This window comes from Malaclemys terrapin, chromosome 13 (assembly GCF_027887155.1).
Source record: "Malaclemys terrapin pileata isolate rMalTer1 chromosome 13, rMalTer1.hap1, whole genome shotgun sequence".
Taxonomy (NCBI): Eukaryota; Metazoa; Chordata; order Testudines; family Emydidae; genus Malaclemys; species Malaclemys terrapin.
Window position 1 is genome coordinate 46,457,400 of NC_071517.1, and position 66,345 is coordinate 46,523,744.

Consider the following 66,345-nt stretch of genomic DNA (forward strand, 5'->3'; position numbering starts at 1 on the left):
GAGTGGGAGGTCAAGGCCCTGCTGGAGAAGGTAACGTCATCTCCCCACCCCTGCACACAATACTCAGCCCTCTCCCGCCCCCGCCGCCCTGCCCTCCCCCATGCAGCCCCAGCTGGGGGGCAGCTGGATCTCAGTGGGGGGCCACTGCTCCGGGGCCAAGGGAGCTGATGCTGGGGGGAGGGGACACCAGGGTGGGTAGCTGGGATGTCTGGTGGGGCACCGCCAGGAGGGGTGGTGTCATGGGAATGGGGAGCCTGGGTGGTCCGGGCCCCCCTAACAGCTTGGCCCCCGGCAGATCCCGTCGGAGCTGATCACGCTGGACCCGGGGCAGCTGGGCCGGGTGGACGCCATCACCATGGAGCAGAAGCACCAGGAGCGAGTGGAGCGGCTGGTGAGCGACTGGGGAGGGGGGGGGGGGGGCACCGTGGTGCATTGTGGGAAGCGGGGGGGGGCAACGTGGTGCGTTGTGGGAAGCGGGGGGGGGGCACCGTGGTGCATTGTGGGGGGCGGGTGGACAGTGGGGACCAGGCATGTCACGGTTGCTGTGGCATGTCAGGAGCGTGGGGAGGGGGGGGGGGGCGCCGTGGTGCATGGTGGGATGCAGGAGGACTCTCTCTCACACTCCTTCCCGACCCCCAGGGCTTCGACCCCCAGGCCAAGCCGGCGTTCCAGCCGCGCCGGAAGCTGAAGGGACGCAGCTCAGCTGGGAGTCTCCTGCGGCGCAAGAAGAAGGTGGCGAACCAGGAGCAGCGGGTACATCCGTCCGTACTGTCCACCTGTCCGTCCCATCCGCCCTTGGGCCAGCCCTTACCCAGCAGGCTTTGCTCCCCACCCCAGAGAGCCAGCTCTCCACTTCCTGTCTCAAACAGGGACTTCCCGTGTGCCCCGCCCCCCACAACTCCCCCGTCCGACTGGGCCAGTGACGTCCGGGGGCATCTGCCCCATACCCCAGGGCTCCATTACACTGTGAATTGGGGGGTGGGGTGGGGGGGTTGGATCCCAGGGCTGCTCCCCCCCATTGGGCCATTTACTGGGGTGTCTCTGGCTCACCCCCGCTCCCCCTCCCCGCAGACCAAGATCCGGAAGAGCCTGGAGCAGCAGCAGGCGGCGGAGCGAGAACCGAAGGCGGCACCCCGGGCTCAGAGGTCAGCGCTGGATCGGTTCAAGAAATAGCCTTGGGGAGGCTGGGGGGAGGGGATTGCCCCCCATGGGGGCGAAAGGGGTCACGAGCGTTACCCATCCCCTCTGGGGTGGGAGCGGGGTGGGGTCCCCCACTCACCCTGCACTGTCACCCTGCTATTTTTGTATTAAAGTTGTCGTTTGCATTGCCTGGCTCTGGTTTGGGGCAGAGAGGGGGAGGGGGTTACTCGAGGTGGGGGGCAGAGGGGCGCATGGCTGGGAGCCAAGCGCAGGCTGGCGGGGGCTCGGGCAGCTCTGTACAGCGGGGAGGGAGAAGAGCTCCCAGCCGATACCCGCACCCAGCCAGCTGGGGAGAAACAGGCCCAGAGCCAAGGGAGGCTGGAAATTCAAAGGCTTGTGGGTGTCAGCGGGAGGTTCTGGACCAGCCTCCCCCAGCCGCAGAGGGGGCTTGGCTCCGGGCAAATGCTCCCTCTGGGCCCTGACTCCTGGGCCCAGGCCCAGCCCCGGGAGCCCCGTCTGCTTTATGCCTCTGCAGTAGAACGGAGCCTGTGCGTGGGGGGAACCTACAAGCCAGCTTCCCCGCACCCTCCCCCCCCCCCCCCCCGGCCAGGCAGGCGAATGACTCCGCAGCGTCCCTGCTCTGCTGGGGATGAGCTGTAGCCCCTGCCAGCCCCCCGTGGAGTCCCCAGGGGCGCTGGGCACAGGACCGGCTGCTGTTCAGCTGTTGTGTCACAGCCCCCGTGCTGGGCGCAAGGTGGAGCTGGAGCCGTTTATCCCAGGGTGAGCAAGGACAGGGCGCTGACCCAGGGAGGCCCCAGTATGGCTGAGAGTTCGCTTTCAGAATGGCGACGCGCTGCCCGTTCGCTTCCTAGCTGCAAGTCGGGCAACTGCCGGCTTTGCCTCCTAGCAATGCCCCTCAACGGTCACTGGCCGTGCGCTGAGACACGGCTCCTCAGGCCCGGTGCTCTCGCACGGCTCTGGGACAGTCCTGGGGGACCCCTTCTGTGTATCAGCCCCCTTAGGGTGTCACACTCTCGCTGCGGTCAGCCCCTCGGCGTCACCTCCTGGGACTGACCCTCGGCGCCTTCAGCATCCCTCCTTCCCGCTGTGAGTGCCCCATAGTGACTCCACCTGAGTTGGACACCCGGGGAAGACTTGCACCCTCAAAGGGAGCACTGCACCTCCAGCTCCCTCGATCTAAGGTGACTCTCAGCCAGCCGTGTAAAAGCAGGAAGGTTTATTAGATGTCTGTAACACAGCGTAGCAAGTCTTTAGTTAACACAGACAATGGAAAGTTACAGCCAGGTGGATCTGGATCCGTCCAGAGCCCTCTAACTCCTCTTTGATCCCAGTCCAGAAGGTTCTTTCCTGCCTCCAGCAGCCCACACTTAACAACCCCCCCCCCCCCCCCCGTTAACCATGCACCACACAGGGGAAACTCACATCCCCGGGGCCGTGCATCAGTTCTCTCTCTCTCACACACACACACACACACACACGGTGGTGCCCGCCCCAGGGAAGCTAGTGATCCAGCCACCAGCCCGAGTTCAATGATAAGTCTGGTCATGGGCCTGCTGAGGCACATTGCGTGTACGCTAAGGACTTAGACCTCGCCCGCTGTGTGGGGCTCCCCCCCGGCTGCCGGGAAGCCCGGGTTCCCCTTGGCTGGCGATGAATCCCTGACCCCCAGGGTCAGCGTCGTCACATAACGCCTCACCTGGTAGCTATACGTCCCTGGCCCAGTGCCCGGCACGGCCCGGCAGAAGCGGGCGGTGACCCCTGCCCCTCGGCACTGAGTGGCTTGGGGCACATTCACCTGCGAGCTGGTGCTGAGCCTGTGAACTGAGCATGGGTCCCAAAGGGCTCGGATGGTTCTCTGGCTCTGAGGCCTGGCCAACGTTAGATCTGTTAGTACTGACATCGGGCAGGGCTCGCCAAGCCTGCCATCCCCACCCACTGCCAGGGACCCAGGGGGCAGGTACCAGCTCCTTGAGGGAAAGGGGGGGCTCCTGTCCCATCCCTGCTAATTACAGAGTCTGTGCTCACCACCACACCCCATCCCATTCAGTCTATGGCCCGGCACCTCTCCAGAGCTGGGTGCAGCACAGGGCCCTTGTCAGGGTTCCCTCCCCACTCTGAACTCTGGGGTACAGACGTGGGGACCCCCATGAAAGACCCCCTAAGCTTATTTCTACCACCTTAGGTTAAAAATTTCCCCCAGGCACAAATTCCTTTCCTTGTCCTTGGACAGTATTGCTGCCACCACCAAGTGATTTAGACAAAAATTCAGGAAAGGGTCCCTTGTAATCCCTATCCCCCCAAAATATCCCCCCAAGCCCCTTCACCCCCTTTCCTGGGGAGGCTTGAGACTAACATACCAACTAATTGTTTTGCAATGTGAGCACAGACCAAACCTTCTATCTTGAGGACACTAACATCAATCAGGTTCTTAAGAACTTTATTATAAACAAAAAAGTAAAAGCATCACACCTGCAAAAATCAGGATGGAAGGTAACTTTACAGGGTGATAAAAAGATTTAAAACCCAGAGCATTCCCCCTCGGGACTCAGCTTCACAGTTACAAAAACAGGAATAAAACTACCTCTTAGCACAAGGAAAATTCACAAGCCAAAACAAAAGATAATCTAACACATTTCCTTGCTATTACTTACAATTTCTGTAATTCTTAGATGGATTATGCCAGGTATATTTTCAGGAGATGTTGTCCCTGCCTGGCTTCTCTTTCCATTGGAACAAAAGAAGAGCGCACAAACAAAACCTCCCCCCTCCCCCAGATTTGAAAGTATCTGCTTTCCTTATTAGTTCTTCTGGTCAGGTGCCAACCAGGTTATTTGAGCTTCTTAACCCCTTACCAGTAAAGCGATTCAGTACAGCTGCCCTTATCTGTAGGTTTATGACAACCCTCGTTGTGCGTGGCAAGGCCCATGAGTGAGAGCAAGCCCCCCCTCCCCTCACCATTGGGCCGGGCACTGCCCAGACCCTGACCGAGATCAGGGCCCCGGTTTGGCTGAGTCCTGCACAGACACACACTGACACTCACTGTCCCAACACACTCACAGTTTACTAGACAAGAGCAAGAGTCTCATTTAACAAATGGGAAACTGAGGCACAAAGTGCTTTGGTGACTTGCCCCAGGTGTCTCACATAGAGCCAGGGCACAACCCAGGAGTCCTGGTTCTCCCCCTCCCACCCCCCCAAACTCTAATACACTAGCCCAGTGATATTCAGTGAGAGCTACCCACTCTTTGAGAATGTTATGACACAAAGCAGCCCATTGGCACGTCTGACAAAAAACACTTCAGCTACCAATAAATACAGCCCCTGAGTGCACGGTAAGTATTAGTAATTCTATCTTCAAACACAGTTTATAACGCAACATTATTACCCGTCTTTGTGGCACTCGCTAGTGGGAGAGGTGACAGGGACAAGCGTGACGAGTGGGTTGTAGGCGGTCAGGCCAAGGCCCATGCATGCATGAAGATGCTCGTCCTTCAGGTGATTGGGTTTTTTATAATGTTCATGGCAGAAAACCCAGCTTCGCAGAGGTACATTGGTCCGAACACGGTTAAAAGCCAGATGCTGGCTATTCTGAAACTGGTCAGCGGACTGAGTCCAGAACTCGCAACATCCCGCTTCTCTGGCTTTTGCCTTCAAGACATCTGAGCTCTGGAGCCTTACAATTTCTAATAGAAAGGCCCCTTCATTGATAGACTCAAGAGTGATCTTTGCTTCAGAAGGGTGAGGTCCATCGGCAGAGACAACAAATAAAATCAAATCCTTGGGAATTTTAAAATTCTCAAATCCCATTTTAATAATGTTGATCAGATTGTTTAGGAATTCATGCAGCGTTTTCATTGAGGTTTCATCTGTAGCAACAACATGCAATGTGGTAAAGTGCAACATCTTTCCTGTTAAGTCTGCCTGAAAGATTTCAAGATTCCTCTGACAGGCACACAGTTTTTCAGACAGATCCCTGACACTGCTTGCACGACCATGGAGCTGCAAGCTGAAGGAATTCAAGTGACCAGTAATAGCGCACAGAAAAGCCACTTGTGACATCATTCATAAATTCCAGGAACTTGCAACCTCGTTGGTCTTGTGGTTTGAAAGGAATTCTATTATTTCTTTTTGAAGCGCACAACACCTGTATCATGCATCCCACTACTTAACCAGCGAAAGTCATGCTGCAACAGGTCACTGAATTCGGCTGAAATGTCTTGTAAAACAGTTTTATAAAGACAATGTTGCAAGCTAGAAGTTGAGCGGATGGGCAGGGATGATGTCCCGTTTGCCAGCATACGTACTTCATTAATCTCATCACAATACCCATTGTTTTTTTCAAGTCTCCAGAGAACTTATGCACAGGCCAGTCTGGTGAATGATGCAGTGAAGTGTATTTAATTAAGGGTGTGTCACTGCCACATGTGAAGCACAGCCATCTCTTTCCCTTTCATAGAGGGACCTCCGTCTGTAACAAGCAAGTTTACTTTCTGCAGACCTAAACCCTTTTTTTTTTTCAAAAAAAATTTTACCTTTCCAAAAATGCTCCTTCCTGTGGGGTAGGTTTCTAATGGTATTAAGCATAAAAATTCTACCTTGAAAATTTCACCATCATAAAATCTAACAAACAGCACTGGCTGGAGGGCGTCACTTAAATTACTTGATTTGTCCACCACAGGAGCCATGTTTTTGGCATTTTTAAATCGGAAAGTAGTGCTGACAGACAATCCACGTAAATTACAAATATCAGCCACTCTTCGCACTGCCATGGAATCAGACAGGGGAACCTGTGTCACACAAGTCACAATGTCAGCTTTGTTTTTATCTCCATCAATGAGCTCCTCCAGCAATGTGCGCTCCTTCACAAGCTTGGCAACCAGGAAAGGCCTTTTCCTTTTAGCTCGTGCCCACATTCTCCAATGAGAGGCAGCCGTCGCTTTCCCCTGTACAGTTGCTGATCGCGTGAGAACATTTCAAGTGTGACACGAAGACTTCCGATTTTTAATGTTGTCACATTTTGCAGCACCACTAGGAGGCCAGGCCGTGTGGAAGTGACTGTGCTTTGAGTCAAAGTGGCACCTCCCAGTGGCAACCTTACAGACAGATCCAGTGGTTTGGCAGAGGAAACACAAAGGCTTTGCCTTTAAATGAAGTGGCATAATAAAGAGAAAATCCGCTGTGCAGCTTGGGTTAAATGCTTGGTTTTCGCTGGCGACTTTGTGATGTTTACTCCCCCCCTCGCATTTGTTTCCGGCTCCATTTACATCACCAATGATAAAACAGGCGGCGTCCCAACTCAGTCGTAGCCGATGCTATTGGAGAACCTAAGCTCCAGTTCATTACTTACTAAGGAAGCCAGAGGCCGCACATCACTGCTCATGAATTTAGTTACAAACATTTTTTTAAGGTGAGCTGGCGGGTCACATTTGGCCCACGGGCCGCCATTGACCAGCATCGCACTAACAGCTGGGGTTAGAACCCAGGAGTCCTGGCTCCCACCCCACCCCCACTAGGCCCGTGGCTCTCAACCTTTCCAGACGACTGTACCCCTTTCAGGGGTCTGATTTGTCTTGCGTACCTTCAAGTTTCACTTAACTTAAAATAGACTTGCTTACTAACTCAGACATCAACATACAAAAGTGTCACAGCCACGATTACTGACAAATCGCTACTTTCTCCTTTTCACCATACAATCATAACATACATTGATTGGCATATAAACATTGCACTTGCATTTCAGTGTATAGTACATAGTGCAGTATGAAGACGTCATTGTCTGTATGAAATTTTAGTTTGTACTGACTTGGCTAATACCTTTTGTGTAGCCTGTTGTAAAATTAGGCAAATCTCTAGATGCGACAATGCACCCCCTGGAAGACCTTGGTGTACCCCAACAGCACATGTGCCCCCCATTGAGAATCACTGCACTAGACCCCACTCCCCTCCCAGAGCTGAGGATAGAACCCAGGAATCCTGGCTCCCAGCCCCCCTGCTCTAACCTACCAGCCCCCACTCCCCTCCCAGAGCCGGGGAGAGAACCCAGGAGTCCTGGCTCCCAGCCCCCCCTCCCCTCCCAGAGCTGAGGATAGAACCCAGGAGTCCTGGCTCCCAGCCCCCCTGCTCTAACCCACCAGCCCCCACTCCCCTCCCAGAGCCGGGGAGAGAACCCAGGAGTCCTGGCTCCCAGCCCCCCCTCCCCTCCCAGAGCCGGGGAGAGAACCCAGGAGTCCTGGCTCCCAGGCCCCCCTGCCCCTCACAGACCCTCCAGCAGGGCTAGCACCTTGCACCTCAGCACCCCCAGCCCCCTATGCAGTGGGGTACAGGCTCCCCCTTCTCCCCCCACCATAGCCCAGGCTGCCGCCATTGATTGAGGGCCCACCTGGTGCACGCTGTACAGCACCTCCCCGTAGCAGCAGGGGTCCATGGGGTAGTGGGTGGATCCAGCCATGCGGGCCGTGTGGGTGGGGGCCAAGCCAGCCCAGCGAGCGCACAGCCCCACGTAGACATCCTCCAGGGGCACGGGAGGCACGTGGGGGGCAGCCCCCAGCACCCCCAGGGCAGCGTCGCCGGACAGCACGTAGGCCGTGCCGCTGCAGTAGGGGGGGAAGGCCCCAGCCGGGTAGGCGGAGACCGGGACGTGGTGCCGGTTGCCGGGGTCGCGGTTGGGCTGCACCCGCCAGTGGACCCGGCCCAGGTAGAGCCGGTGAGGGCTGGGCAGCGCCCCCAGGTGGCGGGCCAGGGCGGGCAGGTTGAGGAAGACGTCGTCGTCGACTTTCACCACAAAGGCGGCGCCAGGGCAGTGGGCGGCCGCCCAGCCCAGCAGCATCATGGTCTTGAGGGTCAGGTTGGCGTAGGTGTCGGCGAAGCGGCCCTGGACCAGGTCCCCGTGCCGCTGGGACTCTTCCTCCAGCCGGGCCTGCTCCTCGCCCGAGCCCGGTGCCCCCAGGGCGAAGAGCGTCCGCACCGGGTACCCCCCGGCCCTGTGGGCGCCCCCCCAGCTGGCACGCACCGCCTGGCGCTGGGCCGTGTGCCCCGGCGCGCTGGCCACCAGCACCAGCAGGAAGGGGGCCCGGGGCCTGCAGCCGTCCACGTTGGGCAGCAGGAAGGAGTCGGGGCCAGGCAAGGGGGGGTCTGCGTGCAGGAAACCTCCCCCGCCTCCCAGGAAGGGGGCCAGTGACCATGATAGCAGCTCCTCCCCTGTGCCCCCAACCAGGAGGCTCACAAGCGCCAGCCCCCCCAGCCCTGCCAGCAGCCCCCGCAGCAGCCAGGCAGAGGGGCGCCGGGCGGGGCAGAGCCGGGGGGCCATATGGGGTGAGGGGGAGTCAGCAGGTGGTGGAGGTTGCCTAAGAGAGAGAGAGAGATGGGGGATCACGCACAGAACAGCCCCCCAGTAGGAGCCCCCCACTACCCCGGCCCACAGTTACCCGCTTGGAGGCAGTGGATGGAGGGAGAAGGCAAGACAGAGGCACATCGTGGGGAGGGGGGACTGGGAGCACAGTGGATGGGGGGATGGAAATTTGGGGGGATGGGTGGGGTAAGCAGCGGAAGAGGGGGCAGGGGCCGGAGGCGGATGGGGAGGGGGCCAAGAACCGGGGGGGCCGTGGAGGGGAAGGGGGGCAGGGCCCCAGGGGGTCGTGGCGGGGGAGGGGCGAGGAGGGCAGGAGCCGGGGGGGGGGGCTGCGGCGGAGGGGAGGAAGGGAGCAGGAGCCGGGGGGACGCGGGGCAGGAGCCGGGGCGAGTACGTGGCAGGGGAGGGGGGCAGGGGGCGAAGGGGGGGCCCGAGGAGCCGCGCTCACCTCCCGGCCCCGCCCCGCTCCGCTCCGCGCTGCGTCAGTGCCCCCGGACCCCCCGGCGGAAGCTCGTGAGCCGTGTGCACAGATCTGTGTAAGGACCGTGCGTGTGCCGGGGGCACACCCAGATCCCCTGTCACGCGAGCTGCCCTGCCTCGCGGAGCGGATTTCACTAGGGAAGCGGCACTCAGGAAAATACAAGCCCTGCGGGGGATATGGTGGCTGTGTGCACAGACCATCCACCAGGCCCCCCAGTCACCTTCAACCCTCTTCTCCCCAGCTCTGCCCTCCCGCCCGCTGGGGTGTAGCTGGGGGGGCCCCGGGGGTTCCGAAGCCGCCCCCCCCCCAGCACACAGGGGGCTGCTAGAGCCCGGCCCAGCCATGTCAGGAGGGGCAGTGCCTGGGGCTGTCCAGCACACTGCAGGACCGGCTCACCGGCCAGGGCCCCCAGGAGCAAGCCCCACTTGGGGGTCCATCGGCCCCCGCAGGAACGGCTGGGACCTGTAGGCTGAGACCCAGGGCTGCTCTAAGGCAGTGGGGAAGGGAATACCAATCTGTGGCAATGGGGGACAAAGCGCTCTGGACCAATGGGGTGCCACTAGCCCCCACCTGGAGTGGGACCATGGGCCTGCAGCCCCCAGCAGCGCTCCACGCAGCACCGCCTCTTTCCCATCCATACACCATGAACTGAGCCCCCACCCCATGGCCTGGGAGCTCTCAGGGACAGGTTACTCCCTCCTGCTCTCCCCACCCCCAAGCCGGGGAACCCCACGGTGTACGGTGCTATGGGGCAACTCCAGTACGCCACCCTGACCCCTCAGGCTATGCTCACCCCCAGCCCTCCCCCCAGCTGGTCCCTGAGCTGGGCTGAGCAACATCGGCGAGAGGGGCTGGATCGGCAGGGCCAGGGCACGGGCATCTCATTGCATCACGCTGCCCCACCACTGTGCTGAGCGTCGGCGTGTTGCTAGCGGCACTGCCCACGGGGTTAGCCGGACCAGGGGCTGGCCCAGGCGGAGCAGGAGATGGGGCTCAGAGATGGTGCGTTCAAACCAGCCGTGGCCCCGGCCCCTTGCCTGTGGAGGTACCAGGGGCACTGCCAGCAGGGTAGAGCCATCTCTATCCCATCCCTGCACTGAGCATGGAGCTCTGGGGCTGGGGTGAATGGGAAGGACAGAACCCAGGAGTCCTGGCTCCCAGCCCCAGCCTGCCCTTCCCAGAGCCGGAGAGAGAACCCAGGCGTCCTGGCTCCCTGCCCCAGCCTGCCCTTTCCAGAGCCGGGGAGAGAACCCAGGAGTCCTAGCTCCCTGCCCCAGCCTGCCCTTCCTAGAGCCAGGGAGAGAACCCAGGAGTCCTGGCTCCCTGCCCCAGCCTGCCCTTTCCAGAGCCGGGGAGAGAACCCAGGAGTCCTGGCTCCCAGCCCCCCCACCCCACAGCAGTCACAGTCGGACAAGAACCCCATCGGCTCCCAGCCAGGGAGGGGGCTGCGAGGCGCAGATGCCTGCCCGAACCCCAGAACAGAGCTACGGCTCCTGTTCCACCCATCCAGCTCCTGTCCAGGCCAGGGGGGCTCTGAGCTGCAGTCATATTGAGGCCACCCCATAGCGTGTGGGGATTCTCTCCAGGGGGCCGTGGGCTCTGGGATAGGCCCCCCCCAAGCCCAGAGAAGAAGGGAGCCTCTCTCCCCACCCTGCTCCCTTCCTCCCAGGGCAGCTCCAAGGGGGCTGGTGGCTGTTGCCCCCTCCCTCGGATCCCCTTAGGGGCAGGCAGCCTTTGTGACACTGAACATCTCTGGGCCCCACGTTGGCCATGAACACATCTGGCCCCCCACCCCCACCCCACTGACAGACCCTCTGCCCAAACCAGAGCCAGCTGCACTGGGCCCAGATGCCCCAGGTGTAGATAAATCTGTGGATTAAGCATTTGCGCATAACTGTGTATCATTTTCACATGACTTTGTATTGTGCCTCTTCATAGAACCTTGTATTAAGTCTTTCCATCTATAACCTCTATTTTCATACAACTTTGTATCAAATCCTTAGATAGAAACTTTGTATTGAGCCTGGGGGTAATGTTATTGCCCCTAAGGAGAGTTAAGGTAGAAGGAAACTGTCTTTTTGCTCGGAGTAGAAGCCAGACCCAAGACCAATAAAACTTGTCAAGTGGGCTCACTAAAGAAGATCAGACATATTGACGGCCTCGGGGGTTAGACATGAGCACTTTCTTTTGAAAACACCCTCTTTGAAAATAAACGTGGCAGCATTAAGACAACACCCAGAAGGAAGCGCCACAGATGACCAATGGACACAGACACAGATTTTGAAGCTGGTACAGATTTGCATGAGCGGGTCTCGTCTTGTCAACATGGGAGCATTGCACGGGATACCATATAATGACCGTATAATGACGTGCTAGCAGGAGGGCTAGGACGTAGCTCGGATAATATTAATTAACCCCACGGTACTGCACAAGATATGACATCATTAATGCTGTGTCGGTGATGACTTATGATGCCAGGTATGATGATGTCATTAATGCCGTGTCGGCAACGTGCTATGACTCTGGGTGTGATGTCATTAATTGTGTGGCGGCGACGCGCTGTGATGCTGGGTGTGATGTCATTAATTGTGTGTCGGTGACGCGCTGTGACTCTGGGTGTGATGTCATTAATTGTGTGGCGGCAATGTGCTGTGATGCTGGGTATGATGTCATTAATTGTGTGTCGGTGACGCGCTGTGACTCTGGGTGTGATGTCATTGTGTGTCAGTGACGCGCTGTGACTCTGGGTGTGATGTCATTAATTGTGTGTCGGTGACGCGCTGTGACTCTGGGTGTGATGTCATTAATTGTGTGGCGGCGATGTGCTGTGACGCTGGGTATGATGTCATTAATTGTGTGTCGGTGACGCGCTGTGACTCTGGGTGTGATGTCATTAATTGTGTGTCGGTGACGCGCTGTGATGCTGGGTGTGATGTCATTAACGCTGTGTGAGTAACATGTGAATCTCATGGCTCCCGTGCTCCTGCTGTGGACCCGGGGGGGGGGGTCTCCGGGATTTAATTACATGGGCCCAGGCAGGTAACTAACTTCCCGCCCTGACCCAGGCTCCGCCATCTTTGAACGGAGCGGAAGTAGCTTCCTTCCCATTTCAGACACGGGTGGCCGCCATCTTGGAACAGGGCGGAAGTAGGCGCATTCCCCCTTCCCCGGCTAGCGATGCCGCCATATTGGAAAAAGGCGGAAGTGGCTTAATCTGCTTCTCGCATGATCCCGCGGCCATCTTGGAAAGAGGCGGAAGTGAGCTGCCTTTCAGGGCCCCCCAGCCAGCGGCCATATTGGAAGCGGGCGGAAGTGGAAGGCTATTTCTCTCTGACCCGTCTTCCTTTTCCCCCAACCCAGGAGGGCGGAATTGGTCCTGATCCCGCGGCGGGAGGAAGGGGACGGACTCAGAGGCCGGACTACAAATCCCATGGTGCACTGCGGCGCCCGGCGGAAGTGGACTGTACCGGAAGCCGGGTGGAGAGGTCGCATGCACGGAGTAGGGCGGGGCTCAGCGCCGGAGCAGCGCGGAGCGGTAAGTACCGGTGGGGGCGGGGGGCGCTCGGGAGGGGAGGGGCCATGTGGGGTCCCCCCGCTCTAACCCCCCTCCCCCCGCAGGCGGACCGGACCTGACCGGACCCTCATGGCGGACCTGATCCAGAAGACGCTGCAGGGCGAGCTGGAGAAATACCAGCAGCTGCAGAAAGGTGCCGGCCCCTCCCCATAACCCCCTCCCCCCTCGGCCCCATAACCCCCTCCCCCCTCCCCTGCCCCATAACCCGCCTCGGCCCCCTTCCTCTCCCCCCATCCCGCCTCGGCCCCATAACCCGCCCCGGCCCCATAACCCCCTCCCCTGCCCCATAACCCGCCTCGGCCCCATAACCCCCTCCCCCCATCGCCCCCAACCCGCCCCGGCCCCATAACCCGCCCCGGCCCCATAACCCGCCTCGGCCCCATAACCCGCCTCGGCCCCATAACCCCCGCCCCGGCCCCATAACCCGCCTCGGCCCCCTTCCTCTCCCCCCATCGCCCCCAACCCGCCCCGGCCCCATAACCCGCCTCGGCCCCCTTCCTCTCCCCCCCATCGTCCCCAACCCACCTCGGCCCCATAACCCGCCTCGGCGCCCTCCCGCCGCCCCCATCACCTCCCTGCCCCCACTATCCCCCAAGGCCTCCCCTCCTGCCCCATAACCCCGGGACCCCTGTCCCCCATCACCCCCTCCCACCGCCCCATAACCCTCCTCGACCCCCTTCCTCTCCCCTCATCACCTCCCTGCCCCCACCAACCCCTGGGCCCCCGTCCCTCCATCAGCCCTCTCCCCGCATCGCCTCATAACCCGTCTCTGACCCCTTCCCCACTACGCGTCTCTGCCCTATCATCCTCCTTCCGCCACCCCTCATCGCCCCATAACTCGCCCCCGCCACATAACCCCTGTGCTTCCCCTCTCCCCATTGCCCCATAACCCGTGTCCATGCCATAAACCCAGGTCTCCCTTTTCCCCATCACCTCCCCACTAATTCCTGCCCATAACCCACTGCCACCTTGGGCCCTGCCCCCAGTGCCTGCCCCTAACCCACCTGTGCCTGATAGTCCCCCATCCCACCCCCAATAACTTGCTTGTACCCTATAGCCTACTGCACCCTATAATCCATCCCTGTACCTCCTCCCCATAACCCTCCTTCATAGCCCAACCTCCCTGCAACCCGGCACCCTGCCTCATAACCTGCCTAACCCCATAATCCTTCTGCCAACCCCCTTCATCTGCTGCATCTCCTCTTCCCCAGGGCCCTGCCCCCCTTCACTGTGGGCCTCCACAGTCCATCCCCCCCTTTCCCACCCTCTGGGGTCCCTGCATCCCATTGAGCTTCCAAGGTCCCTGCTGCCCCACCCCACCCTGACAAACAAACTGCCCCAAGTTCCTCAGATTCCCTCCCCACCTTCATTGCACCCTCCACGTTCCCTCCCCCACATCCCTGAACCCCACTTCTGCCCTCTTCACCCAGTTACTCCTAAGGCGAATACACGGGCTGGCTTGGCAGGCTGAGGGCTCTGATCCCAGTGGGGAGAACTTCCCTGCCCTGGGGCCTCCCTGCCGCCTGACCCTCTTCCTGTACCCTGAGCACTGGCACAGAGACCCCCCCCCCCCCCCCCCCAGCCCCTGGCCTGCAGAGCCCCATTGCGGGCAGAGTGAAGCTGGCTCTCCATGTCCTTCCCCCCCCCCCCCTTACCCCTGGTCTCCTGCAGACCCAGGGGTTATTCACCTGTGCTGTACTATGAGATGACAGGTTGATTTCTGGGGGGCTGTGAAGGGGGCAGGGGTCTCTGGTGCCCCCTATGGGGCTGCAGCCCTGCAGCTCATGGGGTTCCTCTGTGTGTGCCCCTCAGATCTCACCAAGTCCATGGCGGCGCGGCAGAAACTGGAGGCACAGTTGACTGAGAACAACATTGTCAAGGAGGTGAGTTCACCAGCCCCCCTAATTCTGTACCCCCCCTCGGCTGCTCCTCACCTCACCTTGTTCTGCTCCCCCCACAGGAGCTGGGGCTGCTGGATGTGACCAACACCGTCTACAAGTTGATTGGCCCGGTGCTGGTGAAACAGGACATGGATGAGGCTAAAGCCACCGTCAGCAAGCGGCTGGACTACATTGCTGGGGAGATGTACGTGTGTGTGGGGGGGAAGGGGGTGGTTTCCTGTGTGGGGGTCTGGCTCCCTACACCTCCAGCCCCCAGGCAGGGGCCCTGGCTGGCTCACAGGATGGGAAAGGGGCCTTTTCCCCAATCCAGCCCCATGGTGGGCAGGGGCCTGAGCTCTGGGGCCTCTTGTTTTCGGGGCTGGGGGGAGGGTTCTAGGCCCGGCTCACTCTCCCCTTTCCCCCCACAGCAAGCGCTACGAGCTGCAGATGCAGGAGTCGGAGAAGAAGGCAGAGCAGCAGCGGGAGGTGCTGGCCCGGCTGCAGCAGGAGTATCAGCGAGCCCAGGGCAAGGGGGGTGCCAAGGCATGAGCTGGTGCTTGGGGGGGAGGGGCTGTATTTAAGTTTTTCACTGTTTGAAATAAAGAGGTGATGCACAAACTGCTGGCACCTGGCCCTCTGTGCCCCCCTCCCCTTGGTACCCACTCACCGGCCCTGGGCCCCTGCTGTTCACCAGCTGGGCTTGTCTCTGTGCCCCTGGCTGCCTGCTGGCAGAGCAGAGCATGATGTGCTTTGCCCCCTCTGCTTTCTCTGGCTGTGCCCTGCACGGCTCGCTCCCTCCCAACACAGCTCTCTGCCAGCTGCTTCTAGTGTCTTTATTGCGTTAGTGTTACAGCAACGAGGGCTGGGGCCACAAGCCCCAATACAGTGATTGGGGGTGGGATCAGCTGCCCCTCCAGGGCTTGGATCACACAGTGCTTCCCCCCACCTCCAGGTGGGACAAATCCCTGAGAAGCTGCCGTCTCAGCACCAGTGGGGGCACCCCACGTCCCACCCGTGTCTAGTGGGGAGTTACCCCCCTGGCCTTCCCTAGAGTCCTTCTGGCAGGGGTGAGACCATGCTGTAGGAGAGTGGGGGTCACTGCCCTGCCCCCCATGGGGGCAGCCTACCCCCAGCTGTAGCTCCTGGGTGGACAGGAAGTAGGTCCTGACAGCCCCTCCCCCCGAAGCCAGGACATCACCCTTTCAAGGCACTTAGGTCATGGCCCTGAGGCTGCTGGCTGGGCAGGCTGCCCCCTGGACAGTGCTGGGGCAGACCAGACCCTGATGCCAGGAGAGATGGGGGCAGGCCAAGCAGACAGCCCTAGGCACGGTGTGGCTCCAATTCCCTTCCCCATAGCCTAGGCGCAGGTCACTGCCTTTCCTCCAGGCCCAGGAAGCCCCAGGGCGGTTTTGGGGTTCGCCCTCAGAAGAGGGCCCTGGCGAGCTTGCGGCCAGTGGCCTTGATTTTGGGGAAGGTGGCGCTGAGCTCAGCCCTGCGGGGGGCGGTGCTGGGGGGCAGGGGAGGCTCCCCGGGGCCCTTGGGCCGCAGCACAAAGTCCAAGCTGGAGCCATTCATGGCGTAGAAGACGTTGGCTGTAGGCGGGAAGGTCAGCTCTGCGGAGGAAGAGAGAGAGGGTGTGAGGGGGGTTAGGGAATAGGGTCCCCCCCCACCCACTCATGGGACCCCTCACCACTGTGGGTGCTCCCCAACCCCCCAATCCCTACCCCAGGGACACCAATTCCCCCCTGCCCCCCTCACCTTTCCTATCAGGCAGCAGCTGGACCAGCTGGAATTGGGGGGCAGCCCCCCGCTCCTGTCCGTGCTTCTCCAGCACCTTGGCGATGACAGACGGGGTCTTGTCCTGGCTGGTCACCTACAGCAACACAACACACAACTCCCACCATGCACGCCAGAGCCAGGCGAGGCGCCCAGAGAGCTCCACCACATACAGGGAAGTGATCACCCCACAGAGATAACACAAGCACAGCCACAAAGACACACCCCACACACACAACATGCAAAGCTGGGAGAACGCAGCAAATTCGGACAGACCTCCCAGAAAGCCCCACGCCCAGCACCCACCCAATCACCCCCCCCCCGACAATACACACACACGTACGTGTAGGTCCAGCCCACTCATACCAGACACACACACTGTCTCTCCCTGTGGGAAGGGGCTGCCCCATTGTGAGTCAGGGGACCAGCTGCCTCCTCCCCATAGCAGCTGTGGGATTGGTGTCACGCTGGGGAAAAGGGGGGTTCCCAGGCTAAACTAATAGCCTGGCCCACCCCCACAACACTCAGACTGCAGCAGGAAAGTGTCACAGCAAGACAGACAGGGCAGGCTTGAGAACCCAGGTGTCCCGACTCCCAGCTGCCACTCTAACCCCTATTCCCGCCCCCCAGCTGGGATAGAACCCAGGAGTCCTGGCTCCCAGTCCCCACCCTGGAGACGGGACCCAGGCGTCCGGGTGCTCACCAGGATGCTCTTGTAGAGGCTGCCGTTGTGCAGGGCCATGCGGGCGCGGATGATGCAGCAGTCGGAGGGGGGGGCCCCGGGCTCCAGGGTGGGAGGGGCAGGGAAGGCCGAGCCGCATGAAGCCGAGCGCCGGTGCCCCCGGGGAAAGCCCCCCCCGGTGGGGGTGGGGGGCGAGAGGCCCCCGGCCAAGGAAGCCACGTCCTCAGGAGCTGTGTCCAGCGCGGAGACTGACGGCCACTTCATGTGCTGTCGGTATGCAGAGGGGGTGACTGGGGGTGGGGCAAGGTGCTGGGATTGAGGGAGGGGAAGGAATGGGACAAGGGGCAGGGGACTGAGGGGGAAAGGGGGATGGGGTGGGGGAGGGATGGGATGGGGGAGCAGGACTTGGGGGGGGGGAGATCAGGCGGGGGGATGGGGGCAGGGGGAGGAAGCGGTAAGGGGGGTGTCTCACCTGTGCCAGGCGAGACAGCAGCTGTGTGGGGCCACGGGGGGGCGGCAGCAGGTCGGGGCTGCAGCCGGGGGGCCCCTCCCAGGAGACCAGGGGGTTCCCCACGGAGCTCAGCAGCCTGGGAGGCAGGGGAGGTAACAGATGGAGCGAGGGGGGGCTGCTACCTTCAGCCCCACCAGCCTCCGCCCCTCGAGCCCCCTCCCCATCCCTCCAGCCCCCCAACGCGCCAGAGCCCCCCTCCCTCAATCACCACTCAGCCCTGCTCCCGCCCCCCCATGCTCACTCTGTGCAGTGGGTGATGACCAGGGTGGGCTTCAGGGGCCGCTGGGGGGTTGGGGCCTCCCCAGGGGGTTCGATCTCACAGGAGAGACTGTGACTGTGGGGAGAGGGGGATTAGAATTGCACAATACACACAACGCCCCCAAACTCCTCTACACACACCCCCCTCCTACATGCAACACTCCCTACACAACTCCCCCCAAACTTCTCTACACACACCCACACGCCACACACAACCCCCCAAACATTCCCCCATGCAACACACACAATGCCTCCCCCAAACCCCCCCATACCACACTCTACACAACCCTACATGCAAACACAATCCCCTACATGCAGCATCCCACTTCACGCAGCTCCTACAAGCACCATCTCCCCCCCGCACCCATCCACAGGGGCGCTCCTCCCCCCCTCGCTACCTCTGTGCCTCAGAGAGGGGGGGCAGCGCCCGCAGCCAACGCTGGAAGGGGGGGCTGGGCTGGACACTGTAGTTGCGGCACACGGACTGCAGGAGACGCAGCTGGGCCAGAACCTCAAACTCCTGGGGGCAGAGAGGGGGGCAGTTACATGGGGGCACTGCCGTCTGCAGGGCTATGACAGGACAGCAGGGACAGAGCGGGGGTGTGTGCTATACCGGGGGCAGCACAGAGAGCGTGGGGGACTATACTGTGAGGTGGAAGGGGGGTCCCAGGGCCTGTAACCAGCGGGGGGAGGACAGGGGGGACCAAGCAGAGAGCACAGGGGGCTGTACGGGGGGGGGGGAAGCTTAGAGAGCCTGGGGGACCTGTACCGGGGGGGCAGACAGTGAGAGGGGGAGCTGTACCGGGGGGGGCAGAGAGCAACAGAGGGGAGCCCCAAGCCAGACGCGGAGGGAGCCCAGCAGCCCCGGCACAGCCTGGTACCTTGCGCCTCTTCTCGAAGTTGATGTATCCGTTCTGCCAGAGAAATGAGAGGTGCCATGAGTCCCGCAACCGACCCCCCCACATTCCTGGCCCCCCCATCGCTGCCCTGCCCCCCGCTGCCTGGCCCCCCATCACCCACCCAGCTCCTCACTGCTCCCCTGTCCCTCGCTGCCTGGCCCCCATCGCTCCCCATTACCCCCCCCAGCTCCCCACTGCCTCCTTGCCTGGCCTCCACAGCCCCACTCCCTGGCTGTCCCCAACCCTCCTCATGCCTGGCCCCCCAGCCCCTCCCCCCAAGCCTGGCCCTCAACCCTAACTGGGTCCTGGATCACCCCCCACCCCCTGGTCTCACCTCCAGCTCATCCTTCATGGCTGTGTCCAGCATCACCAGGTCTCGCAGGAAGGTGCCGAGGTAAGGAACCACGCCCTGGGGGGAGCAGGAGGTCAGAGACTGGGCAGTCAACCCCCCTGCCCAGCCCCCCACATATCCCGCCCCCGTGCCCCACCACCCCTGCCGTGCGCCCTTTGGCCCCCCACAAACCACCCCACCAACCCCCCCGCCCTGCAGCACCCCACCTAGCCCCCCCCCACGCCCACTGTGTCCTCCAGCCCGCCACATAACCCCACACAAACCACACCGTCCACCACCTCACCCCACAGTGACGAAGTGGGGATTTTCCCTTGTTATGTTGTATGTGAGTCTTACTGTTGAGTCTATGTGAGTTTTACTGTTTTGCATGAATAATGCGTGCCTCAGTTTCCCTGTGTGCTGCACCAATACCTCGGTGGTGGGAACAGGGGTGTGGGACTTTGGCTGAGACCTCGGGGGCAGGTGAGGCTGCTCCAGCTGCCTGCACATATGTCGTAACTGGTGCCCTTCGTAACCCGAGGGGGGGGGGGGGTGTTTGCCACCAGGTGTTGCAACGGGGGGGTCTGCGGTCCGGTTGCTGGAAGCTGGCGGTCTGCTTGGGGGGGACTGGAAGATGGACTTGTCTGAAAGTCACTGATTTCTGTGCTAACAAGCTCTGTTGTACGCTGTGTTCCTGTCAACTAATAAACCTGTTTTACGCTGGCTGAGAGTCACGTCTGACTGCGAAGTGGGGGTGCAGGACCCTCTGGCTGCCCCAAGAGCCCCGCCCGGGTGACTCGCTGTGGGAAGTGCACGGAGGGGCATATGCTGAATGCTCCCAGGTCAGACCCAGGAGGTGAAGCCGTGTGAGCTTCTTGCCCTGAAGACAGTCTGCTCCGAGGGAGAGGAGGCTCCCCAAAGTCCTGACTGGCTTTGTGGGGAGCAGTTCCAGAGCATCGCCCGGGGACTCCGTGACACCCGCCTAGCCCCCCTCCCCCGCCCACCATGCACCCTCCAGCCCCCACATAGCCCCGCACAAAGCACACTGCCAACCCCTTCGCCCCACAGCACCCTGCCTAGGCCCCCCACGGTCCCCACAAACCACACCTCCAGGCCCCAATGCCTCACACATATTCTCCACCCCCACAGCCTCCTGCCTAGCCCCCACCCACCCCAGTGTACCCCCACACAAACCACACCTCCAACCCAAGCCACTGAGCCCCTCACATATCCCCCACCCTATTGTGCCTCTGCTCAGCCCCCCATATATCCCAACCAGGGCTGCCCAAGCCCACCACACCCCCAGTATCCCCCCCACCTCTTCCCCTCACCCCGTGCCCTGGAGGGGGAGAACAGGGACAGGGCAGCCCCTCCTATCCTGTGCCCCTCCCTCACCACTGGGCGCTGCTCCTGGGGTCTCCGCGGCTGCCGGCGTGGGGCAGGGTCGGCGCCAGACGGTTTGGAGGTGTCGTCCTGGGGGGTAGAGGAATGTGAGAGGGGCACAGGGTGCGAGTGCAGGGAGGAACAATGAGACATGGGAAGGTGTCAGGGATGAGGGCAGATACAGGAGACGGGGTGAGACATAGGGGTTGGGGGTCAAGATGGGGCAGTTGGGTAGGGAGGGGGCAGAGGGAGGGAGTGGGGGACAGGATGGGAGAGGGGGACATTAGGGGGCCATGGTGAGGAGGTTGGCAGGAGGCAGTATGGGGGGCTGGGAGCCGGTGGGGCAGGCAGGAGGCAGAGTGGGAGCACAGAAGCTGGGAGACTGGGAGCTGGGGGGGCAGGAGCCGGGGGGACAGGAGCCCCGAGGGAAGGGGGGCAGGATGGGGGGCACAGGAGCTGGGGGGCAGGAGCCCGGGGGGGTAGGAGGGCAGGAGGGGGGCGCAGGAGCCGGGGACAGGAGCCGGGGGGGGCAGGAGCCCGGGGGGCGGATGGGGGCACAGGAGCCGGGGGGCCGGAGCCCGGGGGGGCCGGATGGGGGCACAGGAGCTGGGGGGGGGCAGGCGGCCCCTCACCTGGAACAGCAGCTGCCGGCTCAGGCTGTAGTTATCCTGTTCGGAACAGATGGTGCTGAGCTCCTCGTAGCTGCGCAGCGCGTCCCTGGCGGGGGGGGAGCAGGGGGAGAGTGAGTGACCCTTGAGACGCTGCCCCCCCCGGTACCCCTCCCACATCCCGACCACCCAGCTCCGCCCCTCCCTCCTCCCCCCCCCCCCCCCAGCCCAGCCCCACCTGGCGGTCTCGTCCCAGGTCCGCTTGAGCCGGTGCACGGGGCTGGACTGCAGGGCGGAGATGATGGCGCAGAGAGATGAGAAGTTCCTCAGGGCGCGGCACTCCTGGGGGCACAGCGGTGGGGGTCACAGGGGGCCAGCTGCAGGGCAGGGGCTGGGCTGGCTCGGGGGTGAGGGGTCGGGGGGGCCTGGCTGGTACTGGGGGCAGAGCTGAGGTCAGAGGTTGCTCTCACTTCCACCGTTTGGATCCTTTTCCCATGAGCCGGGGGCCCATTGCTGGGGGGGGCGGGGATGGCCCAGGCTGGGGGCCCGACACAGTGTGGCGACCCCAACCCCAGGGGGCTGAGCTCCGGCCCCACACTCACCTCCGCCACGTGGATCCATTTCTCCAGGATCCGGGCCCGCTGCTGGGGGCGCAGCCCCGGCCCCGCCAGGCAGGAGCGGATCACGGCCCCCGCCAGACGGTTGAATTGGCGCACCGTGGCACGGACGCTGGGGCAGTCCCGCTCCCGCCCCTTCTTGTCACGCTGAGACCAGAGCGAGCCCAGGCACTGGTAGGGCACGACCCGCAGGAACAGTGCCTGGGGAGGGGCAGGGGTTAATGGGGCGCTGCTCCCTGACCCCCCCCCCGCCCCTGGGAACAGCACCTGGGGGGGGAAGGGGTTAATGGGAGGCTGCTGCCTGACCCCCGCCCCCCGCCCCTGGGAACAGCACCTGGGGGGGGGGGGCAGGGGTTAATGGGAGGCTGCACCCCGACCCCCACCCACTGCCTGGGGTGTCCCTGTACCCCTCACTTACGTAGAGGAACAACTCCTGGAGTGTCCTGCTCCCCCACACCCTGTAACCTAAACACTGAGTCCCCGCCCCCGTTACCTACCCCCCCGCAAATAGCCTGATGTGGGGGCTCCTGGGGTACAGCCCCCCCCCCACTCACCGCCTCCACCAGCGTCAGCTGAGCAGCCACATGGTCAGCTTGGAAAATCAGGATGTCGAGGGGGTCAGGGTCCCCCCTGGGGGTCACACCCCCCTCGGGGCCATCTTCCCCTGCCCCCCATTCCTCTTCCTCCAGCTCCCCTGCAAGGGGGGGGGCAGTGTTAGACCCAGCGGGGGGGGGGGGGGAGAGCCTGCCCCACAGATAGACCCTCCCCCCAACCCCAGTACCCCCCTCCCATCTCCCCACCCCCCAGATCTGCCCCCCACCCCCATCTGCCTGCCTCCCAGCCCCCACACTCCTCTCCAACCAGACCCTTCCCCATCCATCTGCTCCCCTCCCCAGTCTGCAGGCTTCCCCCAGCCCCAGCCCCCCTCACCTCCATTGCTGGGCCCCCCCAGCACCCCCCGCAGGGCGAGCAGGCGTCTCTCGGCCTCGGAGCCCTGCCCCAGGGCACATTGCAGGCTCCGGCCCAGTCGCTCCACCAGGCCCTGGTCAAGGCCCCCCCAAAATCCTCGGGATACCCGTCCAGCCAGGAGCACATCACCGAGGAGAAGGCCCTGGGGGGGGAGATGGGGGTGAATGGGGGACACGGCCGGGGAAAGGGATGTGGGGGGCCTGTGGGGGGGTCACTCACCGCTGCAGTTCAGCTGTCTCCGGGGAGACAGGCCTCAGCTCCAGAGCCCCGACCTCCTCCAGCCTGAGGGAGAGACCGGGTCAGGGGGGCTGCCATGGCCCCTGCGCTCCCCTCCCCACACCTGGACGACTCCTTCCCTTCGTGCATGCCCCTAACCCCCCCCCTCCGGTTCCAGCCCTCCCCTCTCATCCCCCCATGGGGCCTGGCTCTCCCCTTGTGTCCCCCCCATCCCCTCTACCCCCACGTCCCCCCCATAATCCCAATTCTAGTCACGCCCCACTTTCCCCCAGCGTCCTGCCCCCTCCCCCTACTTACCCCGTGTCCTGCACCCCCTCCCCCCACTTACCCCCAGGATCCTGCGCCCCCTCCACCCCAGCCCCGTCACCTGTCAAGCAGCAACCCCAGCACCGTGGGGGGGCGGGTGTACACCCGGTAGGTGACCAGGAAGGCAGGGACGTAGGTGGCGTCACCCAGCGTCTGGGCCTCCAGCAGGTGCCAAACCAGCCGGACCAGCGACCCGGCCTTCAGTGAGCGGGCCTGGCTCCCCGCCCCCCCCGGGGCCTGTGGGGAGAACATCAGAGTCAGCCTGGATCCCCCCACTTCCCCCCAGTGACCCGGCCTGGCTGCCTCCCCCCGGGGCTTGTGGGGAGAGTGTCAGGGCCAGCCTGAACCCCGCATTCCCCCCCAGTGACCCGGCCTGGCTGCCTGCCCCCCTGGGGCCTGTGGGGAGAACGTCAGTCAACCTGGACTCCCCCCACCATTCCCTCTCAGTGACAGCCCCCCCCATACCGCTAGGGCCTGGGGGAAGAGAGGGCACCAGAGCCAACCTGCCCCCCACACTCACCCCTGGCTGGGCGCCCCCGGACTGGCGCGTGGTCACTGTGTAGATCACTCCCTCCTCGGCCTCCTCCGTCAGGGTCACTGGGGGCTGAGGGAGGGCGGAGGGTTACCTCGGGTATCACCGCCCCCCACCTCTCCCCCCTGCCCCCTCCAACTGCAGGAGTCTCGTCCCCCCTCCCCCTACTCCAGCCACCCCTCTGGATATCCCCTGCCCAGCTGTATGTGAGCTGCCCCACACCCCCACAGGAGTTGTCACAGTCTCCTCCCCCCAATCTCCCCCCCCACACACTCACTCACCTTGACAGGCAGACAGTACCCACCGTGTCCGGGACAGCCCCCTCCCTCCTGACCTCCAGGCCCCAGGCATGCCCCCAGACGCAGGAAAACCTTCATCAGCCCCACCCCCCGACAGAGACCCCCTCCTGCTGCCTACTGGGGCGTGGCCCCCGCCAGCCCCCCCAGGAACTGCCCCCTCCCCTCAGGCAGAGGGAGCGCTCTGGGGGGCATCTGGGTACGTGGGGGGGACAGACAGATGGCTGTCAGGTGCGTGTATGTTGAAGAGGTTCACTGGGTCCCGCTCAGCCCCACCAGGGGGCACAACTCTCACTGGGATGGGGCGTGGGGGGGGAGGGAATCGCCCAGCTGAGCCCCCCCCCGCAGCCCTATGGGACAGGCCTGGGCCTTGGACCTGGGCAGAGGAGTTTGGGGTGCGTAGGGCTGGGGGGCAGGGTGGGAAAGTTAGGGGGCACAGCGGGGGTTCAGGGGCACAGAAAGTAGGGAAGGGGTGGAGGGGGAGGGGTGCAGCGGGACCCAGTGAACCTCCCAAACACGCAGGCCAGGGCAGATAGACAGACAGACACCCTTCCCGCCTCCCCGGTCACACACACCCCAACCCCTCCTACAGTCGCCCGTCTGTCTGTCCTGTTCTCACTACACTCCTCCCCCGTCTGTCTGTCTGTCCCCACTCCCCTCCCCTCTCCCGTCTGTCTGTCTGTCCCCCCTCCCCTCTCCCGTCTGTCTGTCTGTCCCTGTTTCTCTCTTTCGGTCTCCCTCCCCCTGCTGCTTCCGCCTTCTCTGTCTGCTCCAGCCCCACCCCCTCCCGCCCTGCCCCCCCCAGGCACTTCCCCAAACCTGCCCCGCCAAACCCAGCAGCTGCCAGGTTACCTTCCCTGCCCCCCAGCGCAGGGACTGGGTGTGTCCTCGGGAGGGGGCGCTCGCCTGAGCCCTATGACCCCAGGGAGCGGCAGGGCAGCTGGGGACCAAGGGGAATTTGGGACAGGAAGTGAAGGGACATCTCAGGGCCCACTGACACCCAAGCCCCACACTGCCCCGCACCACAGCCCCAGCCCCCCAGTCACTCACCCCTCACAAATAGCCCACAACACAGACACCCCCCAAACACCCCACCACTCCACACCCACCCATGCACACAACCACACCCTGACTGAGCTGCATAACTACCAGCAAAGCCAACACAACCACACACACCTCAATTATCAACAGACTTGCCCCCCACCATGAGAATGCTTCACACGCAACTGTGTGACCCCACCACACATACCCGAGAACACACGGCTCCGAAAACGCACAGAGGTGTGACTTCACAACACACACCCGACAACACACAACTCCACAGCCCCCCCTTGTACCACATGCACCCACAATGATGTGACCCCACAACACCCCCTTCACACCTGCGTGACCCAACACCACGCAGAACCTCCTCCCCCAACCACACACAAGGGCGTGACCCCACATCCCCTCTAACCCCACACCCCCCAACTGCTGCCAGCAACGCCCGAGCTGACCACCCCACGCCACCCCCACAACACAACCCCACGGTCAGCCACCCCTTCCCCCATGTCCCCCTCAGCGCACACCTTCCTGCGACCCCTCCCCCGGTACCCCCCAGCTCCCCCCTCACATACTCCCTCCCCACATCCCCCCAGCCCCATCTCACCTGCCCCTCCCCATCCCGCCTCACCTGTGGCTGCGGGGGGTCGGGGGACCAGCTCCGGTACCCGCTCAGAGTGACCCCCTGCTCCTCCCCCAGCTCCAGCCGGGCCCCCTCCAGCAGATGACGCAGCGAGCGGGGCAGCATGGGGGGGCCGTGGGGGGAGGGGACTTCTCAGCCCCACGGAGGAGTCATGGGCTACCTCCTACTGTCGGGGGAGGGGGGTGTCAGGCGAAGTCCAGGACTGAGAAAGAGGGGGGCGGGAACGGATGGACAGTTAGGACTTCCCCAGGAGCAGGAAATATTTGGGGGGCCTTGGTCCCCCTCCCTCCTGCAGCACCCTGCTCCCCACTTCCTCCCACTTCACCCCCCAACACACCCACTGCACCCCTCCCCCTCCTTACACCCCATATTCCACACTGCACCCCCTGCTGCCTCACTGCACCCCTCCCCCACCCTACACCCCCATATTCCCCATTGCACCCCTGCTCCACACTGCTCCCCACCCTACACCCCCATATTCCCCACTGCCCCCTCCCTAGCACACCCCCTGCACCTCTTCCCACACCCCATATCCTCCATTGCTCCCCCCGTGCACGCCCACCTGGGTGCCAGGCTGGGGGTGGGAAGGTCCCTTCGCCCCTCGGGCACCGGCTCCCTGCTGTGCCCCGGGGCCAGGCTGAGCGCGCTGGGCGGAAACCCGGAGCCGGCTTGGGAACGGAGCCAGGGGCCGGGGAGACTCAAAGCCCGGAGTTGGCTAGGAGGGGAAGGACGGAGTGGAGTCAGGGCTGGAGAGAGAGAGAAATCCGGAGCTGGAGTCGGAGCAGACAGCACGGAGCTGGACCGAGCCTAGGAACAGAGCCCAGACAGAAAGCCCGGAGCTGGAGCCAAGGAGGGGAAGGAAGTGGGGGCAGGACAGAAAATCTGGAGCTGGATCCAGGGAAGGGGCAGGAAGTGGGGAAGGACAGAAAGCCCAGAGCTGGAGCCAGTGGAGAGGCACAAAGCCCGGAGCTGTATCAGCCTGGACTGGCTCCAGTGAACGGTAAAGCCGGCAGGACTGAAGGGGGTGGATCGGAGCCAGAAACCGCACAGCCCGGAGCAGAGCCTACTGGGGAGATGGAAATCCTGGAGTGGAACCAGCCTGGAAAGGAAGTGACATGAAACCCAGAGCAGAGCCAGGGAGCAGAGAGCTGCAAGGCCCAGAGAGGAGCCAGAGGACTGGGGAGAGTTAAAGCCCAGACCGGATCCACCTGGGAACAGAGCCAAGGCCAGAGAGACCAAGAACCTGGCTGGACAGACGCGCTATGTGGCTCTGTCCCATGGCTGCATGTTTCCCGGATCTCCGTTTTGTAATTTCCCGCTCCCCTGGGATCCAGCTCCGTGTTACCAGTTCTCCACTCCTCATATTCCTCTCGGGATCCGGCTCCATGCTTCCCAGTGCTCCAGTCTGTATATTCTTCCCCCTGGGATCCAGCTCCAAGTTTCCCAGTGCTCCAGTCTGTATATATACTCCCCCACCCCCCGTGTTTGTATATTCTCCCACTCCCCTTGGGAGCTGGATCCATGTTTTCCAGCTCTCCGGTCTCTACATTCCTCCCCCTCATCCAGTTCTGTGTTTCCCACCTCTCCAGTCCATATATTTCCCCCCTCTACTGGGGTCTGGAAACTCTGGTCCCTATATTCTCCCCTCTCTCCACAGGGAGGAAGCTGAACAATGGGGACTGCCTTCCTGCCTCCCTCCGGCCAGGAAATCCCCCCTCCAGTGCCTGCCGGCTGGGTATGAACCCAGCCTGGGCAATGCTTAGAGAGTGAGGAGAGCTGGGAAGTAAAGACCAGGACATACAGGACCCCGTAACATAAGGGGGAGGAGTGGGAGCAACCAAGGGTAGCAAGGATGGAGGGAGCCTGTGGAACTCTCTGCTACTGGGCATTAAGCCTTGGGACTGTGTGCCCCGGCTCTTAGGGAGAGGCGACTCTCTGAACCCAACTGGCCCGGGCTAGGAGGGTCCCAGGGATGGGGGAGGTCTCCTGCTGAGGCAGAAGGAGATGGGGGCACTGGGGGAGGCAGTTTGGGCAGGGCATGTGGGGCTTGGTGGGGAGAGGAGACCTCTGTGGGGGGGGCTCCGGGGAGGGGTGTTGAGAGATTACGACACCCATTCAGGAGTTAGGTGGTCACAGCAAAACATTTTTATTTCTGGGGCCAAAGCCCCCGTATAGCAGTGCAGACCAACAGCCCCCCCACCTTAAACAGGCCACTTGCCCGACCCCCCAGGGAGAGGCAGGAGGCAGGGGGAGCACAGATGGGGGTGGGGGGCTCAGGCGGAGGGACCCCGGCAGCAGGGGAGGCGGGTGCTGTGGGGAGACCAGCCCAAAAGGGGGTGGGGAAGCAGCAGGGGAGGCGGAGGGCAGGGGGACTGGAGAGGAAGTTAACCCTTTATTGACCATTAAGCCCCCCCAACTCTGGTTCCTGTCCTGAGGTTCACAATCTTATTCTGGGGGTCACAGATCAGCCCCCAAAATCTCAGCTTCCCTGAGCACGTCTCACTCTGATTTCTGTGGGGAGAAGAGAGTCAGGTAAGAATCACCCCAGGTACTCCAGCCCCAGCCTCTCCCAGCAGGGGGCGCTGTGGGGGGGCAGGGCAGGAGCACTGGTGGGGTGTGGGGGGGTATTTACCTTGCTTTTCTCTTCAGCGCCGGATGGACAGACTGAAAAAGGAACCGAGACAGAGGAGTGAGACCCCGGCTCCCCTAAACAGGAGTGTGTGTGGGTGGTATATAGCCCTGTCCATGAGGATACAGGGGGAGGTCAGCGGGCCCAAGGGGAGCAGGGGCAGCGGAGATCTGGGGGTACATATCCTTCCTGAGGAGATGTGGGGAAGGGGAACAGGTGTGGCCTGGGAGGCAGTGGGCCGGTTGGGGGGTACCTGGGGGTTGAGGGGTGTATGGGGTGGCAGTATGAAGGGGTGTTGCAGAGGAGGCTGGATGGTTGGGGGTGCAATAGAGGGTGGTATGGGGGGATAGGGACTGGGGGGCATATGGGGGCAGTGGGAAGGTTGGGGGCTGTATGGGAGGCACTGGGGTGAATGGTGGCAGGGCAGCACCTACCCTTATCCCGGAGGAGGCACTGGGGATCGGGTGGTATGGGGGTGACACGAGAGGCAGTGGGGGGAGGGAGTGACACGGGGGGGGGGGGGGGGGGCACAGACCTTTGTTTCCGAGGAGGCGGAAGAGCCCATAGAGCAGGAACGCAGCTAGGAACATCCCAATGGCGTCCTCCAGGGAGGGGCCCGTGGCACCTGGGGCAGAGGGGGGATGAGACCGAGAGACACTCCCCATTCCCTCCTTCCTCCTCCTGCCCCACACCCCTGCGTTACCCCTCCCCTTTCTACCCTCCGCCCCCCCCACTCCATACCCCCTCCCCAGATCCTCCCCCATGGCACCCCTCCCCTTTCTCCCGTCCGCCCCCGCACTCTCCCGAGCCCTCCCATCCCTGCACTCCTCTCCCATTGCCCCCTGCCCTGTCCCGCCGCTGTCCTCACCTGCTACACGGAGCTGGACGCTCCTCCTGGCAGGGGTGGCCAGGGCGGTGTGGGTCACGTGGCAGCTGTAGGTGGCTCCGTGGTCGCGGGGCTGGACGGGCGCCAGGCGGGCGAAGCTGCTCAGGCTGTAGGTGCCGTCGGGGCCACGCCGGTGCCCTGACTCCCAGGACTCAGTCACGTACTCCAGCAGGTCGCCCCCTGCCTCCCCAGGGCCCCGGCGCAGCCAGCTCACCGTCACGTCCAACGGGTAATAGCCAGAGATCTCACAGACCAGCTCGGCTGGTGCCCTGGGGGCCACCGATAGGGGGTCAGGGCGCAGCGTCACCACGGGGGGCTCTGAGGGGAGAGAGGGTTAGAGACTGGTCCCATACCGGCCTGTACAGACCAACCAGCGTCCCTCCTCCCCTGGGAGGCACAGACAGAAGATGGGGTGCAGCATCACCTTGGGAGTGGGGGGAAGCGGGTTCAGAGGAAGAGATGAGTTATGACCTAGTCTGGCCTCCCTCATCTCCTGGGGGCATGGGGTACAGTGCCACCACCTGGGGCTCTGAGAGGAAGGAGGGATTAGAGACCAGTCCCAAACAGCACTGTATAGCCCAGCTAAGCGTCCCCAAAGTCTGTTGTTTCTAGGGGGCGCTGGCTCAATGTGGGGAACTCTGGGACCCCTCCAATTCAGGGGGTAAATATTGGGGTTCACAGCCCAGACTGTGGGAGCATCAGTTCAGGGGTCCTCCCCAGAATCAGTCGTGTATCACTAGCCTGGGGTGGGGGGAAGATACCTGTGGGGTGCAAAGATCATCTCATATCCATGTCCCCCCAGGCTGGGAGCAGAGGCAGGAGCTCGGGGGGGGCCCCCAGACTCACCAGTGATACGCAGCTCCAGGGCCTGCTGGGCGTGGAGGTGGGGCAGGTAGATGGTGCAGATGTAGGTTCCTTCGTGCCGCACCCCGACCCGGGGCAGTCGCAGCGAGACGTTGGTGTCTGCGCCTGCCCTCCCCTCCTCCAGGAACAGCTGCGCCCCCTCCTCGGCCACGTGGGCCCGGCCTGACACCCCGTCATAGGCCAGCACCACGCGCCCAGCACCCCGGTACTGGTACCGCCACTCCACCGAGAAGGGGCCGGATGGTGCCGTGAAGCCACAGTCCAGCAGCACGTCCCGGCCCAGGCGGGAGTGCAGGTGCGGGGTGCGGGAGAACACGGACAACACCGCTGAGGGGGGGAGAGATGAAGGGGTTACTGCTGTGAGCACCACAGGGACAGTGCTACGGGGGTGGGGGGTTACTGTTGTGAGCACCATGGGAGCAGTGCCATGGTGGGGCAGGGTTGTGAGCACCACAGGGACAGTGCCACGGGGGTTGGGGGTTACTGCTGTGAGCACCATGGGAGCAGTGCCACGGAGGGAGTGGCAGGGTTGTGAGCACCACATGGACAGTGCCCCGGGGTGGGGGGTTACTGCTGTGAGCGCCATGGGAGCAGTGCCACGGAGGGAGGGCCAGGGTTGTGAGCATGATGCCTCAGAGGTAGTGCTTTGAGCACTACGGGAACAGTGGCACAAGGCAGGGCTGTGAGCACCATGAAGAACGGTGCCTTGGAGGAGGGCAGGGCTGTGAGCACCACATGGACAGTGCCCCGGGAGGGGTAGTGCTGTGAGCAGCACAGCAGGATGTGGGGGCAAGGGAAGGAGCTCGGGGCCCCGGGGAGAGAGGGGGTTCCCACAGCAGGGTTTTGGGGGGAGGCCGCTCCCACCCTACATTCTCAGGTGCCCTGGTTACCAGTTGCCATGGTGACTGCCGGTTGCTGGGACGTTGCCGCCTCCTCGCTCTTGAGGACAGTGCTGACCCCGTAGCCCCTGGTTGAGGCCTGGATGCTGCTGATGAACCAGGGGCCCCCCAGGCCCACGGGGCTGCGGTGCTCGGGGGTCAGGCCGGCCGCCCAGGGCACGTGGGCCTCCTGTGGCGTGTAGGCGTTGATCTCACAGGATGGTAGCTCCCCCTCCTTGGGGTGCCCCCCTGCTGGGAGGGGGACACGGTGCAGGGCCCCTGCAGGGTCTGGAGGGGAGAAAGGAATCGGGGGGAAGAGACATGGACACCCCAATGCCCACCCTTGCAAGGAGGGGGATACAACACAGGCCCCCCCGGAATCTGGGGGGAGCGAGACGGGGGGGGGGCAGTTGTGGGGCACGGGAAGGCGAATGAGGGACGTGCCAGAGAGGGGAGTGGGGGAACACTTGGGGAGGATGGGGAAAGGAGGGGGCCGTAAGAAGCGGGATGGGGGAGCAGAGGGGAGAAGCAGGGTGTGGTGAACAGGTGGGGTAACACTGGGGGCAGGTGGGATGTAGGGGTAGTCCTGGGGGGCAGGCAGCAGGGTGGTAGTGGGGGCAGGCACTGGAGAAGCAGGGTGTGGGAGACTGGGGGGGAGGGGGGAAGGACCTACCAGCGATGTCAAAAACCATGCCTGGCTCCAGGTCGGGGGGCAGCTCGGGCTCCGTCTCAGAGTGCCCCCGTCTCACCCCCCGCAGCAGCAGCAGCGCCCGGCGCTGGGTCACGGAGCTCGGCATCACCCCCACGCCCCCCCCGGCCTCCTCCACGAACCAGCAGTTCAGCCGGGGGGGCCCCGCCGCAGCCAGACACAGAGCGAACCCTAGGGGCCGGGACCAGGGGGTTAGTGGGGACACACGGACCCCCAAATCTCCCTGGGACACCGGATTGCCCCAGATTGCCCCCTCCCCCAGGGCAGGACCCTCGAGAGACGCTCCCTCCCCTCGGGTCTGATTTCTCCCCTGCCCCCCCCCCAATAACCAGCAGGTGCCTCCACATCCCACCCAGGCCCTGAGCAGCCCCATCACCCCCCTCCTCCCGTACACCCTGTGGGGCACAGCCCCCCGCAGCTCAGGGGCAACGGGGGACCAGACAGCAAGTGTAAAACATCGGGACGGGGGTGGGGGGGTAATAGGCGCCTATATAAAAAAAAACCCCAAATATCGGGACTGTCCCTATGAAACCGGGACATGTGGTCATGGGGGGGCGAGGGGGGCGGGGAGTTGAAGGCCAGGACTGGGAAAGAACCGTGTCGGGGGGGCGGGGAGCAGCCATGTCTCTGGGGGGGTTCAGGGTCCCAGAACGGGGAGGGGGGTTCACGGTCCCTGGGCGGGGAGAGCTGTGTCCGGGGGCGGGTCAGTTTGCCCTTGCGGGGGGGAGGGGTGCCCTGTGGACAGACGGACAGAGAATGGGGGGGTCTGAGGACCGGCGGGGGGAGGGGGGGTCGCTCCGGGAGCCCCCCCCCCACTCACCGGGCAGGAGCAGGGCCAGGGCCCCCACGGGGGCGAGCGAAGTCATGGCGGCTGGCGAGGCAGGCATGGAAATACCCGACCCGCCCCCCCGCGCTTCCACTTTCACTTTCGGGGAGCGGGCGGGACAGACAGACACAGGCTGGCCACGCCCCCCCCCGACTGGAGCCCAGCTGCCCCTGCCCCGCCCCCAGCGCCTCCTGCCCCGCCCCTTCTTCCTCTACCCCCGCCCCCTCCCTCCCTCCACTGCCCCCGCCCCCTCCACTGCCCCCCATCTCCCTCTGCCCCGCCCCCAGCGCCTCCTGCCCCGCCCCATCTTCCTCTGTCCCGCCCCCCAGCGCCTCCTGCCCCGCCCCTTCTTCCTCTACCCCCGCCCCCTCCCTCCCTCCACTGCCCCATCTCCCTCTGCCCCGCCCCCAGCGCCTCCTGCCCCGCCCCCAGCGCCTCCTGCCCCGCCCCATCTTCCTCTGCCCCCGCCCCCAGCTCCCTCCGCCCCGCCCCCTCCCTCCCTCCACTGCCCCCCATCTCCCTCTGCCCCGCCCCCAGCGCCTCCTGCCCCGCCCCATCCTCCTCTGCCCCCGCCCCCAGCTCCCTCCGCCCCGCCCCCTCCCTCCACTCCCTGCCCCCCATCTTCCTCTGCCTCACCCCCAGCGCCTCCTGCCCCGCCCCCATCTTCCTCTGTTCCGCCCCCCAGCGCCTCCTGCCCCGCCCCCATCTTCCTCTGTCCCGCCCCCAGCGCCTCCTGCCCCGCCCCCATCTTCCTCTGCCCCGCCCCCCAGCGCCTCCTGCCCCGCCCCCATCTTCCTCTGCCCCGCCCCCAGCGCCTCCTGCCCCGCCCCCATCTTCCTCTGCCCCGCCCCCAGCGCCTCCTGCCCCTCCCCTTCTTCCTCTGCCCCCGCCCCCAGCTCCCTCCGCCCCGCCCCCTCCCTCCACTCCCTGCCCCCATCTTCCTCTGCCCCCACCCCTAGCGCCTCCTGCCCCGCCCCCAGCTCCCTTTGCCCCGCCCCCTCTTCCTCTGTCCCGCCCCCCAGCGCCTCCTGCCCCGCCCCTTCTTCCTCTGCCCCCGCCCCCTCCCCCCCGCCACTGCCCCATGTTCCTCTGCCCCGCACCCTCCCTCCACTCACTGCCCCCATCTTCCTCTGCCCCCACCCCCAGTGCCTCCTGCCCCGCCTCCAGCTCCCTCTGCCCCGCTCCTTCTTCCTCTATCCCGCCCCCAGCTGACCCTGCCCCCACCCCCAGCTCCCTCTGCTCCCACCCCCAGGGCCTCCTGCCCGCCCCCCAGCTCTCTGTGCCCCCCAGCTCCCTCTGCCCTGTCCCCTATCTCCTCCTGCCCCTGTCCCCGCTCACATCTCCTCTCCAGCTCCCTCTGCCCCCCCCTCCCTCCACTGCCCCCGCAACCTTTGCCCCCTCCCTCCACTGCTCACAGCTCCTCTCCATCTCTCTCTGCCCCCCAGCTCCCCTCCCTCTGCCCTGTCTGGTAACTGCCCCCATATCCCTCTGCCCCCTGCGCCCCCCAGATCCCCTCCAGCTCCCCCTGCTCCACTCCTCCCCTGCAGTCCCACCCTATCCCGATCTCCCCCCAGGTCCTTCCCCCGCCCCACATCTCCCACCCCAGCCAGAGCCTCCCCCCCGCTCTCCCTGCCCAGCCCCTATGTATGACCCCTGCCCCTTCCCCCATCCCCTCTAGGTCCTCCATCTGCTGTCTCTCCCTCTCCCCCCATGCCCCATTTCTTCCCTCCTCCCAGTCCAGCTCCTGTTCTCTGCTCCCCCAGGTCAGACCCCTTCTGGCGACCCACTAGGGCAGCTGCCAGGGGACACCCCCCACACACAGGGGAATAAGCAGAATTCATGCCTCATACACAGGGCAGCCTTGGTCACTTGGCTTTATTGGGGGGGGAGGGGGACGATGAGGGGGGCTGCTCCCTGGGGGCACTATGGTGGGGGGGCAGAATCGAGAGCTGGGTTTCTCTTTCCTGGCAGGGCTGCAATGCCAGCGGGTGACACTTGGGGGGCTCACTCTGGGGCGCAGCCCAGGCCACCCCACGCCAGGCGCCAGACCTCGTTGTGGCGGTCGAACAGCTTCATGGGGCTGCAGAGAGAGGGGAACAATAGAGTGGGTCAGGGCTCGGGGTGACCCCCAGAACCCACTGTCAAGGGGAATCTGCCCCCGAGTCCCTCCCAGAACCATCTGCAAGGGGGAAACCTGCCCCCCAATCATCCTCACCCAGCTTCTGGGGTAACTGGGAAATCTGCCCCCCACTAACCCACCCCAGAACCTGCTGTAATGGGGAAACTGGGCCCCCCTTCATTCCCCTGGCTCCAGGGGTAACAGGGAAACCTGCCCCACAAGAACCTGCTGTAATGGGGAAACCTGCCCCCCAATCACCCCCACCCAGCTTCTGGGGTAACAGGAAAACCTGCCCCCTTTAAAATAGGTCTATATACACATACCTGTCTCATAGATCTGGAAGGGACCCTGAGTCCAGCCCCCTGCCTTCACTAGCAGGACCAAGTACTGATTTTGCCCCAGATCCCCCTCAAGGATTGAACTCACAACCCTGGGTTTAGCAGACCAATGCTAAAGGCCCCGGGTTTAGGGCCAAGCGCCCAGCCTCCCACTCCCCACAGCACAGCACCCCCTACTGAGTTGCTCCCCTGCGGTTTGCCCTGCTTCTGTGCCCCAAGGAACGCTGGCCCTGCTCTGCCCCAGCACCCCAGGGATGCAGCAGACGGGTCTCCCCCACCTGTTGTAGCCAGCAGAGTAGTGCCAGGAGTGGTCGAAGTGCCGGGCGTCCCGCCCCAGGGAGGCATCAAGGGCCCGAATGTGGGTCCCTCGATTGGCATCCGTGAGCCACCCCCCGAAGGAGCGAACGTAGGTGGGCAGAGCAGGAAACCACTGGACGAAAACCTGGGCCAGACACAGAGAGACGGTGTCAGCCCCAGCCAGGCTGGGGTAGGGGTGGGTGGGGTGGGGTGGGGTGGTGACAGCGCCAGCCAGGCTGGGGTAGGGGTGTGTGTGTGTGTGTGTGTGTGTGTGTGTGTGTGTGTGTGTGTGTGTGTGTGTGTGTGTGGGGTGGGGGGTGACAGCGCCAGCCAGGCCGGGGGGAGGCTAGGGTTTGACGGTCAGTCCCTGGCCAGGCTGGGTTGGGGGTCACTCATGGCTGGTTCAGTGGGTAGATAGGACAGTGGGGGGTCACTTATAGCAAGTTTACTTTAGTAAGGCATTTGATACGGTCTCGCATGATATTCTTATCGATAAATTAGGCAAATACAATTTAGATGGGGCTACTATAAGGTGGGTGCATAACTGGCTGGATAACCGTACTCAGAGAGTTGTTATTAAAGGTTCCCAATCCTGCTGGAAAGGCATAATGAGTGGGGTTCGGCAGGGGTCTGTTTTGGGACCGTCTCTATTCAATATCTTCATTAAAGACTTAGATATTGTCATAGAAAGTACACTTATTAAGTTTGCGGATGATACCAAACTGGGAGGGATTGCAACTGCTTTGGAGGACAGGGTCATAATTCAAAATGATTTGGAGAAATGGTCTGAGTTAAACAGGATGAAGTTTAACAAAGACAAATGCAAAGTGCTCCACTTAGGAAGAAAAAAATCAGTTTCACACATACAGAATGGGAAGAGACTGTCTAGGAAGGAGTACGGCAGAAAGGGAAATAGGGGTTATAGTGGACCACAAGCTAAATATGAGTCAACAGTGTGATGCTGTTGCAAAAAAAGCAAACATGATTCTGGGATGTATTAACAGGTGTGTTGTGAGCAAGACACGAGAAGTCATTCTTCCGTTCTACTCTGCTCTGGTTAGGCCTCAGCTGGAGTATTGCGTCCAGTTCTGGGCACCGCATTTCAAGAAAGATGTGGAGAAATTGGAAAGGGTCCAGAGAAGAGCAACAAGAATGATTAAAGGTCTTGAGAACATGACCTATGAAGGAAGGCTGAAAGAATTGGGTTTGTTTAGTTTGGAAAAGAGAAGACTGAGAGGGGACATGATAGCAGTTTTCAGGTATCTAAAAGGGTGTCATAAGGAGGAAGGAGAAAACTTGTTCACCTTAGCCTCTAAGGATAGAACAAGAAGCAATGGGCTTAAACTGCAGCAAGGGAGGTCTAGGTTGGACATTAGGAAAAAGTTCCTAACTGTCAGGGTGGTTAACCACTGGAATAAATTGCCTAGGGAGGTTGTGGAATCTCCATCTCTGGAGATATTTAAGAGTAGGTTAGATAAATGTCTATCAGGGATGGTCTAGACAGTATTTGGTCCTGCCATGCGGGCAGGGGACTGGACTCGATGACCTCTCGAGGTCCCTTCCAGTCCTAGAATCTATGAATAAGTTTGGTAGGGAGCAGTTGTGGGGATGGGGGTCACTCACAGTGGGTTTGGTGGGAGAATTGGGAGTAGTAAGGGGGTTACTCAGCAGGTTCAGTGGGGAGCAATGTGGAGGGGGTCACAGCAGGGTCAGTGGGGAGCAATGTGAGGCTGGGGTCACTCAGTGGGTACAGCGGGGGTGTCACAGCAGGGTCAGTGGGCAGCAATCTGGGGAGTGGGGTCACTCACAGCAGGCTCCGTGGGCTGCGGGGGGTCGCCCTGCCGCGCTGCCGGCAGTAGGAAGGAGACGGTGTACTCCTGCGTCTCCCCAGCAGCCTGGTCCACCCGGGTCAGAACCGGTGCTGTCATCGGGATCTTCACACCTGCCGGGTTTGTGTCATGTTTGCTCAGAATCCACATCCTCCCCACCCTAGAACCACCCCCCAACCCCCCTCCACTGCAGCCAGCTCCTGGGGAAGGGTAGAGACCCCCTTTTCTTCTGTGCCTGTTCTACCGAGGCTCATTAAACATGAAGCAGCCCCAGAGAGCCAGGGGGCGGCCCAACCCCCTATGTCCCTCCCCTTAGCCCCTGGGGACCTTGGAGGGAGTTTCTCAGGTTGTTATGGGGTCTCTGAGGGATGGATTATGGGCTATCTGGAGCAATGGAGTTCTGGGGGGGTGCTTGGAGTCACTATGAGGGTGGGGGCCTGTAGGGACCCCATGGGAGAAGAGGGGGGCTATAGGTGGGGACACAGAGGGGCATATGGGTGGAGCAGGGCTGTGGGTGCTCTAGGGGCTCTAGGATGGGGGGTTACGTGTGGGGGTCAGGGAGCTGTGGGCTCTCTAGAGGTTGGGATCTGAGGCTGGGGGCAGAGGGGCAGTGGGGGATGGGCTGTGGGGGTCACCTTACCCAGCTGGTTCCGGCCCTGGATGTAGCGGAAGAGGCGCCAGAAGCCGGTGGTCTTGGCGGCCGTGTACGTGTTGTTCACGCGGGTGCTGACCCAGGCCGAGGGGGGGTAAAGCCGGGCCTGGGGGGGGCAGGAGCATGGGGGGGGGGTCAATTCCTTCTCACGCTTCCTGCTCCATCCCTCCAACCCCCCCACTCCCTCCCAGCTTCAGGGGGACTGGCTGGCTCCAGAGGGTCCTTTTCCCGCTAGGGGGCACAAGCTCCCGTCCAGCCCCAGGGTGGGGGAACTGCCCATCTCGGGAGGGCGTATTTTAGCAGGTTTTCCCTCCCCCCCTCCAACTGATCCTCACCTCGTAGTCAGAGCTGTTGCAGATGAGATCAAAGGTGAAACATTCGGTGACTTCCCCGCAGAATGTAGGCTTCTCCCTGCAGAACCAGATGGGGAGAGTCAGGGCGTACAGCCCCCCTGGGATTGGCCCCATCACTCTGGGGGTGCTGTTGCCCGCCAGGGGTTTGTGCAAGGATAAATCTCCATCCCGAGGCACTGGGGGAGGGGTTTGGGGATGTTCCCTCCAACACCCTCTGTAGTGTGGGGAGAGCCCCCGACTCACCTTTCTCCCCAGACCCCCCGTGCCAGGGCCAGGAGCAGCAGTGGGGCCATTCGCAGCAGCATCATGAGGGGCGTCACGGCAGAAGCTGCAGGGAGACACTCAGGCTGGTGATGAAAAAGCCCCCCCCCGACCCACACTGCCAAGACCAGAGAGCCTGGGGCACAACCTGCTCAGCCTGTAGGTCCCTGCACCCATCAATCCCCCCAGCCCAGAAGGATCAGCTCCCAGGTGCACCCCAAATCCCAAGACACCCCCAGACTCTGAACCCCCCCATCACTCCCTCTCCCCATGCCCCCAGCTGCTCCATCACCCTGCAGACTCTTGCGTGGAGAGTTTGGGGTGTGACCCAGCTCTTCCCATGCGTTTGGGCACCAGGCAGAGATGGGGCTGCTTTTATTCCCCCTCTTCACCTCCCCCGCCCCATGGCGGGTTACATAACCTCATGCCCAGCCCCTTCTGGCCCGTGAATCAGGCATGCAGTTGGGGTTGTGTAACGGGGCGGGGTGTGTGTGATATAACCAGCAACAGGAACAGAGCGGAACCTCAAAACCCAGCCCGGTGCTAGGGGCTGCTGTGCTGTGGGGGGCCCGGTTATACCCACTGTCCCCAGCCTGGTGTGAGGGGGGGACTGCTGTGGGTGCAAATATGCATTCTCCCCAGCCCGGCACCAGAGGGCAGTGTGCTGTGAGGTATCCTGGTTGTGCCCCATCTCGCAAGCCTGGCGCTGGGTGGTCCTCATGCCATTCTGGAGGGTGCTTTCCTGGGGGGGGGCACTGCCCGAGGGTCCCTCTGCCCATTCGGGGGGCACTGGCACACAATGAGAAGCAGGAGCCGGGCATCAAACAGACCAATAAATATTTATAGACATTAAAAAACCAACAAAGAATCAAGTTACAAAAGAATTATACGAGACAGGAACTGAGGGGGATGGGGGAGCAGAGGCAGAAGTGCCACACCCAGTTCCTCACCGAGCCCGGTGATCCTCACCCCCGGGCTACAGTGGGGAAAACAGGCACAGAGGTGGAGTCGGGGAAGGACTTACTCCCAAAACGGGAGAGAACCCAGGAGTCCTGGCTCCCAGCCCCTCCCCCTGCTCTAACCCACTAGACCCCACCCCCCTCCCAGAGCCAGGGATAGAACCCAGGAGTCCCAAGGCCCAATCCAGTGACTTCCCCACTAGCCCAGCAATGGGGTGGGGGGTGCATTAGAGGGATTCCCATGCTGCTGTTCAGTTTGTAATGGGGGGATTAGTACATCACACGACAAACATCAGGTGCTCCTAGCACGGAGGCCTGCACTTCCCACTGGAATGCCCCCCAGTGGGGCCGGGGGGCATTCACCCCCAGCCCTTGGCAGGGAAGGGGGTGTCGTACCTATATTCAGGTTAGCTCTGTGCTTAGGGAGTGGGGGGAGGGTGTTGTACCAGGGAGGAAGGGGGAGCACCAAACTGGGGGAGTCGTCCCTGGAGGGGGGATATGGAGGGGTGTTGTCCCGGGAGGGGAGAGTTGGAGGAAAGGGAGCAGAGGATGCCGTCCTGAGGGCAGTCGGGATGGAAGGGGGGTGCTGTCCCAGAGAGGGACTGGGGAGGGAAGGACAGAGGGGCAGGGGACCCCACCCCTACTATAGGGTGAAGGGACACTGGCCCTGCCCCCAGGAGGGGATATTCATAGATCTCAAGGCCAGGTCTCGCCTGCCCCCCGCAGAACACAGTCCAGTGACCCGCCCGGCACTGGAGCAGCTCTCAGCCATCCCATCTTGGTCGGAACGTTGCCCCCTTGGGCAGCTGCTCCCAGCCTCATTCCCCTCCCTGGTCTCCAGCCTCTGGCTGCTGGGCCAAAGGGCCCTCGCATCACAGCTCTGTTCCCAGGTGGGGATCCAGTCACCCCTTCGCCGTCTCTGCGCGAGCAACTTGAGTCTATCGCGGCAAAGCCTGTTCCCTGCACCTTTCAGCATTCCAGCAGCCCCTCTCCACCATATCCCCACCTGTGTGGGAGTGCGGGCCCCAGACCTGGGCACAGGAGCCCAGTGGCGGCTGCCCCAGGGCCAGGTACAAAGTAAAAATCACATCCTGCCCGTGACTGCCCTGTTTGTACCTCCAAGGATCACACTAGCCCTTTGGCCATAAATTGGGGTCCAGGGGGCACTGGCCCAGGGAGGAGGGGTGAGGGTGGTCTGAGGGGAGATTGGGGGATGCCCCATCCTCCAGAAGGGATAGAGCGGGTGGGCTGCAGGTTCCAACTCAGCATCAGTCATTACACATACGAGAAAACCAAAGTGACTCACAGACGGCCAGACAGACAGGGACAGGACAGACTCACCAACCCACGGGTCGGCTTGCTACACACAGCACAGAGGGGCCGCACCCCACAAACACACCCTCCGCCCCAGTCTCCTTAGCCCATCATGGGCGAGGGAGGTGCCCCGCACTCAGCAAGGAGGGGGGGTTAGTGTTAAGAGTTCCTCAGGGACCAAAGAGTCCACGTCCCCCCAGGGTACACAGCTATGGACCCACAAATCCAGCCCCCACCTGGCACTGGAATGGGGGGTGGGGGCACGGAATTCACTATCCAGGACCCTGACAGAGACTTCAGTCTGTACAATCATCACGGCTTCCTGTCTCACCCCACCCACAGAGAGCGTCCCGGTTCCTCGGCTCCCCCCTCCCTGCCCCACAGCATCCTGGGAAGAGCGGGCCGCTCCAGGTGGGGATCCAGTCACTGGCGAGTCTGTGCGTCTGGGATGGGTGTGGGGGGGCATCTCTGTGCCCCAGGGTCTATCGGGGAGGAGGGGGTGTCCATGTGCAGGGCGGGGGAGGCCATCCGCCACCTGCTCCCCCACTTCACATCTTTGCCCCGCTCCCCCCGCCGAAGCCCAGTTCACTGCGCGGAGACCTCCCGGCAGCCTGGGGCTCCCGTAGCGCCGCCCAGTCGCCCTCCCCTGCCCCGCCTGCCGCCACGGGCTCCTTCTTGGGTCCTCCGCCCGCCCCGGCCAGGCGATGGCGCCGCTCGCAGTGCCCCTTGTGGCGCATGAAGCTGTCTCGCCACATGAACTTCTTGGCGCAGACATCGCACTCGTAGGGTTTGAGGCCGGTGTGCGTCTTCATGTGCTCCGTCAGGTGGTGCTTCATCTTGAACTTCTTGTTGCAGACAGGGCAGTCGAAGGGGCGCAGGTTGAGGTGCATGTTGACGTGCCGGTCGCGCATGCTCTTGTGGGAGAAGGCCTTGCCGCAGTGGCACATGAAGATCTTGTTGCCATCGCCCGAACCGGCCGCCAGCTGCACGGCCCCGTGCTCCACGGGGGCCTGGGGGGGGAAGACCAGGATCTGGTTGCCCTGCATGTCCATGGGCATGAGGGAACGCTGGGCAAAGCTGCTGCCGCCGCCCGGCCCCTCCTCCAGCCCCTCGTAGGGCGAGGGGAAGTCCTCCGAGGACTCGCAGAAGTTGACCTGCTCCTCCAGCTTGGCCCCGGAAGGCTCGGTCAGCGTACGCACGTCACTGATGCTGAGGGGGGGCTCACCGGGGGCCGGCCCCACCTCCACCGGGTCCTCATCCTCCTCGCATGTCAGCACCAAGTCCTCCTGGGACCGCTCCTTCTTGATGTACACCCACTGCTTCTGGGGCATGATGCTGGGCTGCACGTAGGCTGGGCGCCGCCCCCCGCCCCCACCACTGCCCCCATCCCCGCCGCTGTCACTCACATCATCGTCCGTCTCCAGGATGAACTTGCTGCCGCCGGAGAAGGGCTCGGGGCAGCGGGTGGGACCCTTCTCGGCCTGGAAGATCACCTCCTCGTCCGGCCCCTCCGATCCGTCCCGCTCTAAGCCGCCCGCCGCCCCTCGCAGTGCATACTTGGCAGGCCCGTGCTCCAGCCCCTCACCCGTCTCCCGGGGGCTGAAGTAGTTACTGCTGCTGGGGGACTGGTTCTCGCTGGTGCGGCTGGAGTGGGCGCGGAAGGAGGAGGAAGGTGAGGGGCCGGCGGTGCCGCGCCCCTCCTTGAGCAGCTCCGTGCACTTGTCCACAATGTGCCACATCTGCAGCACGCTGCCCACGGTGAGGAAATTGACGATCTCGTCTGAGGCCATGCTCAGCTTGCCGGTATATGCGGAGCCCAGCACCGTCTCGAAGGCACCCGGGTCCATGACGTTGGGCAGCACGATGGACGTCATGTTCTTCAGCAGCACCTGGTCGTGGAAGTAGGGCGAAGAGGCGGCCAGCACGGCCCGGTGGGCCCGGAACACCCGGCCCTGCACGTGGATGGAGATGTCGCACAGCTTGCCCTCCACCCGCTGCTGGTTCAGGTTTTCCAGCAGGGCGCTGGTGATCTCAGGGAAGTCCACGTGCACAATGGCACCGCACGCCGGGTCCATGGTGCCGGGGATGCACTGCCTGCGAGAGACAGAGGATTAGAGTTGTGGGGTGCTGGGAGACACCCCCAACAATCCGGTGTCCCAGAGATCCTCTCTGTGGGGTGCTAAGGAGACCCCACCTCCTTTCTCAAATGCTGCATTCCAAAGATCCCCGGGCAGGAAGGGGGACTTCTGTCTGGGCCCCCGCCACAGATCCTGTGACCCAGACCCCCCAGCACAGGGAGAAGGGCAGGCCTGGGATCTGAGGAGATTCACTGAGATATTTAACCCTTTGTGGAATGGACCATAGGGGGCAGGTGAAATTCAAGGTTGATAAATGCGAAGTAATGCACACTGGAAATCATCATCTCAACTGTACATATAAAATGATGGGGTCTAAATTAGCTGTTACCCCTCAAGAAAGAGATCTTGGAGTCGTGGATAGTTCTCTGAAAACATCCACTCAGTGGGCAGCGGCAGCCAAAACCAGTAAAGAATGTTGGGAACCGTTAGGAAAGGGATAGATAATCAGACAGAAAAGGTCATATTGCCTCTCTATAAATCCATGGTACGCCCACATCTTGAATACCGCAGGCAGATCTGTTCGCCCCATCTCAAAAAAGATATATTGGAATTGCAAAAAGTACAAAGAAGGGCTACAAAAATGATCAGGGGGATGGAACGGCTTCCATATGAGGAGAGAGTAAAACAACTGGGAGTGTTCAGCTTGGAAAAGAGACGACTGAGGAGGTACGGCAGAGGTGAGAAAGTGAATAAGGGAGTGTCTGCCAGAACCTGGGAGTGGGCGACAGGGGATGGATCATTCGATAACTGCCCCTTTCTGTTCATTCCCTCTGAAGCATCTGCCACCAGACACCAGGCTAGATGGATAATTGGTCGGACCCACTGTGGTCGCTCTTAGGTCCTTATAATAAAATAACCCCTGAGCCCCTGCCTGGCTCCCAGCCCCCAACTCATAACTGCCCCTGACACCCCCCACCCCTCAGGTCATAACCTCCCCCAACCCCCCCTTCAGCCCCCAACTCTCAGGCAACACCCCATCACAACCTCCGACCTTATACTTCCCTCCTGCAAACCTCCCATAGCCCATCTCAACCCACACAGAGCTGCTTCCCCCCCCAATTCTAGGTCTGCCTCCTTCCCCCTCCCCAACAGCTCCCCCACCTTATACCCCCCACAGCTCACTTCCCAGCCACCCCAGTGTCCCTCATGTCATGTCACCCCCCAGCCCTCCTTCCATCTCCTACCCTGCCCCTAGTCCCCTGCAACCTCAAAGCCAACTGGCCTCCCGCACAGTGCCCCAATCCCCAGCCCCTCAACCCTCGGGCCCCTCCCCCCTCATGTCACCCCCCAGATCCTCTGCCCACAGACCCCTCGGGCCCCTCCTCCTCATGAAACCCCCCCCCGCCCCTCTGCCCACAGACCCCTGGGGCCCCTCTCCCGCATGTCACCCTCCCAGGTCCCCCCCCCGCCCCTAGACCCCTCGGGCCCCTCCCCCCTCATGTCACCCCCAGGTCCCCCCGCCCCTAGACCCCTCGGGCCCCTCCCCCCTCATGTCACCCCCCCAGATCCTCTGCCCACAGACCCCTCGGGCCCCTCCCCCTCATGTCACCCCCAGGTCCCCCCCCGCCCCTAGACCCCTTGGGCCCCTCCCCCCTCATGTCACCCCCCCCAGATCCTCTGCCCACAGACCCCTGGGGCCCCTCTCCCGCATGTCACCCTCCCAGGTCCCCCCCGCCCCTAGACCCCTCGGGCCCCTCCCCCCTCATGTCACCCCCCAGGTCCCCCCGCCCCTAGACCCCTCGGGCCCCTCCCCCCTCATGTCGCCCCCCAGGTCCCCCCGCCCCCTCGGGCCCCTCGCCCCCCCGCGCTCACCCGCCCGCTCGCGCTCCGGGGCTCTCAGGCCGCCGCCACCATCTTGTTACTCACCCTCCTCCCCCGAGTCCCCGGCCCCGCCTGGCTTAAAGGGGCAGGCGCCGTCCCTCTCAGGCTGCAATACAGCGGTGCACAGGCAATCCAGGAAGTTTTTGGAAAGTGTAGGGGACAATTTCCTGGTGCAAGTGCTGGAGGAACCAACTAGGGGCAGAGCTTTTCTTGACCTGCTGCTCACAAACAGGGAAGAACTAGTAGGGGAAGCAAAAGTGGATGGGAACCTGGGAGGCAGTGACCATGAGATGGTCGAGTTCAGGATCCTGACACAAGGAAGAAAGGAGAGCAGCAGAATACGGACCCTGGACTTCAGAAAAGCAGACTTTGACTCCCTCAGGGAACAGATGGGCAGGATCCCCTGGGAGAATAACATGAAGGGCAAAGGGGTCCAGGAGAGCTGGCTGTATTTTAAAGAATCCTTATTGAGGTTGCAGGAACAAACCATCCCGATGTGTAGAAAGAATAGTAAATATGGCAGGCGACCAGCTTGGCTAAACAGTGAAATCCTTGCTGATCTTAAACGCAAAAAAGAGGCTTATAAGGAGTGGAAGATTGGACAAATGACCAGGGAGGAGTATAAAAATATTGCTCAGGCGTGCAGGAGTGAAATCAGGAAGGCCAAATCACACTTGGAGTTGCAGTTAGCAAGAGATGTTAAGAGTAACAAGAAGGGTTTCTTCAGGTATGTTAGCAACAAGAAGAAAATCAAGGAAAGTGTGGGCCCCTTACTGAATGAAGGAGGCAACCTAGTGACCGAGGATGTGGAAAAAGCTAATGTACTCAATGATTTTTTTGCCTCTGTCTTCACGCACAAGGTCAGCTCCCAGATTGCTGCACTGGGCAGTACAGCATGGGGAGAAGGTGACCAACCCTCTGTGGAGAAAGAAGTGGTTCGGGACTATTTAGAAAAACTGGACGTGCACAAGTCCATGGGGCCGGATGCGCTGCATCCGAGGGTGCTAAAGGAGTTGGCGGGTGAGATTGCAGAGCCATTAGCCATTATTTTTGAAAACTCATGGCGATCGGGGGAGGTCCCAGATGACTGGAAAAAGGCTAATGTAGTGCCCATCTTTAAAAAAGGGAAGAAGGAGGATCCGGGGAACTACAGGCCAGTCAGCCTCACCTCAGTCCCTGGAAAAATCATGGAGCAGGTCCTCAAGGAATCAATTATGAAACATTTAGAGGAGAGGAAAGTGATCAGGAACAGTCAGCATGGATTCACGAAGGGGAAGTCGTGCCTGACTAACCTAATTGCCTTCTATGATGAGATAACTGGCTCTGTGGATGAGGGGAAAGCAGTGGATGTGTTATTTCTTGACTTTAGCAAAGCTTTTGATACTGTCTCCCACAGTATTCTTGCCACCAAGTTAAAGAAGTATGGGCTGGATGAATGGACTGTAAGGTGGATAGAAAGCTGGCTAGATCGTCGGGCTCAACAGGTAGTGATCAATGGCTCCATGTCTAGTTGGCAGCCGGTTTCAAGTGGAGTGCCCCAAGGGTCGGTCCTGGGGCCGGTTTTGTTTAATATCTTTATTAATGATCTGGAGGATGGTGTGGACTGCACTCTCAGCAAGTTTGCAGATGACACTAAACTAGGAGGCGTGGTAGATACACTAGAGGGTAGGGATCGGATACAGAGGGACCTAGACAAATTAGAGGATTGGGCAGAAAAAAACCTGATGAGGTTCAACAAGGACAAGTGCAGAGTCCTGCACTTAGGACGGAAGAATCCCATGCACTGCTACAGACTAGGGACCGAATGGCTAGGTAGCAGTTCTGCTGAAAAGGACCTAGGGGTCACAGTGGACGAGAAGCTGGATATGAGTCAACAGTGTGCTCTTGTTGCCAAGAAGGCTAACGGCATTTTGGGCTGTATAAGTAGGGGCATTGCCAGCAGATCGAGGAACGTGATCGTTCCCCTTTATTCGACATTGGTGAGGCCTCATCTGGAATACTGTGTCCAGTTTTGGTCCCCACACTACAAGAAGGATGTGGAAAAATTGGAAAGAGTCCAGCGGAGGGCAACAAAAATGATTAGGGGTCTGGAGCACATGACTTATGAGGAGAGGCTGAGAGAACTGGGATTGTTTAGTCTCCAGAAGAGAAGAATGAGGGGGGATTTGATAGCAGCCTTCAACTACCTGAAGGGGGGTTCCAAAGAGGATGGAGCTCGGCTGTTCTCAGTGGTGGCAGATGACAGAACAAGGAGCAATGGTCTCAAGTTGCAGTGGGGGAGGTCCAGGTTGGATATCTGGAAAAACTATTTCACTAGGAGGGTGGTGAAACACTGGAATGCGTTACCTAGGGAGGTGGTGGAGTCTCCTTCCTTGGAGGTTTTTAAGGCCCGGCTTGACAAAGCCCTGGCTGGGATGATTTAGCTGGGAATTGGTCCTGCTTTGAGCAGGGGGTTGGACTAGATGACCTCTTGAGGTCCCTTCCAACTCTGATATTCTATGATTCTATGATTCTATGCTATGGGGCACTATCTGCCGACACGGGGCCCTGCCCTTTAACACGACCCAGCCCGCCCCGCGCACAGAGTGTGAAGCCCGTTAACCCCGTCCTCTTAAAGGGGCAGGCCCAGCCGCCGTTCCCCGCCACTGAGCCAACGTCGGCCGACACCGCAATTTCGCCTTTAAATACCGGGCCTTAAAGGGATCAGCGTTGCGCAGGCTCTGTTCCTTGAGAAAAAGCGGCCTCCGACGGCTCCACCTGCTCTTTAACTCCCTCCTCCGTGACTGACAGGGCCGGCACGGGGCGGGGCCTCCCCGGCTAGCCCCGCCCCCGCCAGCTGTGCCACCCCCCGAGCCACTTGCCCCCCACGCTCTTTACGCCTTAGCGCCCCCACAGCTCAGTCACAGCCCAGACCCTCCCCCCACAGAGCCACCTGCCCCCCAGGCTCCCCCCATGTCCTCTTACTGCCCCCCAGCTCAGACCCCTCCCCCCACAGAGCTCCCCCCCATGTCCTCTTACTGCCCCCCAGCTCACACCCCTCCCCTCCCCCCACAGAGCCTCCTGCCCCCCAGGCTCCCCCCCATGTCCTCTTACTGCCCCCCAGCTCAGACCCCTCCCCTCCCCCACAGAGCCACCTGCCCCCCAGGCTCCCCCCATGTCCTCTTACTGCCCCCCAGCTCAGACCCCTCCCCTCCCCCCACAGAGCCACCTGCCCCCCAGGCTCCCCCCCATGTCCTCTTACTGCCCCCCAGCTCAGACCCCTCCCCTCCCCCCACAGAGCCACCTGCCCCCCAGGCTCCCCCCCATGTCCTCTTACTGCCCCCCAGCTCAGACCCCTCCCCTCCCCCCACAGAGCCACCTGCCCCCCAGGCTCCCCCCCATGTCCTCTTACTGCCCCCCAGCTCAGACCCCTCCCCTCCCCCCCATGTCCTCTTACTGCCCCCCAGCTCAGACCCCTCCCCTCCCCCCACAGAGCCACCTGCCCCCCAGGCTCCCCCCCCCCCATGTCCTCTTACTGCCCCCCAGCTCAGACCCCTCCCCTCCCCCCACAGAGCCATCTACCTCCCAGGCTCCCCCCCCCCCATGTCCTCTTACTGCCCCCCAGCTCAGTCACAGCCCAGACCCTCCCCCCACAGAGCCACCTGCCCCCCAGGCTCCCCCCCATGTCCTCTTACTGCCCCCCAGCTCAGACCCCTCCCCTCCCCCCACAGAGCCATCTACCCCCCAGGCTCCCCCCCATGTCCTCTTACTGCCCCCCAGCTCAGACCCCTCCCCTCCCCCCACAGAGCCACCTACCCCCCCAGACCTCCCCCATGTCCTCTTACTGCCCCCCCAGCTCAGACCCCTCCCCTCCCCCCACAGAGCCACCTGCCCCCCCAGGCTCCCCCACCCCATATCCCTTTACTGCCCCCCAGCTCAGTCACAGCCCAGAGCCAGCAGCCGGTGAGTAAGAAAAAGATTTTATTTTGGGTTTTTTTTTTTGTTTTTTAAACATTTCTTTTGTACAAAGAGGGAGGGGCAGCCCAGGAGATGGGGAGGGCTCTGCTCCACCCCCTTAACCCCACCCCAGAACCAGCCACAAACCAACCCTGTCACCCTCCCTGCCCCCCAGAGTCTCCAGCCCCCCTGGGCAGGCAGGGGGTCTAATCCGAGTCCGACAGAACGATGATCTCCTCCGGGTCACACTGAGTCGCCACGCTGGTCTGGGGAGAGAGCAGGGCAAGGACACATGGTCAGGCCACCTCTCACCCAAACTGCCATCCCCACTCACCCCCCATCTCAGCCAGCCCCTCACCTTGCAGGCCTTGGGCAAGAGGCGCTGGCACAGCTGCGGGCTGCCCTGGGAGCTGCTGACCAAGCTCTGGAAGGGCGAATCGGCACGGGTGGAGTCAGGCAGGGGGCTGCGGGGCAGCAGGCCATCTAGCGGCAGCTCCAAGTCCTCATCCTCTGAGCCGATGCTGTGAACCTCCAGGCAGCTGCTGGCAAGGGCGGGAGAGATGGGGTCATGGGGGAGGGGACAGCATGGGGTGGCACCTGGAGTCAGCCCATCACACCAGGGGCAGGGTTCCTTCTCCTGCAATGCACCCCCACACCAGGGCCCACCCTCCCCCTGGCAGTCCAAGAGGGAAGATGGTTCTTGAACCCATGGGCCCCTTGGAACAGGCTCTACTCCCAGCCCCCTTCACCCGCTGGGGATGGCTGGACACGGAAGGGCTGGAGTGACCACCATACCGGACAGTAACTGCCCCACCAAGGCCCCCCATGCAAAGACCCCCACACCCATTGCTGTAGTTCCCAGTCAGGAGCAGGACAAGGGAGGGACCCACAGTGTCAGCTCCAGCCCAGCATCCCCTCCTTGATGTGCAGAGACCTGTTCCTTCTCCCCTGCCGTCTCCTCACCTGTCACACACAGCTCCCCCCACCTCACACACTGCCTGGCCTGGCGTGTCTCCCCTTGCCCCCACCTGTTGCCACAGGGCAGCTCCTGGCGTCCCCTCTTGCAGGCTGGGGGCCCAGCGCTGCCGTTGAAGCTGGTGGAGCTGATCATGCTGCCCCCGTTCTCCAAGGGCCGGGCAAGGGGGCTCCTGGGGACAGACAGCTGCCTTCTCTTGGCAGGGGGTTGAGTCCGGAGCCCGGAGTCCCCCATGCCACCTCCCTCCTGCTTCACCGCGAAACTAGCAGGCTCCTTCAGGGAGACCTCCTGCTCAGTCCGTGAAAAGACCGTCTCAGGGGAGGTGGGGCCCAGTGGGGTGGCCTCAGAGGGCTCTGGGGACAAGGGGGCAGCCTTTGGGGTGGCCTCAGAGCCCCCTGGGAGTTGAGGGGAGGGGGGTGGTGTTTCGCTGAGTTCCAGGGGCAGCGCCTCAATCTCCAGCACAAACAGCTCCTGCACCGGGCTGAATGGTGGCCCCTCCTCCTCCTTGGGGGACGGGGGGCCCTGGCCCTCTGCAAGGGGCAGGGGCTCCTCATCTTCATCCTCTTCTTCGTCCTCCTCATCCTCGTCCTCCAGATCCTCCCCGCCTGACGAGCATGGCAGTGGCTCCAGGCCCGGCTCCAGGCCCAACTCCATGCACTGGTCCTCCTGGTCCCCTGCCGTGTCCTCACCTGCTGCTTCTGCATCTGGGAGAGTCACCACAGAATAGGACCCAGGAGTCCTGGCTCCCAGCCCCCCTGCTCTAACCCACTGGACACCACTCCCCTCCCAGAGCCAGGGACAGAACCCAGGAGTCCTGGCTCCCAGTGCCCCCTGCTCTACCCCCTAGACACCACTCCCCTCCCAGAGCTGGGATAGAACCCAGGAGTCCTGGCTCTGTGCGGTACGTACCTTGCATGGCTGCATCCTCTTCTTCCTCCTCCCCACCTTCTTGGCTCTGCTGCAGCTCCTCCTCAATGTCTGTGTCTGATGAGGGCTCTTCCTCCTCCGAGTCATCGTCATCCTCCTCACTGACCGCAAGTGCCCCTTGGCTTGTGGCGCTCGTGCTGGGGCTGCCCTGGGGAGGGTGGAGAAAGGGGCGTTACGCCAGCTGTGTCCCCACAGGCCTGTCTACAAACTCCCTTCGTTTCCCTACCCCCACCCCCACCCCCACACACAGCCTCTCCCACGCTGGGAGCCCTGCTGGCAAGTGCTGTGCAGCTACAGGGCACAGCTCACGCCAGGCAGCCCAGGAGCCGAAGTACTCCCTTCCCCACGCAGGGGGCTGGGCAAAGCACATGGCACAGCTTGGGAGCTGTATGCACTCCACCTCACCTGCGTGTGGAGCTGCTCCTCCCCTGGGTCTGGCGCCATGGGGCAGGGTGGGGGCAGCGGCCCCTCCTGCCGGGGGGTGGCGCTGCCACGGGCTTGGGCAGCTCTCTTGCGGACACGCTCCTCCTCCTCGCTCTCGTCCTGCAGCTGGGCATAGCGTGAGACGACACTGTCCAGCCGCGTCAGCGCCACCTCGCGGTTCTCCCGCAGCCGCCGGGCCAGTGCAGAGTCCCTTCGGGCAGGGTCAGTGTCTGCACACGGGGGGGAGGGGGTCAGAGGGGCCCCGAACGGAAACACTCCCCCTCCCATCCCCAACCTGGGATAACCCCACCTGCCCTTCTCTCTACTATGACTGGGTAGGGCCTCGTCTGTCCTTCCCTGCCCTCCCCAACCAATGCTGCCCCACCCCTGAATGGTCTCACCAGGCCAGCAAAAGTTATGTCCTGCGTGCCCTCTCACCAGCCCAGCACTGGTCAGTATGCCCCCCCCTTGCCCCTCTCACCGGGCCGGTACTGGTTGGTACACACCCCTGCGCATGCTCTCACCAGGCCGGTACTGGTCATTATGCATCCCTTCCCTCCCCACGCTCTTACCAGGCTGGTACACGCCCCGCCCCCCCCGTCCCCCTCACCAGGCCAGTACGCCCCCCACCCCCGCCCCATTCCCCCGCGCTCTCACCAGGCCGGTATGCCCCCCCATGCTCTCACCAGGCCGGTACTGGTCAGTACGCCCCTCCCATCCCCCCGCGCTCTCACCAGGCTGGTACGCGCCCCCCCCATCTCCCCATGCTCTCACCAGGCCGGTACTGGTCGGTGAGGTGGCTACCGAAGTTGTAGACCAGGTCGAGGTGGCGCCGCTCCTGCAGGCGGTTGCCCACCTCGCGGAAGGCATCCAAGGCCATGCTCTGCATCTGGCGCTTGGCCAGGCCCAGGCTGTGGCGGGCACTGGCCTTCTGGATCACCTTGAGGATGTCGGTGTAGTCGGGGAAGACGTCGGGCCGGTTGATGAAGCGCTCGATGCGCCGGTTGACCTCCGGGTAGCGGGTGCCCCGGTAGGGGATGCGCTGCTCGATCACCCGGCCCGTCAGGCTGCTGCACTGCTTGAGCTGGCACAGCCGCTCGAAGATGTGCATCATCTTGCGCTTGAGCCGGCTCTCCTGCAGGTAGGTGGAGTCCTCGCTGTCCAGCTCAGCCAGGTCCAGCTCCCGCTCCTGCAGCCGCCGGATCTCCCCCATGTAGACACGCAGCAGGTTCTCCAGGTAGCGGATTTGCCGCTTGGAGCCAGTGCCGCGCTGTCCCGACGTCCCCTCCCCCTCCTCGGGCGCTGCGGGCTCCGGCTGGTGGGGGGCGGTGGGGGCTGGGGCTGAGCTGAGCGCCAGCTTGCGGCGCTGCGTGTGGGCCTTGAGCACGGTGCACAGCTCGTTGATGTAGACGTAGACTTTGCTGCGCTTGCTCTGCACACGAGTCAGGCAGCGCCCCAGCACGTTGCGAAACTCAGCTGAGGCCAGGAACTCGGCACCGGCCTTCTGGTGCCGGCTGGCCAGGAATGGGATCACCTCAGGGTGCTCCTCCGTCAGCCGGCTACAGCACTCCAGGAACTGGGGAGAGAGGCATGGGGGAAGGGTCAGATGGGTGCCAGCACTCCAGGACCAGGCGGAAGGGAGAATGGGTGTCCGGACCAGGTGGAGACAGAGCTAGGACGAGGGGCGCACATGCTCACACAACACAGAGGTGGTCACATGGACAGCAGGACCAGTGGGGCAGGGGACTGAGGGTGGCAGAGCCCAGGGCAGCAAGGCACTGATGGAAGTCACAGGGCGTTGTGGGGAGTGGACCCGGCTCAGGGGAGAGGGCTTGGGGGGACAGGGCCCCTGTTCACAGGAACGCCTCCCCGAGCACTTTCACTTCCCAGGGTTTGATAAAGAACCAAAACCAGAGCCTCCTCCCCCCAGCTGGGTCAGCCCTGGAAACCCACTCATCTCCACCCCTCCCAGATCCCACAAGCCGTGGGCTGTTCATGCTTCAAGCCACACAGGCCTCCCTCCCAAGCCCCTTTCACAATGGGGGAGGGGGGGAGCGGGCTGGGCTCAGACCCACAGGGCAGGATCAGCCCAGTAGACTTAGCCAGGGCAGAGTAAGCCCCAAGCCTCACAGGCTAGCTGACTGAGGAATGGGACACGAGGCCTTTCCCCTCCAGGGACTGGCTGGCTCGGGGGGCAGGGAACAGGATACAGGGTGGGGGATATGCGGAAGGGACACAAAAGTCCATGGCTGTGGGAGGGGTATATGTGGGGGCGGGGGAAAACAGGGGTACATCTAGGGAAGGCCATACATGGGCGATGAGGACTCTACCAGGGGCACTCACCTCTGCAAAGAGACGTTCATTCTCAGTCTTGAAGCTGCCACCATGCTGGGCCAGGGGATCTGGTTTCTTGGTGGGGGTCCCACTGGGCTGGGGGGAGGCAGAGGCGGGCCCTGGGGGCTCCCTGGGCATAGGTGGTGGCAGCCCCTCCTCCTCATCATCCAAGATGATGATGTTGCTCTCCACTGTGGCAGCCATGGGGGTAGGTCACTGCCTGGGTTGGGGATCAGAGCTGCAGGGGGGGCCTGAGGGCAGGGCACATCCCGGAGGGGGGGCCCACGGGGAGTAACCCCCACAGTGCAGGCGGTCTCAGTCCCAGGGGGCACTGCCTGCATGGGGAGATAGAACTGTGAGTGCTGGATCTACCCCCAGTATCCACTGTGTAGCCTTAACTCCATGCCAGGCCCAGTACCCACCCCCAATGCCAATCCTACTTCCCTATATACCCCAGCCAGTAACCAGCGCCTGCCCTATATCCCCCCCACCACATACCTAGTGCTTTCCCTATATGGCCCCTCACCCACCCTGGGATCCAGCATCTGCCTCATCCCCATCCTGTACCTGCCTCTCACTCCCACCGGTACACAGCCCCCATCCTGTAGCTATCCCATATCCAAACCTCACCCCATCCCCGGGAGCCACCCTATATCCCCCCCCACCCTGCTACCCACCTATCACTTCACCCCAGACCCAGACCTTACCCCACCTATAGCCATTAGGGTGACCAGACAGCAAGTATGAAAAATCGGGACGGGGGTGGGGGGGGGTAATAGGAGCCCATATAAAAAAAATGCCCAAATATTGGGACTGCTCCTATAAAATCAGGACATCTGGTCACCCTAATAGCCACACACATCCCATACCCCATATCTGTCCTCAGGCCCTGTCCCCGCCTCCACCCCAGAGATCCTCCACCCCCCCAGGCCCTGTCCCCGCCCCACATATCCTCCACATCCCGCCCCCCCACCCCAGAGATCCTCCACCCCCCCAGGCCCTGTCCCCGCCCCACATATCCTCCACATCCCGCCCCCCCACCCCAGAGATCCTCCACCCCCCCAGGCCCTGTCCCCGCCCCACAGATCCTCCCCGACCCCAAGCGCCCCCCCTCCCCGACACCCCAGGCCCTGCCCCGCCCCCCATCCCTCGCGCGCTCACCCTCCTCCTGGTTCCTCCTCCGAAGCCCAGCACCGGAAAAACCGAGTTCCCCTCCTTCCCGGAGTGCGCAGGACCGGAAGTGGCCCTTTGTTACCAGCGGGCGCCGCCATGATAGCGTACGGCGATAGGTTACGGAGCTGCGGCCCAATCAGAGCGAGGGACTGCCTCTGGGTCTGGAGCCGCGACAAGGGCGTCGCATACGCCGAGCCAATGAGCGAACGAGACAAGACGCGACCCGCCGTCTTCTTGTACAGCCCTTCCGTTACCGCACATGGGAGCGGCCATTTTCCCGTACGGAAACTGCCTTCGTCTTTCTTACGTCACGTAATCCCGTTCCGCCAATCAGAGGCCTGAGACCCATGCTAGACCGTCCCGTCCCACGGGAGAGGAGTCGGGACTGTTCTATTGCACCTTGAGGGAGAGGGGCGGACTGTTCCATTCCATTATGGGTGGGGGCGGTCCCAGGCTGCCTATGGGGGGGGATGCCCTTGGACGCGCTGTGCATCCGGGCACTGTTCTGTTCCCTCAGGCGGTCGGGTAGACCATTGTTCCGTTTAGGGAGAGGGGCGGGACTGGACCCGATGAGCTACCGTACAACATGGAGCGCTCCGCGGCTCAAACCTATCCTAGCACCGCCCAAGCCTGCTCAGTGCGCACGCGCGGCTTGAATAAAGCCGAGTGACAAGATGGCATCTGACAGCTGGGTTTGCGCATGTGCCGCTCAGCCTGTCCCTGAGAAGATGGCACCCCCGCTCGGCAGCCTGCGGTGGGTACCTATCGCGCCTGCGCGGTTTGTTCCATACATCAGGCGGGCCTATTGCCCCATCCCGTGGCCGCTGCCTCCGGCTCGCCACTGTCGCGGCGAGTCACGTGTACGCCGTACACAAACATGGCAGCCGCTAATGGCCGTGTACGGAAGTGGGAGCGGCCATTGGCGCATGCGCAGGGGTGCTTCTCGGAGCTGTACTGACCCACGGCAGGCAGAGAGCCTGCTTCAGCCCCGCTGTGCTGCCGAGCGGTCCAGAGCCTGCAGCCCTGATCCCCGTCCCAGAGACCACCCCCTCCTGCACCCCAACTCCCTGCCCTGAGCCCCCTCCCAGAGACCACACCCCCTCCTGCACCCCAACTCCCTGCCCTGAGCCCCCTCCCAGAGACCACACACCCCCTGCACCCCAACTCCCTGCCCTGAGCCCCCTCCCAGAGACCACCACCTGCCTGCACCCCAATTCCCTGATCCCCCTCCTGCAGCCCAACCCCCACCTCAGCTCTGAGCCCCCCACCTGCACCCCAACTCCCTGCCCTGAGCCCCCTCCCAGAGACCACCACCTGCCTGCACCCCAATTCCCTGATCCCCCTCCTGCAGCCCAACCCCCACCCCAGCTCTGAGCCCCCCACCTGCACCCCAACCCCCTGCCCTGAGCCCCCTCCTGCACCCCAAACCCCTGTCCCTGCCCTAAGCCCCCTCCCAGAGGCCACCCCCTCCTGCACCCCAACTCCCTGATCCCCCTCCTGCACCCCAATCCCCTGCCCCAGCTCTGAGCCCCTCCTGCACCCCAATCCCCTCTCACTGCCCTATGCCCCCTCCCAGAGACCACACCCCCTCCTGCACCCCAACTCCCTGCCCTGAGCCCCCTCCCAGAGACCACCACCTGCCTGCACCCCAATTCCCTGATCCCCCTCCTGCACCCTAACCTCCTGCAGCCCACCCCCCCATCCCAGCTCTGAGCCCCCCACCTGCACCCCAACCCCCTGCCCTGAGCCCCCTCTTGCACCCCAACCCCTGTCCCTGCCCCAATCCCCTCCCAGAGACCACACCCCCTCCTGCACTCCAACTCCCTGCCCTGATCCCCCTCCTGTATCCCAACCCTGTCCCTGCCCTGAGACCACTCCCCATCCTGCACCCCAACCCCCTGTCCCTGCCTTAAGCCACCTCCCAAAGACCACCCCCCTCCTGCACCCCAACCCCCTGCCCTGGGCCCCCTCCCAGAGACCACACCTCCTCCTGCACCCCAACCTCCTGCCCTGAGCCCCCTCCTGCACCCCAATCCTGTGTCGCTGCCCTACGCCCCCTCCCAGAGACCACACCCCCTCCTGCACCCCAACTCCCTGCTCTGAGCCCCCTCCTGGATCCCAACCCCCTGTCCCTGCCCTGATCCCCGTCCTGGATCCCAACCCCCTGTCCCTGCCCTGAGCCCCCTCCCCGAGACCTCTCCCCCTCCTGCATGCCAAGGCCCCTTCTGGAGCCTGCACCCCAACTCCCAGCCCTGAGCCCCCTCCTGCACCCAAACTGCCTCCTGGAGCCCGCACTGCCCCTTGACCCAGCCCTGAGCCCCCTCCCAGAGCCCACACCTCTACCCCCGTCCTGTACTCCAACCTCCTACCCCATCCTGGAGCCCTCATCCCCTCCTGCACCCCAACTCCCTGCCCCAGCCCTGAATCCTCTCCTGCACACAAACTCACTCCCAGAGACCACACTCCGTCCTGCACCAATACCCCCAGCCCGGAGCCCTCTCCTGGAGCCCCCTCCCACACCCAAACTCTCTCTCCCAGAGCCTGCTCCCCAACCCCCTGCCCCAGCCCTGAGCTCCTGCCCGGAGCCCCCTCCCGCACCCAAACTCTCTCTCCCAGAGCCTGCACCCCAGCCCTGAGCCCGCTCCCACTCCTGCACCCCAACCACCTGCCCCAGCCCAGTGAAAGTGAGTGAGGGTGGGAGAGAGCAACTGACAGGGAGGAGGGAAGCAGTGAGTGGGGTGGGGCAGGGGTGTTTGGGTGTGTGTGATTAGACAGTTGGCACCCCTACTTGGGCCCCTGGTGACCTGCCTTGCCCCTGAGTGGAATTGGGGGGTGGGGGTGTCTGCCAGGGCGGGAGAAGCTGGCAGTGGAGGTGGAGATTGAGCTGGTGGATGAACAGCAGCAGAGAGGCTCTCACACGGGGAGACCCTACGTTCCTGGCCAGAGAGACCTGGTTCCAGCTGACGACAATACAGCCAAGGCCCAGCTGGGCGGTGGAGCAGCTGAATGAGGGTCTAGATCAGGCTCTCACTTTCCCTAAAACCATATTGTCACTGGGCACCCACCTAGCAGCCCGGACAGTGACCCCCCACCACCACCCCAGGCCCCGAGTGCACGCAGCCAGCAGCTATAAAAGACCTTTTATGTCCAGCACTCACGCTGAGTCCGTACCAGTATTAAAAACAAGAAGCAAGACAAGCAGCAGGGTTTGTTTGAACAGTGCATAGTCCCCTGCTTCCACTCCATCTATCTGGCTGAACATCACTATGGCCTTGGGGCCCAGTAAGGGGGTGAGATGCCAGAGCCTGTTTGCAGGGTCAATCTGGTGCACATTGCAGCCTTCTCAAAAGCAGTAAGGAAGGCATCTTATCCTCCCTTTCCTTAAACTGGCGCAGGCAGCAACTTTATATCTGAGTTCCCTGTGGGCTCGGCCACCCTGGGACCATCCCCACTCACCATGGTAGGGGTCCCTCTGCCTCTCAGCTCTGCCATCGCCAGTTCATGCGTCTCTGCTCTTCCCCATACTTCCGCTGTCTCTCACTGTCCTCCCATTCTTTCAGTTTCAGCTCCACCGATGGGAAGATCCCCTGCTGGTCAGGGAGGTGGGTCCCAGGATCGCCTGGCTGCTCTCAGCCCCTCCCGCGGCCCCAGTTGGGTTGGGGACTGGTGTGGCCCTTGGGGCTGCCTGGCTGCTCCCAGGCTCTGTCGTGGCCCCAGCTGGGTCAGGAACTGGCTCCTTAGAGCGATCCTCCTTTTCCAACTGAGCAGTGAGCTGTGCCTTGGGGAGCTTTCCAATGTGCAGCCCTCTCTCTGCACAGCTCTGCAATGTCCTTCTTAAGGAGATGGTTATAGGCCGTCTCCACGCTGTTCCCAAGTGGTCACGGACTCCTAGCCCTGTGCTCTCTCAGCTCCCCAACCACTTCAATGTGACAGCCCTTCTCGGGGGTCTGCTCTCTCTTGGGGTTAAGCTGTAGGCTCCTCCACCTTCTGGAACCGCACCTCTCAGCCTTCAGCATGCCTGCTAATCCCCCTTCGTTCTACTGCTCCCCCGTCACTCACTGCAGGATGCTTTGTCCATGGGGTACAGTTTATCCCACCACTGCCACCAGTTGTCATGGACCCACAGGTCTGTTGCTCTGGAAATGGTCTGTATGAAGCCAGCCAGGACTCTGGGGTGGCGTGACTCCCTTCAGGGCATGCTGCCTAGGGCAAAAAGCCTCCTCGGCTACCGTCTTCCTGGTCTGACCTTGGAGCATTCAGCATCCCTGTTCACACCGTACAATTCCCCATGGTGGGTACACCTGGACAGGACCTCTGGGGAAGCCAGAGGGCCCTGCACCCCAACTCCGCAGTCAGCCATGACTCTCAGCCAGCATTGCAAAACAAGGTTTATTAGCCGACAGGAACACAGGGTAGAATAGATCTTGTTAGCACAGAAATCAGTGACTTTCAGCCGAGTCCATCTTGGGCAGTGGTTCTCAAACTTTTGTACTGGTGACCCCTTTCACATAGCAAGCCTCTGAGTGTGACCCCCCCCTTACAAATTTAAAAAACATTTTTATATATTTAACACCATTATACATGCTGGAGGAAAAGCGGGGTTTGAGGTGGAGGCTGACCACTTGCGCCATCCCATGTAATAACCTTGGGACCCCCTGAGGGGTCCCAACCCCCAGTTTGAGAACCCCTGATCTTGGGGGGCCCTGGGCTCCCCCTCTTCCAGTCCCCCACAGCAGACTGCCCTGGATCCTGCTGCCTGGCCTCCCCCAGGTCCCTTGCTCCTCCTCCGGTCTTTGTCTTGCTTCCCAGGCAAAGTGTCACTTGGTCACATCCCCCTCCTGGGTCTCAGGTTACAAAGCCATCATCCAGTCAGCTGGGCAGCCTTACCTGCCCCGAGGGCATCAGCAAAAGTCACACACCCAATTCCCACCACTAGGCATTGGTGCCGTACACAGGGAAACGGAGGTACGCACTGTGTTAGTATAGAACAGTAAGATTCACATGGAACATAACAGGATGAAAGACCCTGCTTTGTCACAGCATCAAACACCCATGCACCACCCCACAGCCCCAGTGAGTGCAGAAAGCATTGGTCCCACAGGGCTCCAGCCGCACCCTGCAGCCAAGCCAGGATGGTGGCACCCCTCACTTCCTGTTGGCCTGCGCTGTTCCGATGACGCACTCGTTCACCTGGAAGGGGGAGAGATGGAGTTGAGGGGGGAGCTGCAGCATTGTAACATGGGCAACCCCCTTCCATCTGCCTCTGTTACCTGCACAAAAATCTCTGTTACTCTCGCACTCTGGGGGCATCCACCTTTACCCACTTCCTAGGGCTCAGGCCTAAGCCTCTGCGGGTTTGCAGGACCTTCTACCAGTGAAAGAGCCTTCCACTGTAATATCCTTGTCCTCTCTTTATTGACAATTACCAAGCAGAATACACACTAAGCACACAGGGCTCTGCTCACCAACCCTGCTCAGGCAGGCGGACTTTCCCTGTTGGCCAGGGGCCAGGTCGGTCTCGTCTGGGTCCTGGTTGTGGCACATCACGGTCCTGCAGAGGATTCTTAGCAGCTTTGATCTTAGGCTGAGTCTTAGAGGTGAGTTTTTCTTCTTCTGTCCTTTCTTCCTGCTCGTCTCCTTCTTGGACCCCAGTTTATAGAGTGAAACTTGAATCCTGCTTAGCTAGACCTTAACCAATCATTTTACTAAAATTTTACTAACCAATCCAAACATATTGTAACAAAATTTTCTAACCAATCTAGCAAAATTAATTATGTCACAGACAGAAACAATCAAAGAACCAAGCAGAGACCGGACAAACAATAGAGAAGTGGGGACCGTAAAGACAAAACAATAAAGAAATGAGGATTTCACAACCACAACTATTGATAAGAGATTTCTTGCCCAACAGGATGCTATCAAACTAAGTTTTCTTTAACCATCTTAAGATCTGTTTCTTTATCTGGTGATAGTGGGTGCTATTAGGACCGGATCTCTTTCTTAACAGCCCAATATTACATTGTTTTGCCCATAGGCAAAGATGCAAACATGGTACCCATCCAGAGCAGACTGCAGAGAGGGAGGAGGAGGAGGCGGCGGAGGAAGGCGTGTGCCAATGTGCTCCACATCGGACTATCTGCACCATAAAGGAGTCTCTGCAGGGCCTGGAGGCGGAAGACATGGACCTGGCTGCGGAGGCAGACCAGGCCCTGTCCTCCCTTCTCCAGGGGAAGCCTCAGAACCCCTGCAGAGACCCAGTGCAGCCCCGGCCAGAAAACTCCAGAGCTACCCTCTGGAGCCAGGCCAGGATCCCTGGGGCCGGACACAGGGTGTGGAGCAGGTGCCAGAGCATGGACAGAACTAGTAGGTTAAGCACCAGTGCCCTCTCCCGCAGGGTCTCATAGACCTTAAGGTCAGAAGGGACCATTATGATCGCACAACGCAGGCCACAGAATCTCACCCACTCACTCCTGTAACAAATCCCTAACCTATGTCTGAGTTACTGAAGTCCTCAAATCGTGGTTTAAAGACCTCAAGGTGCAGAGAATCCTCCAGCAAGTGACCCGTGCCCCACGCTGCAGAGAAAGGCGAAAAACCTCCAGGGCCTCTGTCAATCTGCCCTGGAGGAAAATTCCTTCCCAACCCCAAATATGGTGATCAGCTAAACCCTGAGCATGTGGGCAAGACTCGCCAGCCAGCACCCAGGAAAGAATTCTCTGTTGTAACTCAGATCCCACCCCATCTAACATCTGCAGCCCCTCACCCACCCTGGTCTCCAAACCCTGCCAGTTCTCTGGCAGAAAAGGATGTGTGGCGGAAAGGTAAACACCGAGATAGAGCAGTGGACTCGCGCTCCTCCAAATGTCTTGAAGCGTGGGTGGGGTGCATATAGTGAGGCCTTATTGGAAATCCTGGGAGGTGGACTGGCGCAAAGCCGCCCACTTCTAAAGGCCCCTCCCCCAGCCTAGCGGGTGGGACCACTGGAACCAGGGACCAAATAAATACGGGGGACAACTAATGAAAAACAGGGTCGGGAGTGAAGGTCACAGGTTCAAAACAAGGGTACCGGATGGGGACACCGAGCAGAGGACCCTGGACAGCGCCAACTGCTCCTCAGACCTGTCAAGGGAGCCAGCGGACGCTGCCCAGTGGAACCCTGCCCAGAGGCGTGAGACCAGGGAAGAATGGAAATAGGCCCCACAGTTGCAGAACACCCCCTTGTCCAGCATCCTCCTCCTGGTAGTGTAGATGGAGACTTTGGCCAGAGCCAGGAGGAGGTTGACGAGGAGGTCTCGCGACTTCATGGAGCCACGGATAGGGTGTGCAAAAAGGAAAAGGTGTGGGGAAAAGTGCAGCTGGAATAGGGGCTGCAACCTGGCGCATTCAAGATAGGTGTGTGCCTGGTTCTCCCTCACGCTGCAGAAGGGACAGGCCTCGGGAATGGGGATGAACCAGGCCAGATACACGCCCGTGCTCACGGCCCCGTGAAGGAACCACCAACCAATGTTCCTGGCAGGCCGTGGGACCAGGGTGGAATAGAGGTTGGCCCACCGGGGCTCCTCACCCTCCGCAGGTGGTAAATAGTCCCGCTACTTGGTGTCGGGGTGGGACGAGGGTGAGGAGATGGAACGTGTGGAGTACGAACGTGTACAGTTGGTCCCTGGGCACAGTTTGAAAATGATCCGGCTGCAGGGTGGTTGCCGGCTCGGAGTATGGGAGTGGGGAAGCCGGGGGGCCTCGTGGAACAGGGACTCGATAAAAAGGTCCAGAGGGCCCGGGGTAAGGGGGGGCGGAGAGCACCCTCTCGCAGGGCCCGACGCAGGAAGACAAGAGAAGTGGGTGACAAGGCAGTACCCACCTCCTGGAGTACACGCAGGGGGGTCGGAAGGGTGGAGAACCCCATGCGCCAGCCGAGCGCATGGGGATCCACCCAGTCCCCCAGTTGTAGTCCAGGAGGTCTCCGACCCTGGTGGTTTCTGCCAGGACCAACCTCCGGCGCACCGAGGGAGACTCCGCCACCTGCACACGTAGATCGGGGCTGTGTAGCAGGGGATCTGTGAGGAGGTCCGCCCCCTTGGTGGCCACAACGGACCTGGTCGCTGAAAAGAGCTTCCAGGTCTGGAGGAGGTCCTGGTAGAAGACCAGCAGCTCTGAGAGGTCTTGCAGAAGACCCCTCGGGTGGAGATAAAGGAGCTGCCAGTCATATCGGAGCCCTCAGAGGCGGCGGAGGAAGGCGTGTGCCAACGTGCTCCACGCTAGATTACCTGCACCATAAAGGAGGCTCTGCAGGGCCTGGAGGCGGAAGACATGGACCTGGCTGCAGAGGCAGACCAGGCCCTGCCCTCCCTCCTCCAGGGAAAGACTCAGAACCCTGCAGAGATCCAGTGCAGTCCTGGCCAGAAGAACTCCAGAGCTACCCTCTGGAGCCAGGCCAGGATCCCTGGGGCCGTGCTCAGGGTGTGGAGCAGGTGCCAGAGCATGGACAGGACTAGTAGGTTCAGCACCAGTGCCCTCCCCCACAGGGAAAGGCACCGGAGCCATCCTGTCCATCTCTGCAGCCGCTCACCCACCCTGCCTCCAAATCCTGCCACTTCTCTGGCGGCGAAGAATGCGTGGGGGAAAGGTAAACACCGAGATAGAGCAGTGGACCCGTGCTTCTCCGAATGGCTTGAAGCACGGGTGGGGTGAACATAAGAACATAAGAAAGGCCATACCGGGTCAGACCAAAGGTCCATCTAGCCCAGTATCCTGTCTACCGACAGTGGCCAATGCCAGGTGCCCCAGAGGGAGTGAACCTAACAGGCAATGATCAAGTGATCTCTCTCCTGCCATCCATCTCCACCCTCTGACAGACAGAGGCTAGGGACACCATTCCTTACCCATTCTGGCTAATAGCCATTAATGGACTTAACCACCATGAATTTATCCAGTTCTCTTTTAAACTCTGTTATAGTCCTAGCCTTCACAACCTCCTCAGGTAAGGAGTTCCACAAGTTGACTGTGTGCTGCGTGAAGAACTTCCTTTTATTTGTTTTAAACCTGCTGCCTATTAATTTCATTTCATGACCCCTAGTTCTTGTATTATGGGAATAAGTAAATAACTTTTCCTTATCCACTTTCTCCACATCACTCATGATTTTATAGACCGCTATCATATCCCCCCCTTAGTCTCCTCTTTTCCAAGCTGAAGAGTCCTAGCCTCATTAATCTCTCCTCATATGGGACCCGTTCCAAACCCTTAATCATTTTAGTTGCACTTTTCTGAACCTTTTCTAGTGCCAGTATATCTTTTTTGAGATGAGGAGACCACATCTGTACGCAGTATTCGAGATGAGGGCATACCATTGATTTATATAAGGGCAATAATATATTCTCAGTTTTATTCTCTATTCCCTTTTTAATGATTCCTAACATCCTGTTTGCTTTTTTGACCGCCTCTGCACACTGTGTGGACATTTTCAGAGAACTATCCACGATGACTCCAAGATCTTTTTCCTGACTTGTTGTAGCTAAATTAGCCCCCATCATATTGTATGTGTAGTTGGGGTTATTTTTTCCAATGTGCATTACTTTACATTTATCCACATTAAATTTCATTTACCATTTTGTTGCCCAATCACTTAGTTTTGTGAGATCTTTTTGAAGTTCTTCACAGTCTGCTTTGGTCTTAACTATCTTTAGCAGTTTAGTATCATCTGCAAACTTTGCCACCTCACTGTTTACCCCTTTCTCCAGATCATTTATGAATAAGTGCATATAGTGAGGCTGTGTGGCCTCCCTCTGACCCAGATGGGGAGGAACCCAACTCTCTGGCCAGGTGGACAGAATCCAGCCAGGCTCGGCTCTCCCATCAGAAGTTGAGAGGTGGGGCAGGAAGTACCATAGGGGAGCCCCTAGCTCAGTTGGGGCAGAGCCTGGGAAGGAGACAGATGTGTCCTGTTTGCTGCTGCCCGCCGACACTGCTGCCGAGCCAGGCAGCATCCTGGGTCTGGAGAGACCCGAGGCCGAGGAGGAGCTGGAGCTGGTGGGACTGCTGGCGGCTGAGGACCCTGACGACATGGAGGAGCCTGAGACCACGGAGCCGGATCTGGAACTTGGGTAGGAAGTAGCCCAGGGCGTTATTTTGATGGTGTTGCGGGAGGATCCCCGGTGATGGGACACCCTGACGCTGTTAGGGCCCTGGGCTGGAAGGCAGTGGAGTCGGGCGGGCCTGTGTTCCCCTACCCCTGCCACCCCACCCCAGCGCTATAGACTGGTGCCAGCGCTCCCCTGCCTGAGGGCTGGGGCTTAGAGACTGCTGATTGGATCTGCCTGCTAGGGGGCTAGGGACCCTAACCACTGATTTGCTGATTCCCCTTATACTAGGCTGTGAGCCCAGTAATGTAGTGAGGCAGTGTGGCCTCCCTCCGACCCAGAGTGGGAGACACAACCGTGAGTCCACTACACTTGGGGGCGGACACGGGGAGCGACCCTACCCCTGTCAGAAGGGGTCTTAAGCGAGTCACGCGCCACCGGTTCCTATAACAACAATGGAGATGGACAAACTCATTAAATTCCTGGCCGCAACTCAGCAGCAGCTTCAGCAGCAAGTGGGGTTTGTAGAACCATTTGATCTTTATTTAGGGCAAAATTGACCAATTTCCACCACGATTCCCTATTAATTGTCGCTCCCCTTCTGAACATTTTCCCACAACAACTTTTTTTATTTCCAAAGGCAGATTTCCTGGCATGCCTTCCCGGAGTATTCGATGACCAATTGCTGACTTAGTTCCTGGGTCTGTGTACAGGCGAATGCTGGAGACACATTTTCTTGTATTGATTCCATAGTCCCTGATAACAGTAACAAATCCTTTTCGCCTCGCTGTTGCCAGACTGGCAGGATGTTAGAAAACAATTGTTGCCCCAGTCCTAACTTTGACAAGGATGCACTGATGGGCTTTCCCGATTCTTGTGTTTCAGCTGAAACGTAATTTAGTGTGTTTGCCATTCCCTCCATGTTAGTAGCATCCAGTGCTCCAACTCCTAATCCAGTTCCACCCAAAACAGTCTCCAATACACCCCTGGGGGTTCCCTTCCTTATGGACTTTTCAATAGACCATCATTTTATCCATGCTGCCCACCCCTTTAGACCACCGCTTTAGAGCAGTGGTCCCCAACTTTTTTGGTCTGGCGGGTGCCAGACGATGAGCCACGGAGGACCGTGGCGGTGGATGAGCATCCGCCGAAATGCCGCCGACAAGCAACATCAATAGGCGTCGCCGCCAAAATGCCGCCAATTTTCGGCGGCATTTCGGCAGCGACGCCTCTTGATGACACTACTTGCCGAGAAGCAGCGTCGCCATCGAAATGCCGCCAAAAATCGGCAGCATTTCGGTGGCGATGCTTCTGGATGCTGCTGCTTCTCAGCGACATTTCGGTGGATGCTCGTCCACCGGCCAGTACACGGGCGCACTTAGATGCCCCGGCGGGTGCCATGGCGCCCGCAGGCACCACACTGGGGACCCCTGCTTTAGATGGTATTGGTGATATAATAACTTGTTCCCTATGATCCAAGTTTACCACATGTGGTCCATTTAATGGGTGTTTTCTTGATTTTTGCATATCAGGATCTGTGGCAATTATTTTAAAATTTACTTTTACCGAGATGTTTTGCAATACACATTCACCTAGTTGGGCAGGGATATTATGAAAGTGAGTCAGACACTGATATTGTAATTAAACATTAGGTTGTTTTTTAGTATATTCACTGCCCTGAGTTTCTTTAATCCATTCTGGGGGTTCCATTTCCCCTAGGTCCTGGATATCCACCTGCCAAGGTGCGTTGGGGCAGTTTCCTGATATTTGCAATTGTTGCCCTGTGGGAATAGTCAGTGTGCTGGGCCTTGATTCCTAGATTTGAAGCAGGTGAGGCTCATTAAACCCCATTAACATCCTAATGTCAATGTCCCCTCCTGGCTGCCAAGCAAACCCCATGACCTTCAGTAGCCCACATTTTGGGGTGAATACAGGGATCCTAAGAGGACTGATCACTTCTTGTTTCTCTGCGAGCTTAAGGTAGTCAATATTATATATTGTGGCTTTTGGTCTCATGCCATTTCCCATCATAGTGTTAGAGTATCCAGTAATTAATGACAAACTGGATTGGGATGGGGCTTCTGGAGACAGCCCGC

The 66,345-nt window shown here is 61.4% G+C and overlaps 8 protein-coding genes across 9 annotated transcripts in view; 2 read left to right on the forward strand and 6 right to left on the reverse strand.

Moving 5' to 3' along the window:
- The window catches only part of WDR46 (WD repeat domain 46), a 9,262-nt gene extending 7,937 nt beyond the window's left edge, over positions 1-1,325 (forward strand). Inside the window, 4 exon segments of the mRNA XM_054046813.1 lie at positions 1-30; positions 296-391; positions 640-753; positions 1,072-1,325. The exon segment at positions 1-30 is cut by the window's left edge and continues 65 nt beyond it. Of these exon segments, the coding sequence (XP_053902788.1) occupies positions 1-30; positions 296-391; positions 640-753; positions 1,072-1,173 (342 nt within the window). The 3' untranslated portion in view covers positions 1,174-1,325.
- A 5,972-nt stretch (positions 1,326-7,297) lies between these two features.
- On the reverse strand, positions 7,298-9,902 carry B3GALT4 (beta-1,3-galactosyltransferase 4). Its single transcript, XM_054047708.1, has 2 exons — positions 8,958-9,902; positions 7,298-8,504 (listed from the first exon to the last, which is right to left on the reverse strand). Exons 1-2 carry the CDS (start codon positions 9,332-9,334, stop codon positions 7,415-7,417), a joined length of 1,467 nt encoding a protein of 488 aa, XP_053903683.1. The 5' UTR covers positions 9,335-9,902; the 3' UTR covers positions 7,298-7,414.
- A 2,481-nt stretch (positions 9,903-12,383) lies between these two features.
- Positions 12,384-15,062, forward strand: PFDN6 (prefoldin subunit 6). The gene is made up of 5 exons (XM_054047818.1): positions 12,384-12,525; positions 12,609-12,697; positions 14,377-14,447; positions 14,525-14,649; positions 14,873-15,062. Exons 2-5 carry the CDS (start codon positions 12,634-12,636, stop codon positions 14,991-14,993), a joined length of 381 nt encoding a protein of 126 aa, XP_053903793.1. The 5' UTR covers positions 12,384-12,525; positions 12,609-12,633; the 3' UTR covers positions 14,994-15,062.
- A 201-nt stretch (positions 15,063-15,263) lies between these two features.
- RGL2 (ral guanine nucleotide dissociation stimulator like 2) lies at positions 15,264-26,186 on the reverse strand. Its single transcript, XM_054047817.1, is given in 20 exon segments — positions 15,264-16,057; positions 16,203-16,317; positions 16,924-17,169; positions 17,375-17,489; positions 17,655-17,747; positions 18,070-18,191; positions 18,553-18,585; positions 18,905-18,979; positions 20,297-20,374; positions 20,917-21,001; positions 21,131-21,234; positions 21,495-21,710; positions 22,064-22,203; positions 22,440-22,562; positions 22,565-22,620; positions 22,698-22,760; positions 23,083-23,258; positions 23,542-23,625; positions 25,522-25,735; positions 26,096-26,186. Coding segments are annotated over 19 exon segments (2,232 nt in total). The 5' UTR covers positions 25,639-25,735; positions 26,096-26,186; the 3' UTR covers positions 15,264-15,866.
- Positions 26,187-27,655: 1,469 nt separating this feature from the next.
- On the reverse strand, positions 27,656-32,448 carry TAPBP (TAP binding protein). The gene is made up of 8 exons (XM_054047174.1): positions 32,320-32,448; positions 31,464-31,670; positions 30,803-31,078; positions 29,895-30,239; positions 29,031-29,366; positions 28,698-28,787; positions 28,166-28,197; positions 27,656-28,044 (listed from the first exon to the last, which is right to left on the reverse strand). The coding sequence occupies exons 1-8, from the start codon at positions 32,384-32,386 to the stop codon at positions 28,033-28,035; spliced, it is 1,365 nt and encodes a 454-aa protein (XP_053903149.1). The 5' UTR covers positions 32,387-32,448; the 3' UTR covers positions 27,656-28,032.
- Positions 32,449-34,182: 1,734 nt separating this feature from the next.
- Positions 34,183-44,438, reverse strand: LOC128848173 (heme-binding protein 2-like). The gene is made up of 7 exons (XM_054047986.1): positions 44,398-44,438; positions 38,157-38,241; positions 37,896-37,971; positions 37,549-37,666; positions 36,888-37,021; positions 35,061-35,224; positions 34,183-34,405 (listed from the first exon to the last, which is right to left on the reverse strand). The coding sequence occupies exons 2-7, from the start codon at positions 38,219-38,221 to the stop codon at positions 34,330-34,332; spliced, it is 633 nt and encodes a 210-aa protein (XP_053903961.1). The 5' UTR covers positions 38,222-38,241; positions 44,398-44,438; the 3' UTR covers positions 34,183-34,329.
- ZBTB22 (zinc finger and BTB domain containing 22) lies at positions 38,995-44,459 on the reverse strand. The gene is made up of 2 exons (XM_054047985.1): positions 44,452-44,459; positions 38,995-42,541 (listed from the first exon to the last, which is right to left on the reverse strand). Exon 2 carries the CDS (start codon positions 42,520-42,522, stop codon positions 40,996-40,998), a length of 1,527 nt encoding a protein of 508 aa, XP_053903960.1. The 5' UTR covers positions 42,523-42,541; positions 44,452-44,459; the 3' UTR covers positions 38,995-40,995.
- Positions 44,460-48,349: 3,890 nt separating this feature from the next.
- Positions 48,350-54,260, reverse strand: DAXX (death domain associated protein). 2 transcript variants are annotated; one of them, XM_054047137.1, is made up of 8 exons: positions 54,164-54,260; positions 53,012-53,337; positions 51,443-52,244; positions 50,651-50,898; positions 50,228-50,393; positions 49,371-50,022; positions 48,701-48,881; positions 48,350-48,608 (listed from the first exon to the last, which is right to left on the reverse strand). In XM_054047137.1, exons 2-8 carry the CDS (start codon positions 53,204-53,206, stop codon positions 48,549-48,551), a joined length of 2,304 nt encoding a protein of 767 aa, XP_053903112.1. In that variant the 5' UTR covers positions 53,207-53,337; positions 54,164-54,260; the 3' UTR covers positions 48,350-48,548. The 2 variants fall into 2 exon arrangements, with proteins under 2 accessions (XP_053903112.1, XP_053903111.1); XM_054047136.1 differs by having other exon boundaries at positions 48,701-48,884.
- Positions 54,261-66,345: the final 12,085 nt, after the last annotated feature.

Excerpts from the sequence above, each read along its gene's own strand:
- B3GALT4 (XM_054047708.1), bottom strand. The coding sequence starts at position 9,334 with ATGGCTGGGCCGGGCTCTAGCAGCCCCCTGTGTGCTGGGGGGGGGGCG. Across the intron at positions 8,505-8,957 it reads GAGCGGGGCGGGGCCGGGAG|GCAACCTCCACCACCTGCTG; the intron begins GTGAGCGCGGCT and ends TCTCTCTCTTAG.
- PFDN6 (XM_054047818.1), top strand. The coding sequence starts at position 12,634 with ATGGCGGACCTGATCCAGAAGACGCTGCAGGGCGAGCTGGAGAAATAC. Across the intron at positions 12,698-14,376 it reads ATACCAGCAGCTGCAGAAAG|ATCTCACCAAGTCCATGGCG; the intron begins GTGCCGGCCCCT and ends TGTGCCCCTCAG. Across the intron at positions 14,650-14,872 it reads GACTACATTGCTGGGGAGAT|CAAGCGCTACGAGCTGCAGA; the intron begins GTACGTGTGTGT and ends TTCCCCCCACAG.
- TAPBP (XM_054047174.1), bottom strand. The coding sequence starts at position 32,386 with ATGCCTGCCTCGCCAGCCGCCATGACTTCGCTCGCCCCCGTGGGGGCC. Across the intron at positions 31,671-32,319 it reads CCTGGCCCTGCTCCTGCCCG|GGTTCGCTCTGTGTCTGGCT; the intron begins GTGAGTGGGGGG and ends CCCGGCCCCTAG. Across the intron at positions 28,198-28,697 it reads CCGCCTCCTCGGAAACAAAG|TCTGTCCATCCGGCGCTGAA; the intron begins GTCTGTGCCCCC and ends TTCCTTTTTCAG.
- LOC128848173 (XM_054047986.1), bottom strand. The coding sequence starts at position 38,221 with ATGATGCTGCTGCGAATGGCCCCACTGCTGCTCCTGGCCCTGGCACGG. Across the intron at positions 37,667-37,895 it reads GCAACAGCTCTGACTACGAG|GCCCGGCTTTACCCCCCCTC; the intron begins GTGAGGATCAGT and ends TGCCCCCCCCAG. Across the intron at positions 34,406-35,060 it reads TACTCTGCTGGCTACAACAG|CCCCATGAAGCTGTTCGACC; the intron begins GTGGGGGAGACC and ends CTCTCTCTGCAG.
- ZBTB22 (XM_054047985.1), bottom strand. The coding sequence starts at position 42,522 with ATGGACCCGGCGTGCGGTGCCATTGTGCACGTGGACTTCCCTGAGATC.
- DAXX (XM_054047136.1), bottom strand. The coding sequence starts at position 53,206 with ATGGCTGCCACAGTGGAGAGCAACATCATCATCTTGGATGATGAGGAG. Across the intron at positions 50,899-51,442 it reads CACCGACCAGTACCGGCCTG|ACACTGACCCTGCCCGAAGG; the intron begins GTGAGAGCATGG and ends CCCCGTGTGCAG. Across the intron at positions 48,609-48,700 it reads TCTTGCCCAAGGCCTGCAAG|ACCAGCGTGGCGACTCAGTG; the intron begins GTGAGGGGCTGG and ends CTCTCTCCCCAG.